The sequence below is a fragment of the Triticum aestivum genome, chromosome 5D (assembly GCF_018294505.1).
Source record: "Triticum aestivum cultivar Chinese Spring chromosome 5D, IWGSC CS RefSeq v2.1, whole genome shotgun sequence".
In the NCBI taxonomy this organism is placed as follows: Eukaryota; Viridiplantae; Streptophyta; class Magnoliopsida; order Poales; family Poaceae; genus Triticum; species Triticum aestivum.
Genome location: NC_057808.1, coordinates 511,163,600 through 511,234,451, shown reverse-complemented (window position 1 = coordinate 511,234,451; position 70,852 = coordinate 511,163,600). Strand labels below are relative to the sequence as shown.

At 45.1% G+C, this 70,852-nt stretch overlaps 4 protein-coding genes across 7 annotated transcripts; 3 read left to right on the top strand and 1 right to left on the bottom strand.

Moving 5' to 3' along the window:
• The first annotated feature begins 28,626 nt into the window (after positions 1-28,626).
• On the top strand, positions 28,627-30,847 carry LOC123123331 (lactoylglutathione lyase GLX1). The gene is made up of 9 exons (XM_044543822.1): positions 28,627-28,882; positions 28,974-29,160; positions 29,242-29,366; positions 29,459-29,523; positions 29,626-29,838; positions 29,936-29,983; positions 30,059-30,166; positions 30,271-30,411; positions 30,499-30,847. The coding sequence occupies exons 1-9, from the start codon at positions 28,765-28,767 to the stop codon at positions 30,538-30,540; spliced, it is 1,047 nt and encodes a 348-aa protein (XP_044399757.1). The 5' UTR covers positions 28,627-28,764; the 3' UTR covers positions 30,541-30,847.
• A 1,371-nt stretch (positions 30,848-32,218) lies between these two features.
• LOC123123330 (probable lactoylglutathione lyase, chloroplastic) lies at positions 32,219-35,009 on the top strand. 2 transcript variants are annotated; one of them, XM_044543820.1, is made up of 10 exons: positions 32,220-32,385; positions 32,741-32,891; positions 33,012-33,195; positions 33,284-33,408; positions 33,529-33,593; positions 33,730-33,942; positions 34,036-34,083; positions 34,242-34,349; positions 34,446-34,586; positions 34,665-35,009. In XM_044543820.1, exons 2-10 carry the CDS (start codon positions 32,831-32,833, stop codon positions 34,719-34,721), a joined length of 1,002 nt encoding a protein of 333 aa, XP_044399755.1. In that variant the 5' UTR covers positions 32,220-32,385; positions 32,741-32,830; the 3' UTR covers positions 34,722-35,009. The 2 variants fall into 2 exon arrangements, with proteins under 2 accessions (XP_044399754.1, XP_044399755.1); XM_044543819.1 differs by having other exon boundaries at positions 32,219-32,385; positions 34,446-35,009.
• A 15,051-nt stretch (positions 35,010-50,060) lies between these two features.
• On the top strand, positions 50,061-60,463 carry LOC123123329 (DEAD-box ATP-dependent RNA helicase 37). 2 transcript variants are annotated; one of them, XM_044543817.1, is made up of 12 exons: positions 50,061-50,423; positions 51,057-51,287; positions 51,438-51,925; positions 52,012-52,179; positions 53,383-53,410; positions 56,289-56,322; positions 56,363-57,144; positions 57,226-57,309; positions 58,047-58,289; positions 58,791-58,958; positions 59,419-59,532; positions 59,741-60,463. In XM_044543817.1, exons 1-12 carry the CDS (start codon positions 50,061-50,063, stop codon positions 60,233-60,235), a joined length of 3,198 nt encoding a protein of 1,065 aa, XP_044399752.1. In that variant the 3' UTR covers positions 60,236-60,463. The 2 variants fall into 2 exon arrangements, with proteins under 2 accessions (XP_044399752.1, XP_044399753.1); XM_044543818.1 differs by lacking the exons at positions 50,061-50,423; positions 51,057-51,287; positions 51,438-51,925; positions 52,012-52,179; positions 53,383-53,410 and adding an exon at positions 55,036-55,256 and having other exon boundaries at positions 56,289-57,144.
• A 1,940-nt stretch (positions 60,464-62,403) lies between these two features.
• Positions 62,404-68,352, bottom strand: LOC123123327 (squalene synthase 1). 2 transcript variants are annotated; one of them, XM_044543816.1, is made up of 14 exons: positions 67,815-68,339; positions 67,658-67,700; positions 67,407-67,496; positions 67,213-67,288; positions 66,362-66,431; positions 65,736-65,879; positions 65,528-65,632; positions 65,134-65,280; positions 64,313-64,388; positions 63,565-63,653; positions 63,038-63,129; positions 62,924-62,966; positions 62,720-62,832; positions 62,404-62,635 (listed from the first exon to the last, which is right to left on the bottom strand). In XM_044543816.1, the coding sequence occupies exons 1-13, from the start codon at positions 67,995-67,997 to the stop codon at positions 62,776-62,778; spliced, it is 1,215 nt and encodes a 404-aa protein (XP_044399751.1). In that variant the 5' UTR covers positions 67,998-68,339; the 3' UTR covers positions 62,404-62,635; positions 62,720-62,775. The 2 variants fall into 2 exon arrangements, with proteins under 2 accessions (XP_044399751.1, XP_044399750.1); XM_044543815.1 differs by having other exon boundaries at positions 67,658-68,352.
• Between the last annotated feature and the right edge of the window lie 2,500 nt (positions 68,353-70,852).

Sequence of the window (70,852 nt, the reverse complement as noted above, 5' to 3'; positions counted from 1 at the left end):
GCGCAGAGGCTGTGTTGCCCTGCGACATTATTCATGACTCACCTAGAGTGCGCATGTATGAAGAGAGAGAGAGAGAGAGGCCGAGCTTGATCGGCAGGACAGCTTAGATGCCCTGGAGGAGGAGCGAGACGTCGCAAAACCCCGTTCCACATTTTATCAACAGCAGGCACACAGATATCAAAGCCGGGAAGTGCGGGCCAAGACTTATAACGTTGGCGAACTCGTTCTACGCTTACCAGAGAATAAAAAGGACAAACTCAAGCCCAAGTGGGAGGGTCCCTTCATCATAGATGAAGTTCTCACTGGAGGAGCATACCGCCTGCGTGACGCATCGGACAACCGCTTAGAGCCGAACCCGTGGAACGCCGCCAGACTCCGAAGATTCTACGCCTAGAGCCAGACTCTTTGTTCGTCTCCTTCTCCCTTTGTTTCCATTATTTTCTTTTCTTTCTTTCCTCTCTTTAACTTTTCTCCTAGCTTTAAGCTATCGTGTGGCTACACTGCACACCTATGACGCGTACATCCTTAAATGTACACGCTCATAATACTGGGGGCTTCTTTTACAGAAGTTTATTATTATTTTACGAGCATCAAGCTCAACACATATGTGTCCTCTTCCGCATATGTACCTTTTCTTCGCCATTATATGCATCGATATGACTTAAGTTTTGGCCAAGCTGGGTTGCCTGGCTCCTGTGCTTATGCCCTACGTTCCCGTTTGCTAGGGCATAAAGGGAGCACCTCTGCGATTGTTACTTCCGGGTCATCCGGATGTGTACCTCAGACTGGGTGAAGCCGAAAGCTAGCGTTCTTAAGGGAATATTCGGTCGGCGGACTAAAGATGTTTTCACACTCATTACATTATGAACCCCCAGATGTTACGTATACTGTGATTTTTCAATCATAGTTTGGACATGCATCTTTACGCATGTTCACCCAGGGAAAGGAACCCTTAACGGAACTATTCTCTCTGGAAGATGTTTCTTACAATTCCAATGTAATATAACATAGCTAGCCGGATACAACTTGTCTGTTCAAGCGACTATGACCCCTACGCCTGGTTTCCACGCACACCCCGGTCTATCTTGTCGCTCAGGTATTCGGAAACACTCCGCACCTTCGGGTCCAGAGGTCGAAGCGAAAAGGTCTGCCATGACAATCGTTTTACAATCCGGCTAGAGACAATTATGTCAATTAAAGTACATAGTCACTTGGACTCAAAAACTTCTTCCTCTATGCATCTAACAGGCTGTCTAGCTTACGATCCTGTTGGGAATATTTGGCGGCTACCCTTACTTGGTCATATACTAAACTAACTGGAATTTATTTTCCATCTGACCCTTTAGGCCCGACCCGGGCCATATGATTTGGATCAAGCTTGGTGTACCGTGTCTTCACCATGGCCCAGGCCTCTCGCGCACCTTCTCGGCAGGCTGATATCTTCCATAATCGAATACGCCGCCGTGCTCCTTTGAATAGATCCACGAGCTCCGCCATACTTCCTGGAGGGGAGGCGGATGGCCATAAAGCCTTGGCAACACTTCGCATTGCTTGCCGAACTCGCTCGTGCATTTGGGACAGCTCTTGTAGCAGGTCGCTTTGAGATCCGGACATTTCCTCTTCAGGACGGCCAGTCAGCATACCTGCAGACATAAATCTGTCAGTTCCTGTCCTCGCCGAATTATAGGGAGGCAAGTTTGAAAAGCATACGAAATATGCCGCCTCGTAGTCTCTTATTCTCCTTCACGGAGTTGGCCAGCTGGGCTCGCACATCTTTTAGTTCTTCGCCCAGCTGGGTGTTGGAATCCTGCAGCTTATTTATCTCGTCCCTGACCCGTGTCAGCACACGATCGCCCGCGACCATTTGCCTTTTGGCCTCTTGTTCACCCGCTTGCGCGACTTTCAGGGCCTCCTTCAGTTGATCTGACGATCCTGCCATGGGGAATGCAAAAAGTATTAATATTCCTGGTATATAATTATGTTTTCTCGATAGAGGGGAACATTACCTGGCGAGGCCTTTTTGGATTTCTCCAGTTCAGCGGTAGCAGCAGCTAGCTGGGTCCGACACTTTTCCAGCTCTTGAGACAACAGGTCATTCTTCTCCGTGAGCACCTGGTTATGCAATGATCCTTAAATCGGTTGTATCCACTGCTTCAAGTCTCGGGGCTACTGGTATATAATTATCAGATTTGTACAAATGTGTACGTGTACTTACCCGCATATCTTTCAAATGCTGGTTTGTGGCTCTGGTAAGCCCATCTCGAGCAGCTCAGATGTATGCATCAGCCGAGCTGAAGGCGTTGAATGCCTCTTTTGTAAAACCGGGGTCGCGAAGAGCGGCCCACCGGCGCCGGTGATTCATAGCGCTCTCCACTTCGGAGTTTGTGACGGATACATCATCCGACTCTTCTGCCGAAGGACAATCCGGCGTCACTCCCGTATCAGCCCTCACATTTAAAGCAGGGTCGGGAACCTGACTTGTGGGGGCGCGGCCGGTAAGATCCCCGGACATAGTCCGATGAACGCTTCTCCTGATAAGACACAACGGATAATGTCACAGTTTGATGTGACTGTCATGTAGGGTAACGCAGCAAAAAACAAAAAATTCAACCTACGCACCAGCCCAGGTCCACTATGGAGACTGCATACAAGGTTAGATCTTTTTCGTTACCGACTCGTAGCGCAGCGGGAAGTAGAGTCGATGACGATCGGTGGTGCAGATCCCCGCAGCTAGGATTTACAACCTCCCAACCGCGAGGATGTATACCCTCATCTTCTTCTTAGACAGCCCTCCGGGAGGCGGTCGAACAGCCCCCCCCCCCGGACGGTGTCGCGGACAGCCCATTGGAGGACCTTCGAAACTCGAATGGTCACTCGGACAGCCCTTCGGGAGGACCTTTGAAACTCGGACGGTCACACAGACAGCCCTTCGGGAGGCACTCCCGAACTAAGACCGAAACTACGATCTCTTTACAGAGTTGCACACATACGGTGTCATCTATCCGGCAGGGCTTCGCCGTCCAGAACTAGTTCCTGCCGGAACCCAGACAGCCTTACGGCTCTACGAAACTCTTTTTGTGGGAGGGAGAGAAGAAGCCAGATAATGCATGGCATGTGTATGAGAGCAAGGGATGAGTGTGGAGGGCTGCCCCTCCACCTCTATTTATAGGAAATCCCAAGGGGTAGGGTAGATTAACACAAAAACCCAAAATGCACATGAATGAAGTCCTTCCTCAAGGGCATAAGAGTGAAACCAAGGAACAAGAGGGGCTCTAAGGTGGAGCCCCAAGTGTGGCCGGCCACACCCCTTGGGGGGCCCCCATGAGGTCCTCCCAATCCATCCATGTCATCCCTAGATCTTTTGAGTAAAGCCCCAAAAGGTGGCTTTCCATAAAATATCCCAAAAAGCACTTTCACTATTCATGACGACATTTTTCAGCGTCCGTTCGAACTGAAAATATTTGTGTGGGCTTAGAACATTTCCAGTACCCACCAAAATTATTTTCAACGTGTTCTGAAACAATTCCGGTTTAGTGATTTTCATCTGCGAAAAGCATCTGAAGTGGTTCCAGCAGCTCCAGAGCATATCCGGTTATTATCCCGGAAAATTCCAGAAAGCTTCCAGAATGATTCTAGCACCCTCCAAGAATTATCAGGCATGTGCCGAAACCAATTTGACTTAATGATATCCCCTGAAACAACTTTTCAGTTTCATCAAAACTCATCCGATGACCTCTCTGTGCGGAACCTTTTCCGCTGTCCGAAACTTTTCCGGTGTCCGAAACTTTTTCGGTGATTTTCTCTCAGACTCCTTGTCTAGTATTCAGCAGATAGATGACCCTTAAGAGTGTGACCCTATAGGTTCGGTGAAGTATAGACATGACTGGAACCCTTTCCGATCAATGATCAGCATCGCAGTCGTGGACACCCATATTGACCCCTATACTGTAGCGACCCGACCCGAATGGATCAAGTCTCTGTGCTTAAGTGTCATCCCTGGATCGGTATGCTGACACACACAGTACTCGAGGATTTATAACAGAGGTAAATCACATGTATAAAGTAACGTAAATACTATTACCTCAATCCAAATAGCGGAAGTAACAAGGTTGTGGATTCCCATCAACACCAACGGCAAAGTTGAGTGTAGAAATCGTAACCCTAATGTATCACTTACTCGTCGTAAGATATCCTGCAACATGAGACGTTGCAGCCACAAAGGGTCAGTACATTGAATGTACTGGCAAATTCACACCATAGAGCAATGATGAATAAAGGCTATCACTACATGCATATTTGGCTGGTGGAAAGCTCTATGGTTACAGTTTTGCGTAAAGCCAATTTTTTTCCCTACTGCAAAGGAATAAATTTTATTTAACTATCATGGTGGTTGTTAAACATTGAGAAGGTTCACCCAACTCAATCCCAATTAAGTATCATCATTAAACCCAACAAAATTAATTAGAGCAACATGATGAGATTCACATGATAATCCAAGTACTAGATACTCAAGATGTCAATAACCGGGGACATGGCTAACCATGATTAGTTTGTACACTCTGCAGAGGTTTGCGCACTTTTCCCACAAGACTCGATCTCCTCCGTTGGATTTCTCGCACTACATGGTGTTTGAGAAACGGATGACCGAGACATAGTCTTTCAGAAGCGTTTGCACCTTACGATCGGGTAGACAGTTACACCTACTTTCCCCTACATCTGCTAGTCTACCACTGTAAGAGTTCACACGACTTAATCAACTATGCTAGAGCCCATAATAGCTTGCGGCTGCACACGGAAGTTTCTAGCATGAATAATCTCATGATCCCTTTGAGCCTGGGTGGCAGTCCATAAAAAAACAGGCAATCACTGGAATACCCAGGTGCCTCAGTCGACCCAGATGTGTGTTTAAGTTGCCACCTTAAGTAAACTATTAATTAACAATCTCACATTTGTCATGGATACACTCACCCAATCCACGTCTACTAGCATAGCATAACAATATAAGCAAACGTAGAAGTAACTCCCAAGGGTTTGATAATAAAACAGGTAATAGGTACTACCTCATCTACTTCTCAAAACCCACATATTAATCAGATCCTAATAATGCAAATGTTTGAGGATTGATCTAATACAATAAAACTGGATAGTAAAGAGGTATGATCAAAGTGTGAACTTGCCTTGTACTGTTGATGAAGATGATTCGCACTCATAACTCGGGATAGATCTACTCGTCACACTCCGGTCAATCTATCGTAAGCAAGCAATAGTAACCACACATAAGCAATCGCTCGAAAGATCGGATAGAACGAAGAAGACAATTCGGAAGACATCAAAACCAATCAAATAACTCTTGCAACATAAAACAATTTCTAACAGTACCAAAATTATGTGCATTTGGCCTTATCAGAAAGTTTAGGTCAAGAACTTTGATTTGCAAAAAGAATCAACTAAATCGGAGTTATAAAACTCAAGTTACGATCAAATGAAGTTCAAACTACAAATCTGTTTGAAATTCAAATTTTTAAATTTTCAAAAACATGTTTAAGTTGGATTACTGGATAGAGGGGATCGTAACGAAGAAGTGAGCGTTGGTTTCATCGAAAATGGTGGTACGGATAAAAGATATGATCAAAAGAAATTTGAGTATGAAACAAATTTTGAAAATTGAAAATTTCAAAAAGTTGATGTGACAGGTTCACTGGATAGGTGAAAACAAGACGAAACTATAGGCGCTGGTTTCATCTAATTTGGATAAACGAGTAAAAAGTTATGGCAATTTGAAAAATCAAGACCAAGCTGTTTTACGGAAGAAAAAAATAATTACGCTAAAAGAATTCTAGGTCTAATGTATAAATACATAGACTAATTGATAATCTAATTATTCTACCATACTAGTTTCGAAATAATAAACTACGGAAGTAAAAAAAAAGATACCTTATAAGGTAGAGAAAAGACGACTTCGAAGAAAGAAGACAACTTCCAGAAGTCCCGCCGGTGAGGAGAAAAATATTTTTCTTTAATGAATCTAGTCAAATCAAAATATTGATTTAACTCGAAATCGGATGATTTTTTGGAGGCTCTATGGATCTATATTTATAGGTGGAAAAGAGGCTTAGGAGTCAAAGATTAGGCAATGTGGGACTAAACGTAGACGAAAAACAAAAAAGAGAGAAGAGAAAAGCGCATGGGCCTAAAGTTCGGCCGGCCGCGCGCGTGCGTGCGGCAGTTTTTTTTTCAAACACTAAAAGAAGGAAGAAAAAAATTAAGAAAAAGAAAAATATTTTTTTCTGCAAACATAACCAAAAAACAACATGGGCCGGCATGGGTGCACTGTGCACATAGGCGACGGATAAAATTTGGGCGGCACGTACAGTTTTTTTTATTAGAAACAGAAAGGAAAACTGTATAACGAAAACACAAATAAATTTGTACATAGGCATATTATATATCAAAATTTTCAGAAAAATGTTTTTTACGACATGAACATTTTTCGAAAGTCAAATAAAATACACAGAAAGTCAAATAAAGCAAAGAGTGCTGCTGGTTCAATAAAACCTAATAAAAATCATTTTAAAAATACAAAAATTAATTAAAATTTATTTCTCTCCAATTTTCTGATGTAGGAAATCATGTTACCCTATTTTCCATATATTTTATTTTTGGAGAAAAATAATTTGAATAAAACCCAAATAACTCCAAATTTGAAAATAAATTCAAAGGGACTTTGAATTTAATTCTTTTAAACTTCCAACTCATATTTCATATTTTTTGAAGAAGTCATTTTATCTTCTCTCATTAAAATCATTGAGTTGCTTAAAGTTTTCTGAATTTGAAATATTTTCAAATGAGATTCAAATATTTTCAAATACCCCTTTTCATTTAATTAAATGGAAGAAGTCATATCATCTTCACTCAAGGGTTTTGTATTTGAAAAGATTTTGAATTCACGAAGATCATAAAAGCAAAGTGAAAGTTTGGGAAAGTCCTTTTATTCCCTCTCATTTAACTTTCAAAAGTTTCGAATTTCACTCAGTTTCACTCAATCAATCAAACAGTCAATCAAAACTATCTATTTATTATAACATTCCAAAATTTAGAATTTTGGGATGTTACAAACCTACCACCCTTAAAATGAATCTCGTCCTCGAGATTCGGAGAGGCTAGAAAGAAACAGGTTAGGTTTGGGGTCTCCTCAAAATCCATCGATCATCTCAGGGGTCTGGGGTGCTACCACCCTTAGAAGCATGGTTACGGTCCCATCAATACTCATATACTCCATCCTTATTCTTGACGGGGCCGGTCTTCTCAAATTCTCGGGAAAATTCCTTCTCTGGGCTCTTCCGGTAGTGGCATAACCTTTTCCTCAATACTTATGTCCTTTCATCTTGGTAAGGTTCCTCTGTGACTGGTTCTTCTTAGCTGACGGGTCTGGCGCCAATACTAAACAGCTATCGATATCTCATGGTGGTCATCAATTTATGGTTTCTCCTGCAGGAAATGGGTCTGGGCTTCATTCTCACCGTATATACTACGATTGGCAACAACTGCCTTGTATAGGGGGAAAATTATCTTACCATTCTAAGGTTTAAACAAGGTTTTGATCGTCGTCTCTCTACTATAGGCAAGTCACTCAGATTTTCCATCCCACATAGCAAGGCGAATAATAAGAGTAAGTCGGTATGGTGATCAATCCATCCCGCACCCAAATCATTACCTTGTATATGGTTTAGCGAATCTCGCATTCTAACACTCGGTCATCCTCACAAGCATTGCAGATTTTCTCTTGTCGATGAACCAGGTTCGGATAAATCCATGGATTCTGCAAGCCAAACAAACATCTATCGTTCCTTCACAACTCTCAGGTTTTGCGTAAACTCCTATAAAATCGTCGGTTGATACAGGTATATCCTCTTCCAAGGTTTTTCCTTCAGCAAGAGTGTGCTTGCTTCTTGGCAGGTCCTGGGCCTGTGGGTTATGGCCCATCTCATCACTTGCAAACCTTGAACTCATCATCCAACATCCAACTCCCTAGTATTCTTAAATCCATCCAATTGTTCTGTCTCCCTTCCTTCTATTAGTACCAAGCTAAGACGTGATTACTCAGACTCATCATGGAGTTACAATTGCTCCATATTACCAACATCACACCTCCTTTACATCCAATCATTCTTCCTCCCTTCATACTCTTGGGGGTATCCAACATATCGAGATAAAACTCATACTTGTTTAGTCCGAAATCCACTCCGTGGAATATCATTATCTTCTCCAGGGGTTTAGTGTCCTCACAGGGTACTACCACCCTTAAAATGCTCCAATTCTTCCATAGACCATATTTCTCATATCCTCGAAAATGGTCAAAATCTTTCTTCATGGAGTAACAACTCATAAAATCCAATCAGTACCAATGATGATAACCTTATTGATTCTCCAACGATTACAATCTCTTGCTTTTCCATTACAGGCCTCACCTCAACACCTCAATAATAGAGATGTTCTCACTACTTCTACTATACTCCTTTTGTTGCAACTCAACTATTTAGCACGAGTCTCCTTCTCCTTGGGAAAATCTCTTGCAAAGTGCCCTGCTTCATTACAGAAGGAACATATTACTTCTGACAAGTCTCGAGGTTTCCTCATGATTACATAGCCTCCTTGGGTCCTCGGCTTCCTTTTTGGGCAACTGCTGAAGTATTGCCCTGACTGCTTGCACCTGAAACAGGTGATATGACTCAGGTCCTTCCTGGAATCCGATCTACTTCTCTTTCTGGACTTGTCCATTCCAATCAGGGCTTCTTTTTCCTGTGGGTCATACTCTACTTCCTCTGTTGGGAATTCTACTAGATCCCCATTCATACAATTCTGGGAGATGTGTCCTTCTTCTCCACATGAATAGCATGACTTGGTGCAGGCTTTAATTTTGTTTCCTTTGTGTGTGTCCTCCACCTCTTCCTTCATCACAGGTTCTTCTAAAGTTTCCTTGAGGACTCCTTTCATTGCTTCTTTCTTCTGCTGGATGATTCGCTGTACCATGGGGTAAATGTGACACTAAGCAGGGTAGTGGGTAGTCCCTTCACACAAGAAACAAGTAATCTGCCTAGTTGGGCATTCTTCAGCTGGGTGACTTCCTTCACAATTAGGGCCTTCATCCTTGTGTTCCTTATGTTTGTGTCCTATTTCTCCACAGAGCTTGCATGCACAAGGCTTCTTCACACCACTTCCATAAAGCTTCAATTTCTGGGACACAAACCGAGACTTTGGCAAAGTCAACTTAAATTCTTTCCAAGTGGTTACTCTTTGCCATCCATTGATGGTTTGGTACATCTTCCACCAAGTAGCAGCACCTCTTTCAAAGCATTGAAGAGCATGCTGGGCCATATCCTTTGCGGCTATAGGGTTATTCTTCATGTGATCCTCCATGTTCTGAATCCATCGGTCCGTCTCCAATTGACTCATCAGTCCAGATAATATGAGCTCATCTCCATTCATCCTTTATGGGGTCCAGGGGTTTTGGGGTGGGATAAGAGAAATAGAGAGGGATACACACAATGCAAACAATGGTTTTAAAAAGACAGATTTTATTTTGTGGCTGTCGGGAAAAAACATCAAACAAATGACAGCTCACAAACATCGCATCTAACGCAAGTATATAACAGGGATTTGGTCTTCTAAAGGTCAATAAATCTCAACGTCATCCAACTCTTCAAGTCTTGGTCATGTCTCCGATGGCCTGTTCCGATCGTGCTTGTCTCTCTCAAGTTATTTTGCCAGATCATCTCTGTTGACGCGAAGTCTCTCGTGACGTCCTTCAATATTCTGGAGTTATAATCAAACTTCCGGGTTTCAACATCCTTGGCAGGAACCATGGTCCTACTGTCCTTCAGGTCCTGACCAATCTCTGATATCTCGAGGTCTTAGCTCCTCCGGCTTGGCTACTTTCAGCTTCTGGTTCCTGGGTTCTTCACGAATTGCCTCCTTGTCAAATATGACTTCCTAAAGTCCATTCTAAAACCCTTGATGTAATACTCCAGATCCTGGCGATACACCAGCTAAGGTTAAAACTGCATCCTTTGCTGATAGATGCTCCATCAGCTTTCTACCATCCAATCCTTCCATGCATCTGCATGCTTAACTCCGCACGGTGACAATAGCATAAACGGGTAATAACACCATGGTCAGTCGTGTCTATGCCCATGTTACTGCCATGAGCTTTCATTCCATAACTAATATCTCCTGTCTTTGGGTTTTCTTAACAAAAACTTTGAGTTCTAATGCTCCATGTTCCGGTCTTTCTCCGATACGCCTTTGTCTCGGGTATTGACGGCTTCCATAGTCTGCCAAGTTCCATAAGGGTAGCCTTCCTATACCAATCTGGAAATTCTTCAGAGCCTTCAAATTCTCCTAGTCTTCAGAGTCTTTAACCGTTGTAGTTCCAATTATAACAATGCTCGATAAAATACTCTTCATTCCGAAGTGGTCTTGGTTGTCCGATATCTTGTCCTTCTTGGAGTGGTCTCATCAGTCGAATCTTCGTGTGGTCAAAAGGGGAAAGGGGTATAGTCTCACTAAAAGGGAATTTTTGTATAAGCTCAGAAGAGAAGAGAGGTAAAAGATCCTTTTGAAAAGAAAGTTGTAGAGAAAAATATTTTCCTATGGGCTTGCCAGTTTCTAGGGTCACGTCCTACAGTCAACATATGCTCTGATACCATCTTGTAGCGACCCGACCCGAATGGATCAAGTCTCTGTGCTTAAGTGTCATCCCTGGATCGGTATCATATGCTCGCCGCTCGTCGACTCGCCGCGCTCGCCGCCGCCTAGCGCATGCTCTCGCGCGCCTCGCCCGTGCCGCGGCCCCGCACCCTCGCCCCCGCACGCGCTCATGGCCGCGCGTGGCCGCCGCTGCCCGTCCCCTGCCGCGGTTCTGCTCCGGCCAAGCCGCCGCCGCCACCGCTGTCCTCTGCCGCCCGCGCGCTCCGGCCGGCCGGCCTCTCCACGGCCGCGCCCGTGGTCGGACTCGGCCACGGGCACCACACCCGTGCGCCCGCACGCCCGTTTGCCCGATTCGCCCTTGGCCCTATGACAGCCAGGGCCCACGCCCCCTTGAGAACGTTTATAAAAAAAGAATTAAATAATATAAATAAATAATAACAATAAAAACAATTAATTATCTAAATTAATTAATTTTGATTAATTAAACTAAACAACTAATTAAACTAATTAAACATTAGTTACCTAATTAACCTAATTAGCTAATTAAGTAGTCAATGACAGTGGGGCCCACCCCTAATTAATCCTGATTAGGTTAATTAATATGTTTAATTAAAATGTGTCACTGACCAGTGAGACCCACTGGTCAGGTTGACCAGTCAACCCCTGTTTACTGCTGACATCAGCATGACATCATGCTGATGTCATAAATCCAGTTTCGAATTAAATTAAATAATTAATTAAATTCTAAAAATTAATAAATTCTTTTGAAAATCATATCTTTTAATCCGTATCTCGGATGAAAATACTTTCTACATGAAAGTTGCTCAGAACAACAAGACGAATCCGGATACGCAGCCCATTCGTTCACCACACATCCCGGTGTTTCCCCCCTTCGTCGGTATCACCTACTACCGCGTTAGGGCACACCTAGCACCGCGTATTGCCATGTTACGCTTTGTGATGCTTTGATTGCTTTGTTATTTATTTTGTTCCCCCTCCGTTACTTCTTTCCGGTAGACCCCGAGACTGCCGGCGACCCCAGTTCGACTACGGAGTTGACGACCCTTCCTTGCCAGAGCAACCAGGCAAGCCCCCCACTTGATCACCAGATATCGCCTATTCTTCTCTATACTACTTGCATTAGAGTAGTGTAGCATGTTACTGCTTTCCGTTAATCCTATCCTGATGCATAGCCTGTCATTGTTGCTACAGTTGTTACCCTTACCTGCTATCCTACTGCTTAGTATAGGATGCTAGTGTTCCATCAGTGGCCCTACACTCTTGTCCGTCTGCCATGCTATACTACTGGGCCGTGATCACTTCGGGAGGTGATCACGGGTATATACTATATACTTTATATACATGACACATGTGGTGACTAAAGTCGGGTCGGCTCGTTGAGTACCCGCAAGTGATTCTGATGAGGGGGCTGAAAGGACAGGTGGCTCCATCCCAGTAGAGGTGGGCCTGGGTTCCTGACGGCCCCCGACTGTTACTTTGTGGCGGAGCGACAGGGCAGGTTAAGACCACCTAGGAGAGAGGTGGGCCTGGCCCTGGTCGGCGTCTGCGGATACTTAAAAATAACACGCTTAACGAGATCTTGGTATTTGATCTGAGTCTGGCCATTTGGTCTATACGCACTAACCAACTACGCGGGAACAGTTATGGGCACTCGACGTCGTGGTATCAGCCGAAGCCTTCGTGACTTCAGCGACTGAGTGGCGCGCGCCGGATTGGACTGGAACGCCTACTAGGCTAGGTCTGCTTTCGGCCGCGTTCGCAACGTGCACGTGTGCAATGGGCGATGGGCCCAGACCCCTGCGCCATAGGATTTAGACCGGCGTGCTGACCTCTCTATTGCCTAGGTGGGGCTGCGACGTGTTGATCTTCCGAGGCCGGGCATGACCCAGAAAAGTGTGTCCGGCCAAATGGGATCGAGCGTGTTGGGTTATGTGGTGCACCCCTGCAGGGAAGTTTCCATTCGAATAGCCGTGTCCCTCGGTAAAAGGACGACCCGGAGTTGTACCTTGACCTTATGACAACTAGAACCGGATACTTAATAAAATACACTCTTCCAAGTGCCAGATACAACCCGGTGATCGCTCTCTAACAGGGCGGCGAGGAGGGGATCGCCGGGTAGGAATATGGTATGCGATGCTACTTGGAGGACTTCAATCTACTCTCTTCTACATGCTGCAAGATGGAGGCTGCCAGAAGCGTAGTCTTCGACAGGACTAGCTATCCCCCCCTTATTCTGGCATTCTGCGGTTCAGTCCACCGATATGGCCCTTTACACATATACCCATGCATATGTAGTGTAGCTCCTTGCTTGCGAGTACTTTCGATGAGTACTCACGGTTGCTTTTCTCCTTCTTTTCCCCCTTTCCATTCTACCTGGTTGTCGCAACCAGATGCTGGAGCCCCGGAGCTTGACGCCACCGTCGACGACGACTCCTACTACACCGGAGGTGCCTACTACTACATGCAGGTCGCTGACGACGACCAGGAGTAGTTTAGGAGGATCCCAGGCAGGAGGCATGCGCCTCTTTCGATCTGTATCCCAGTTTGTGCTAGCCATCTTATGGCAACTTGTTTAACTTATGTCTGTACTCAGATATTGTTCCTTCCGCTGACTTGTCTATGATCGAGCACTTGTATTCGAGCCCTCGAGGCCCATGGCTTGTATTATGATGCTTGTATGACTTATTTTATTTTTAGAGTTGTGTTGTGATATCTTCCCGTGAGTCCCTGATCTTGATCGTACACGTTTGCGTGTATTATTAGTGTACGGTCAAATCGGGGGCGTCACAAGTTGGTATCAGAGCCGACTGCCTGTAGGAATCCCCCTTTACAACTCCTTGGCCAAAGTCGAGTCTAGTCATTGAAAAACTTTTACTAACATGGCTGTGTGGCTTACGGGCCCACGTCGCCATTGGGTGGTATTAGGATCTTTTACTCCTTGTCTATACTCTGGGACTTTGATCTCTCTTCTATTCGGGTTAAGTGAATTTTGCTAAATCTAACATTAGGATCTCGTTATCACTTTCACCCGGAGAGCCCCTTATTACTGATGATCGTCTGCTGCACGTGAAGACCCTGAAGATACTCTCCGCTGATAACCCGAGAACTTGTGTTCATCGCTTTTGCAATTCCATTTCATCGATAAACTCCTATGGATAACAACGTATACTCGCCATTCATACAATGTTTCCCAGTTGATCTTGTTATTACAAGATACCCCGAAATTCTATCTGTTGTTCCGAGAATCCTTTGAGCTTACTGCCTTGCTGTTCTTTGTCACCTGAATACCCCTACGGATAATTCTCGCACTTACCGAGTATCCGCTCATCCCCAGTTGATTCAAGTATTTCACAAAAGTGTTCAAAATACCATTCGATCTTCCGAAAATCCTCAGGAGCCTTTTTGCTCTTGAAATTCTTGCTTACTTGCATTATGATTAATCTTAAGTCTCGTAATCTTATTGGCATCTCTTGTCATTATCATTTTGAGTCCGTTGATTCAATTTGTTGCGAATGCTCGCAATCCTCAATTAGAGCCTAGAATTCATCCTTCCGGCTCGGACGTCATTTTGAACATGAGCTGGTTGTCTACCAATCAAATTGCCACCGTTTGTGCCTCTAAGTCTATTCAACTTACTTGTGTTTTGATCAGAGCATCTGCTTTTGATCCCCCAATTTGGAAATCATAATTCCTTGCATTTAAGGTCTCGAATTATCCAGATTTTTCTATAATCCGATGCCTTGGCATTATTTCTTCTTCTGGCTGAACATATATACTCAAATCAGTTTCTTTGCGGTCCGTAGAATAACAATATAAGCAAACGTAGAATTAACTCCCAAGGGTTTGATAATAAAACAGGTAATAGGTACTACCTCATCTACTTCCCAAAACCCACATATTAATCAGATCCTAATCATGCAAATGTTTGAGGATTGATCTAATGCAACAAAACTGGACAGTAAAGAGGTATGATCAAAGTGTGAACTTGCCTTGTACTGTTGATGAAGATGATTCGCACTCATAACTCGGGATAGATCTACTCATCACACTCCGGTCAATCTATCATAAGCAAGCAATAGTAACCACATATAAGCAATCACTCGAAAGATCGGATAGAACGAAGAAGACAATTCGGAAGACATCAAAACCAATCAAATAACTCTTGCAACATAAAACAATTTCTAACAGTACCAAAATTATGTGAATTTGGCCTTAGCAGAAAGTTTAGGTCAAGAGCTTTGATTTGGAAAAAGAATCAACTAAATCGGAGTTATAAAACTCAAGTTACGATCAAATGAAGTTCAAATACAAATCTGTTTGAAATTCAAATTTTTAAATTTTCAAAAACATGTTTAAGTAGGATTACTGGATAGAGGGGGTCGTAATGAAGAAGTGGGCGTTGGTTTCATCGAAAACGGTGGTACGGATAAAAAGATATGATCAAAAGAAATTTGAGTATGAAACAAATTTCGAAATTTGAAAATTTCAAAAAGTTGATGTGACAGGTTCGCTGGATAGGTGAAAACAAGACGAAATTATAGGCGCTGGTTTCATCCAATTTGGATGAACAAGTAAAATGTTATGGCAACTTGAAAAATCAGGGCTAAGCTGTTTTACGGAAGAAAAAAATAATTATGCTAAAAGAATTCAAGGTCTAATGTATAAATACAGAGACTAATTGATAATCTAATTATTCTACCGTACTAGTCTAGAAATAATAAACTATGGAAATAAAAAAAAAAAAAAAAGATACCTTATAAGGTAAAGAAAAGACGACTTCGGAGAAAGAAGACAACTTCCAGAAGTCCCGCCGGAGAAGAGAAAAATATTTTTTTAATGAATCTAGTCAAACCAAAATATTGATTTAACCCAAAATCGGATGATTTTTTTGAAGGCTCTATGGATCTATATTTTCAGGCGGAAAAGAGGCTTAGGGATCAAAGATTAAGCAATGTGGGACTAAACGTAGACGAAAAACAAAAAAAGAGAAAAGCGCATGGGCCTAAAGCTTCGGCCGGCCGCGCGCGTGCGTGCGACATTTTTTTTTTTCAAACACTAAAAGAAGGAAGAAAAAAATTAAGAAAAAGAAAAAAAAATTCTGAAACACATAACCAAAAAAATACAACATGGCCAGGCATGGATGCACTGTGCACGTAGGCGACGGATAAAATTTGGGCGGCACGTACAGTTTTTTTTATTAGAAACAGAAATGAAAACTGTATAACGAAAACAAAAATAATATTGTACATAGGCATATTATACATCAAAATTTCAGAAAAAGGTTTTTTACGATATGAACATTTTTCGAAAGTCAAATAAAATACACAGAGAGTCAAATAAAGCAAAGAGTGCTGCTGGTTCAATAAAACCTAATAAAAATCATTTTAAAAATAACAAATTTAATTCAAATTTATTTCTCTCCAATTTTCTGATGTAGGAAATCATGTTACCCTATTTTACATATATTTTATTTTTGGATAAAAATAATTTGAATAAAACCCAAATAACTCCAAATTTGAAAATAAATTCAAAGGGACTTTGAATTTAATTCTTTTAAACTTCCAACTCATATTTTATATGTTTTGAAGAACTCATTTTATCTTCTCTCATGAAAATCATTGAGTTGCTTAAAGTTTTCTGAATTTGAAATATTTTCAAATGAAACTCAAATATTTTCAAATACCCCTTTTCATTTAATTAAATGGAAGAAGTCATATCATCTTCACTCAAGGGTTTTGTATTTGAAAAGATTTTGAATTCACGGAGATCATAAAAGCAAAGTGAAAGTTTGGGAAAGTTCTTTTATTCCCTCTCATTTAACTTTCAAAAGTTTCGAATTTCACTCAGTTTCACTCAATCAATCAAACAGTCAATCAAAACTATCTATTTATTATAACATTCCAAAATTTAGAATTTTGGGATGTTACATATACCCACACGAATAAATATTCGAGTGAACCTCTAGTTGTCGTGTGCATTCTTGTTGCTTCGCGATATGTTACAAATACCCGAGGTGAGACATGTTGGCATTCCCATGGATCAACTACTTGTCCACTATGCTAGTTACCTCGTTACCGGTATTGTTCTCTTTTCTCGTTACCGTGTTCCGGCATCCCCGTGATCAAATCACAAAGTGTCTGGCCAGACGATGATGGATACCGTAACACCGAGAGGGCTCAGAGATATCTCTCCATCGTCGGAGGAGCAAATCCCAATCTTGAGCTATTAAGTTACTTGACATACTTTTCCATGAACCCGTAAGCCGCCGTAATAGCCACCCAATTACGGATGACGTTTAACAAACCCCAAAGTTCATGAAGCAAGCATGAAGAAACTCGATACTCTCATGGTCTAAGGAATCATGCAAACGTTAACCATCTATGTGTTATTTACCATTAACTTGTGACGAATGAATCTCATAGCATAACATCAATCCGGGTCGATTCAACACAAATGTTCTCTTAACATTGTGCCCTCAAAGTTGCTGGCATAGACATGCCCATGATCAGGAAAACAGAACCATCATGCAACACTTGAGCTAGTCTTAGAGGCCAGACTAAGAATACTTCTTACCGTTTATTATTCCACAGGTGCATATGAGTCTTCCTCCGAGCCTCGTGTTATTGCAGACTCGAGAACCATAGCAGTTATAGCATGGAACATAAACATAATTATGAACTTGGAGATAAATAATATCATTTATTATTGCCTCTAGGGCATATCTCCTACAGACTCCCACTTGCACTAGAGTCAATAATCTAGTTAATGCTAATGCACTTCATGTGGTATAGCCTGATGTCCATCGGATCTGACAACTTCAGCTCCGTGTTTATCTCTGCATATCCTCGAGTTTTCACGCTTTCACAAAATTCATATTTTGTGCGGACTTGGCTTTTATGTATGTGAATCACATGTCGAACCTGGATTCCTCAGACTGAGTTATGGAGAAACTACCTGCAGTAGTGTCCCTGACAAAAGCCATCTTGGAACCATACTAAGTTCATGAATGAACTATATGATTCAACATCTTGTTTGTCGCTTCTAAAGCGTCAACATACTTAGCCATTTGTTATAGAATTCGCCACAGTATCCTGTTGGGAACAATTTCCAACTACCATGCCACCATATTGTGTATTACACAAGACCCTTAACTTAAATCGAAAATCGCATGGAGAAAAGATGAAGACTGTATCGATGTAACATTTTACAACGAACTCTTCATGATCTCCGCTTGCGAGAACACATATCATCGGTACTTACTCTAGTACTCAATGACATCTTTCAGTATTGTCCCACGATCAGTACTTTGATCACCTTAGTATCCATACTCGCAACACCTTGGGAGTATCGGACATATCTGGTTGTTTTACATACCATGGAATACATGATTAATCCAAACACAAAAGTGTGTGGAATCTGCATCATGTATTTTGCTCATCAGTGTTTTGGGACACCGAGTCTTGCAAAAAACTCTTCCATGTGACTCTGGCAAGAATCACTCCTTGGTGGTTTTAAATGCTAAAAGGTTTTAGCACCTTGTCAATATGTATTCATTGCTTAGCCCTATTAGGTAAATCTATCTCCATGGATCATTATGCCTAATATTGAGGCTATTTAGCCTAAGCACTTCATCAAAAAACTATTTTCAAATGAAGTCCTAATTCATGTCAAGAAATTTATTTCCAATTAACAATGTGTCAAGCACACAAGGTTTTTAGGAATATTATTACGCTCCCACTTACTTTCTTGAATTACAAGCATCTTCGTTACCCATTGATGAAGTCAAACCCCTTTGACCATCTCATCAAAGCACGAAGATTCCAACTCCATTTTGCTCTCTTCTGTCCATCGCTGGAACTCTGAAGTTTGCACCCTTACTAGCATCCTCTGGATAGACAAAATGCCTTGGACTATAACACATGCAAGTCCTTGGTTTCATTTCCATCAGATGGAAATCCTATTGTCATCCATGTTACATATCTCATAATTGAAATATGTATTAATTGCTAGTTCAACCCGAACCGACTTTAAGCATCGCTATGATGAAAACAACCTCATTGTAGTCAACTCTTGAACTTGTTATTTCAACAAGTCGAGCTTTATGGATAAAAAAATTATCCGTATCAGTTTTAAGTTCCATAAATATTCGTTGGACTCTAAGTCTTCCGAAAGGTGTATCAAGGTTTTAATCTCGAATCACTTATATGGAAACTAACTCGGGTTGTATTGGCATTTAGCCAATTCCAGAGTCAGGGCCCATCAACGCTTCCTTGTGTATCGTAGGTATAATGTTGTCTAACAACAATATCTCGTTTGCGCGCCTGAGAGGTTTGCACGAGCCTTGCCTACATGGTTCAGCTGCAAGTTCGACCAAAGTTCATACATTTTATTGTAGAGACTTCCGTATTAGTCGCAGTAGGAAACTCTGGAATTACTTCCAATGTCTCTTTCCTTTGATCTGATGACGAAGATACTATTTATCTCGTCGAGTTGCACTATTCTCCCACTTACCTTTTTGAAAGAACCATTCTCTTTAAAAGCACACCGTTTTGCGGCAAAACTATTTTCCTCGGTATAGTGAGGGAGGAATACCCAACATTTTGGTATAACCTACAAAGTAGCACTTGTCTGATTTGGAATAGGTTTGTAACCTTCTACACAAGCCCCATATTCCAAATGTTAAGAAAAGATATAACATGGTTGGGCGTACCATACCATGACTTCATTTCAACAGACCTGATGTAGCTCTTTTCAGTGTAAAAGCCGCAGTCTCTAAAGCATCACTTTAAAACGGATAATGACAAATTTATTTATGTCTTCTTTGACCTTACCATGTCATAAATGTTAGATTACATCTCCACAGACTTTTCACTTGCAGTGGTGTTCCGGGAGGTGCAAGTTATGAAACCCCTTTCACAACTCATCAGACATTCGCTAAACATGTAACTCAAATATTCCTTTGTGCAATCAAATTGCAGAAACATAATTTTCTTGTTACAATAACTTCTACTTCATTTTTGAAAACCTTTTGAATGATTTCAAAAGATCCAGACTTACGTCTCATCAAGTAAATATCCATATATCTACTTGAGTCATTTCTGAAGATAAATAAATCCACCACTAACAACACTTATCGGACTACACACATCAAATGTATGATCACAAATAAGGTTGTTGTTCGTTCCTTATGGCCTGTGAACGGTATTTTAGTCACTTCACTTTTCAGAGGAAAGTTGCAAGTGTCAGATGATTCAAAATCAAAAAAGACTTCAAAATCCATCATAATGGAATTTTCCATGCGGGTTTCTCCAATGTGACCAAATGTAGTGCCACACTTGTGTGGTATTCTTTTAGTCTTGCGACATTTAGCGTCAGTGTTATGGATGTATCATATTACCATCAATATTCATAACATACATCCCATCTTGGATGGAAGCATGGCCCTTCATGTTTTTCATAATACTTAACAACAATTGTTGTTTTTATGAACAACTCTTTTGCAACAAACATTGTGCAATGGGCTAGAGTGTATGAAACTCTAAAATGAATTATGAAAGTAAACCCAGAGGTATTGTATTATTATCAATACTCATAACATACATCTCATTCATAATGAAAGTATGGCCCTTCTGTTATTCATAACATCGAACATAAAAAGTTCTCTTATGAACAACCTTCTTGCAAGATACCTTATGCAATGGGCTAGAGTTTGTAAAACTCTAAATGAATTATGAAAATAAATACAGACGGCAATACACCGATGGAAGGTATAGTAACATTTACTATGTTCCCTGTGTATACCTTAACCTCATTCCTGGCTAGCCTTTTAGGCCATACTAGCTCTTACATTGATTTGTAACAGAATGCAATCGAGCGGGTATCTTTGTGATTAACTCACAATACCCAAGAATTAGTGATTAACATGTTTAACCATAATTCCCAAGAACTATATCTTTGACCAGCCTACTATACATCATAAACTTGTATGACATTCATACATGTGCTGGATATTCCAGTCATCTTTCTTTCCGCCTTTATACTTCTAACAGTTTAACTTTTAGTATTTCTCCTACTCGCAAAAGAAGCACCCAACTTAAGAGTGGCGTTAGCCGCAGACTTCCTAGGCGTGTAAGTCATACTAACACCCTTTGGACACTTCCTTTCTCTTTAAGTTGTTGTTTTATTCACCTTTCATTATATGACAGGCGTTCTTCTGGATCCCTTTCCCAACAGTCAAATGCATAGTAAACACTTTTACTAATACTTGCAAACAAACATTGCTTTGTTTGTATCTGAAAATAATTTTCAGTTCCATGAATATCATATAACTATCCCAACTTTCGAAGTTTGGGTTTCATGGAAGCAAACATATTCCACTTGACCGTAACAGAATTCTAGCTTTTGGATCGAAGGACGAGAGTCACATGATCCATAGCATTAGCGGGAGGATACAGAAAGCATGCGATAGGACAAAGTCCTTCTCGGCACTTTTGAGGACAATCCTCACATTACGTTACCAATCGTAAAGTTTTAACCAGATATTTAACAGCTATTCAATTTTAACAGGGAAGGTGGAAACGCGAGCCATTATTCTACAACTATTTTGCAAGAAACACTTAGACAATGTTCATAATTAATTGCACTGAGAATTAAACATGTTAATTCAACAGTGCGCTCCCACTCAAATCAATATCTCTCATAATTAATTTTGAGTGATACAAGATCCAGACTTCAATTCATCGCCATAGAATCATCATCTCATAACGGGAATTTTAATCGGTAGGCCAACTTGCCGATCACATCTCTATGTGACTCTTGCTCATCTTTCGATGCGTGTGTTCCGAGCTCAGGACGATCATGCCATGAACGTCAAGACAACCAAGTGATCTTGCTGCGAGGTCTGACCTCACCCGCCTCACACTTCTCTAATCGTTCGTACCCATGCATCCATGGCACACCCCGAAAAGATAGGTGCCGTGACGGTGCTACACTTGGGAGAACACTAACTACTTGATATTTTAGTGAGAGATCACCCTAATAAAAAGGCGACTACCGCGCAATCAAGAAGGGTGCATCATAAGGGATAAACATCTCAGGCAATTCATAATAGCATGATATGGTATAGCCCTTTCTGACGGAGAAGTCTTTCATTTCTTCGTCTTCGGCATTCGCGTCGGTGTTCACCTTCATGAAGATTTCCACCACCTTGTCAATGCACCAGATAATATCGCTATCTCCATAGCGGATAAAATAAATGCATTACTTAAGGTTGACACGCAGGTCATTAAAGTGCAATCATATGGCTCCAGTCATAATGCCGAATCATGACACGCAGGTCATGTTAATTACATCATATAGTCATCTCATACATAATCAAATTGAATATGAGCATTGCTATACCACATCACAAGCACATGCAAACCCTCCTGCAAAACCAAGTTAGACGTTTCTAATCGGTTCATGCAAAAACTTGTTTTCCGTGGCTTCTAAGGTTTCGAAACAAACCGAAGCTACCAACGTCCATCATCAAGTATGATTATTCAAGTCGCTAGATTAACTTTGCGGGGTGTATGAAGCACGAGATAATAAAATCTTGAACCCCATACTAAACTTCGTCATACGCATGACCCCCGTGCAGATCATATCTGCAATGCCCTTTCATCTGCGAATTTCATCTTTCTTTTGACTACGGCAGAACCCAAAGAACTGATAGCACTTCCATGATCAATCAGGATCACGGATTGCCAGAACTTTGTAAAATTCCACCATGCTGTCTCGAGATTGAGCAAACGCAAATTCTTGGGAAGCAACAAGAACGTCGGGTAACAGATTTCATCTGTCACCCGCATAAATAATTTTCAGCAATAGATCTCATCTACTCCAAAATTATATTATGCAATACCCATACATCTCCATGTATTCTAGATCGTAACCTGCATCTACGCATAGCACGGCTCTTGATGCCACTGTAGGGTAACGCAGCAGAAAACAAAAAAATTCGACCTACGCACCAGCCCAGGACCACTATGGAGACTGCATACAAGGTTTGATCTTTTTCGTTACCGACTCGTAGCGCAGCGGGAAGTAGAGTCGATGACGATCGGTGGTGCAGATCCCCGCAGCTAGGATTTACAACCTCCCAACCGCGAGGATGTATACCCTCATCTGCTCCTTAGATAGTCCTCCGGGAGGCGGTCGAACAGCCCCCCCGGACGGTGTCGCGGACAGCCCATCAAAGGACCTTCGAAACTCGAATGGTCACTCGGACAACCCTTCGGGAGGACCTTCGAAACTCGGACGGTCACACGGACAGCCCTTCGGGAGGCACTCACAAACTAAGACCGAAACTACGATCTCTCTACAGAGTTGCACACATACGGTGTCATCTATCCGGCAGGGCTTCGCCGTCCAGAACTAGTTCCTGCCGGAACCCAGACAGCCTTACGGCTCTACGAAACTCTTTTCGTGGGAGGGAGAGAAGAAGCCAGATAATGCATGGCATGTGTATGAGAGCAAGGGATGAGTGTGGAGGGCTGCCCCTCCACCTCTATTTATAGGAAATCCCAAGGGGTAGGGTAGTTTAACACAAAAACCCAAAATGCACATGAATGAAGTCCTTCCTCAAGGGCATAAGAGTGAAACCAAGGAACAAGAGGGGCTCCAAGGTGGAGCCCCAAGTGTGGCCGGCCACACCCCTTGGGGGGGCCCCCATGAGGGCCTCCCAATCCATCCATGTCATCCCTAGATCTTTTGAGTAAAGCCCCAAAAGGTGGCTTTCCATAAAATATCCCAAAAGGCACTTTCACTATTCATGACGACATTTTTCAGCGTCCGTTCGAACTGAAAATATTTGTGTGGGCTTAGAACATTTCCAATACCCACCAAAATTATTTTCAACGCGTTCCGAAACAATTCCGGTTTAGTGATTTTCATCTGCGAAAAGCATCTGAAGTGGTTCCGGCAGCTCCGGAGCATATCCGATTATTATCCCGGAAAATTCCAGAAATCTTCCAGAATGATTCTGGCACCCTCCAAGAATTATCAGGCATGTGCCGAAACCAATTTGACTTAATGGTATCCCCTCAAACAACTTTTCAGTTTCATCAAAACTCATCCGATGACCTCTCTCTGCGGAACCTTTTCCGCTGTTCGAAACTTTTCCGGTGTCCGAAACTTTTTCGGTGATTTTCTCTCAGACTCCTTGTCTAGTATTCAGCAGATAGATGACCCTTAAGCGTGTGACCCTATAGGTTCGGTGAAGTATAGACATGACTGGAACCCTTTCCGATCAATGATCAACATCGGAGCCGTGGACACCCATATTGACCCCTATACCCACACGAATAACTATTCGAGTGAACCTCCAGTTGCCGTGTGCTATTCCTGTTGCTTCGCGATATGTTACAAATACCCGAGGTGAGACATGTTGGCATTCCCGTGGATCAACAACTTGTCCACTATGCTAGTTACCTCGTTACCGGTATTGTTCTCTTTTCTCGTTACCGTGTTTCGGCATCCCCGTGATCAAATCACAAAGTGTCTGGCCAGACGATGATGGATACCGTAACACCGGGCCAGAGATATCTCTTCATCGTCGGAGGAGCAAATCCCAATCTTGAGCTATTAAGTTACTTGACATACTTTTCCATGAACCCATAAGCCGCCGTAATAGCCACCCAATTACGGATGACGTTTAACAAACCCCAAAGTTCATGAAGCAAGCATGAAGAAACTCGATACTCTCATGGTCTAAGGAATCATGCAAACGTTAACCATCTATGTGTTATTTACCATTAACTTGTGACGAATGAATCTCATAGCATAACATCAATCCGGGTCGATTCAACACAAATGTTCTCTTAACATTGTGCCCTCAAAGTTGCTGGCATAGACATGCCCATGATCGGGAAAACAGAACCATCATGCAACACTTGAGCTAGTCTTAGAGGCCAGACTAAGAATACTTCTTACCGTTTATTATTCCATACGTGCATATGAGTCTTCCTCCGAGCCTCGTGTTATTGCAGACTCAAGAACCATAGCAGTTATAGCATGGAACGTAAACATAATTATGAACTTGGAGATAAATAATATCATTTATTATTGCCTCTAGGGCATATCTCCTACATGTCAGGGGGAATGATCAAAAACCATACCTCTCTGTTGAAGGCTCTGCCGTATTGTCATCCGCTTTCCTCTTCGAAGATTTGCTTGGCGCGGGCACCGCTCTCCTAGGAGATGCCTCTGGCGCACGTTGAGACGTCGGGCGCCTCCCCTTTGGAGCACGAAATAGTGCGGTGGGTGAGGCGTATTGAGGAAGCTCTTTCGGAGAGGGTGTCTCTTGATTACTTACATGCGAGGCAGGAAGGAGCCCCGGATAATCGGCGATGATGGCCACTTCCGTGCCGTCATAGCTCGTCTGGTAGAATACTCCATCCTCAAGCTCCACAAATATGTCCGGATCCTCTTCGAATCCGGGGTCAAGGTCCCGGTTGTGATCCTCTGGCTGTGGGGCGGGGCTATGGATCCCCTTGGTAACCTTCCGCCATTCCTGTTACAAATGGATGGGTTAATGTCCATTAAAAATGACTCAGGAAGAGGATTGAGTAAAGTGGTGGGATTAGAACTCACCCAGCTAGGAGGATTGTACATGGAAAATCCATCTCGACGTTTAATACGAGTGAATTCCTCTTTCTCCCCTTTGTACAGCTCGGCCAATATTTTGGCCAAAGCGGCGGGGGTGTCCGGACCCTTCCGACCGCAGCGGGAGGCGTCATCTTCCCCATTATAGTGCCACATGGGAAGCCCTCTGTATTGGAGTGGCTGAACCCCGCACACTATGGAATTCGCCATTACCTCGACTATTGATAGTCCGGACTGGGCGAGCATCTTTATCTTGCCCATCAATTGGCGGACTTCCGCGCTATCTTCCTCCTCGAGGCCCCGAGGGCGCCAGCTATGGCGTTTCTTCAACGGAGCGCTTGAAAATTCGGGAAGACCCATTCGGACTGGGTCAGGAAGGGCGACGTCCTCAATATAGAACCACTCGGAAGGCCACTCTTCGGACGCCTTCTTCGGCGTGCCGGACAGGTATCCGGTCCCGGCAACGCGCCATACCTCAGCTTCACCCACTTCGAATATTGATCCCTCTTGGTTACGAGGGACGAGGCAGAATAGTTTCCTCCATAATTCAAAATGGGCCTCACAGCCCAGGAATAGCTCACAAAGAGCAACGTAACCCGCGATGTGCAGGATGGAGGCAGGAGTGAAATTGTGCAGTTGGAGGCCATAATACTCCAGAAGTCCTCGGAGGAACGGGTGGATTGGAAATCCGATGCCTCTTAGCAAGTAGGGGACGAAGCACACTCGTCCCCCTGGATGGATTGGGGAAATTCTCAGCCTGAGCCCCGCCGTTGGAGGAAGTCAATCCTGCTCGAACGGGGACTAGATCCGCGGGCGGAAGGAATCCCTGTGTTTGCAGCTTCACCAGCTGACCGTGGGATACGGAACATCTCTCCCAATCGCCTTTTTGGAGCCGTGCGGACGGGAGGAAGAACTGGGAGCGCTAGCCATGTTGGAATGGTTCCTCCTAGCAAGCTCTGAGGATTTTCCACGTGGTGTGGGACGGATCTGAGATCCAATCTCTTTAAATAGACACTTCTCTTACATAGCCGGGGTGTTATCTGCAAAAAATACCCTGACCTCTCGTATTCGCTCGACACGTGGAAGCTGAAGCCGTGGATGCACAGAAGCCGATGGGTACGACATTAAATGGAAGGCCGAATACAGCTCTTTGAAGTCATCCGAGGAGGAACCCGCCTTGCAATGCCGAAGACAATCTGCGCGTCGGGCATATCGTCATTGGAATCCTGGTTCGGGGGCTACTGAGGGAGTCCTGGACTAAGGGGTCCTCGGGCGTCCGGCCTGTTGGACGTGGGCCGGACTGATGGGCTGTGAAGATACAAGACCGAAGACTCTCACCCATGTCCGGATGGGACTCTCCTTGGCGTGGAAGGCAAGCTTGGCGTCCGGATATGAAGATTCCTTTCTCTGTAACCGACTTTGTACAACCCTAGTCCCCTCCGGTGTCTATATAAACCGGAGGGCTTAGTCCATAGGGACAATCATAATCATACAGGCTAGACTTCTAGGGTTTTAGCCATTACGATCTCGTGGTAGATCAACTTTCGTAATACTCATATTCATCAAGATCAATCAAGCAGGAAGTAGGGTATTACCTCCATAGAGAGGGCCCAAACCTGGGTAAACATCGTGTCCCCTGTCTCCTCTTACCATCGACCTTAACAGCACAGTTTGGGACCCCCTACCCAAGATCCGCCGGTTTTGACACTGACAGCGGCCCCAGCCGGAGAGGCGGCGCCGTCGGGCGGTTGGCGGTGTTCGTAGGGGTGCTGGCCAGCGTGCCTGGCCGCGCGGGGCGGCGGGTGGCTGGTGGAATTCGGCCACGGCGCGAAGTTTCTTCATCAGTTCTGGAGGTTCAAAATCCCTCTCCCTGCCGCCTCTCTCTCTCTCTCACCGTCGGTGGGAGCTAGCGATTTTTTCTCTGGCTCTGGCATTGGTGCGTGCTGGTGGCCAGCTAGGGGACCATGGGAAACCTTGGCCGGTCCGGCCGGCCCGGAGGCGGCAACGCCCAAGGGCGCTGCTTTCCTCCATGGGGACGCAGCCGAGGTCCCCTGCTATCCACCCCGACCCCCGTGCCCGGGTGAAAACCCTTTATCCACTGTGGATTTGACGGCGGCGGCGCCTTGCGCGTCGTGACCTTGCTGGAGGCGTCGTTAGGGAGGCTGGATGTGGTCGGGAGGCTCTGCAGGTGAGGGATTGAGTTGCCTCCTCTTCGTCGTCCGATTCCATGAAGCTCATTCCAAGTAGTTAGGCATGGATCGTGGCGGAGCGGCCGGCTAGGGATATCCCAAATCAAAGTGGTCGCACTATGTTCACCTGTCGATTTGAGGGCGGCATTCTTCCAGCTCTAGGGTGAGCTTCTCGAAATCCCGACGGTGCGGCGCCTACGAGCCATGGCGAGGGGGAAGGGTCCCTCTTCGTGATAGAGAAGGAAGTTGTTGTTCCCCTTCTTCTCTAGGTGTTCCTAGAGCATGGCCATCTTCGAAGGTCGGCTATGCCCTACTCTGCTGCTTCGCTCTGCTACAAATGATCCTAGTGTGGAGTGCTCGGCCTTTGCAAGCTATAATCTTAATTTCCATTTCATTAGCTGCCTGTGGAGGTTGTAGTCAGTGTCTCAATCCAGTGTTCCCCATTGTATCGTTCTGACCGCAATAATTTGGGTTGTTTGTTGTAACTCCTGGCCAGTTGATAGCTTTGTTAATTCAAAGTCGGGCTCTTCGTGAGCATTCGTTCAAAAAAAAACTCCGGATCCATGTCCCCGCCGCCACAAAGTGTACTGTTCCCCCGCCCAAGCCGCCAGGAACAAAGTATGCTTAGTGGAGAGCTATGCCTCGCTTAAATGCTATGACCTAGGCAACATCTAACCCCGCAACCAACACATGCTGTGTTAAATTTAATGGTATGCAACATGTGCAGATGTACACATGGGTTGCGCTTCAGTACATAACCTGCCTATACATGTTGACCGCCGAATACTACACGAATCTCATTATTTATCATGTGGCATCCACGTACCCGGTAGACAGCTAGAAAAACCACTCTCATTGTGGTTTTCCTAGAAAAAATAAATTTCCTAATTGGTAGCAGATATCGCATAACAAGCTAGCAAACTACTTCCTCCGTCCGAAAAAACTTGTTCCAAACTTGTCCTTCAAGTAGATGTATTTAACACAAACTTGATATTAGACACATTCATTTGAAGGACAATCTTTTTCGGACGGAGGGAGTACTAATCTTGCATACGAGGGGAGGTGTCGGCTTCTCACTGGAGCGATGACAGTGGCAGACGGAGCCGGCATTCTCGGCCAGGAAATTAAGTGAGTGAGGATAGATAGCGCGACAAAGCGCCACCAAACACACAAGCACAGCGGACGGCCCAGCTTTGCGACCACGATGAGGGCTCTCCCCATGGCCGTCAGCCGCGGAGCCGTCGCCTGCGCCACCCCGGCCGCCGCCGCCGCAGCCGTCCCCCGGAGATCCATGCTCCTCTCCACCGCTGCCGCAGGCGCAGGTAAGCTCACGTTCCTTCCTCCACGCCGACCGAGAACACGAGCATTGCGTCTGGCTGATTCCGTTCATCTGTTTCTTGCTTCCTGGAATAGCCCTGCAGTCCGACCCCATCAGGCTGATGAGCACGCCCAAGCTCAAGCTCCGCGCCTCCGCCGGCGCCGCGCAGGCCGCGGCCACCTCCTTCTCCAGCAATGACGAGGCCTTCACCTGGGCCAAGAAGGACAACCGGAGGCTCCTCCACGTCGTCTACCGCGTCGGCGACATCAACAAAACCATCAAGTCAGCCAGCAGGCCGTAGTAGCTGCATTGCAACACCGGTGTCGTTCTTCAGCAGAGAATTCTGACGGGTCATGGTTGCAGGTTCTATACAGAGTGCCTCGGCATGAAGCTGCTGAGGAAGCGTGACATACCCGAAGAGAAGTACACCAATGCCTTCCTCGGATACGGCCCCGAGGAGACCAACTTTGCCATCGAGCTCACCTACAGTAATTCTTACTACATGGCACACAGAACAAATGCATTCTCACTGTGATTTTTATCATTGCTAATGTGGACCTGACAACTTATTCATCTGCAGACTACGGGGTTGACTCGTACGATGTCGGAGCGGGGTTCGGTCATTTCGGCATCGCAACTGATGATGTAACACACCATTTCATGAGCCTTTATGATTATTTCGTAACAAGTACGATGCTCTATTTTGAACAATAATGTGCCTTGAACGTTGATGGTTTGTCACCACAGGTGGCCAAAACAGTTGAACTCATAAGGGCAAAGGGAGGCAAGGTGACTAGGGAGCCTGGCCCTGTCAAGGGTGGCAAGACCGTGATTGCGTTTATCGAAGACCCTGACGGATACAAGTTCGAGATCCTAGAGAGGCCAGGGACTCCAGAGCCACTATGCCAAGTGATGCTTCGTGTCGGTGATCTCGACCGAGCCATAAGCTTCTACGAGAAGGTAAGTAGTACCTCACAACTGCTTGTTGGTCTTGACTGTTTTGCGGCTTGTTGTACCTCAGTGGTCACCGTAGTGACATCTGGTTGCTAAATTGTAGGCTTGTGGTATGAAACTACTCCGGAAGCGAGACAACCCTGAATACAAGGTGATCACTATGCTCAATCTATCATTTAATTCCTTGTGAAGCGCCATGTGTTAAACTGGACAAGCTCTTGTGCAGTATACGGTGGCCATGATGGGGTACGGACCTGAAGACCAGAATGCCGTTCTGGAGTTGACCTACAACTATGGTGTCACTGAATATGACAAGGGGAATGCATATGCACAGGTATGGAAGGACATACTCAATTGCATTTGCAGTTCATAGACGATTTGAACCGCCAGTTGTTGTTGCGTCGCTAAGTTCTCGGTATGCTGGGTTTTTTCTGACAGATCGCGATAGGCACCGACGATGTCTACAAGACCGCCGAGGTGGTGAAGCTATCCGGAGGGAAAGTGGTGCGGGAGGCAGGTCCCTTGCCGGGGCTCGGCACCAAGATCACAGCCATCCTGGACCCTGATGGGTGGAAATCGGTATCACCTTCTCACCATCATGCTGATCTTCGGACCATTGATTGCTCACCGGTTTGAGACTTAAATGTTTGTCTATTTGTCATGCAGGTGTTTGTTGACAACATTGACTTTGCCAAAGAACTGGAGTAACCATGTACAGCTTTTTTTTTGCGGGTAACCATGTACAACTTTGACTTTGGAAAGAACCGTAAACATCAACTCTTTACCCTTTTACCATTTTTGTAAACATGAGCGCATAGGCTTTGGGAGAATTTTTTATCTCTGAATAACGACACACGGAGGAGAGGACAACGAGAGCCAACTCCAATTGTATGGATGCCATTTCCCATGGAGAAGTTCAAATTTTATGGGGAAATTTGAGCAAGTTTGAAATGTAGCTCAGAAGAATGTGTTCGGCCAGACCGTAAAAAACAATATGATCCAGGATCATAAACGATATGCCCGCCTCCATAGTGTATAGCAAGTCCTAAAATGGTACTTATGTGATTTTTAATACCAACCATTAAGGAGCGAATGTAGGTATTAGTGGTACATGTACTCCCTCCGTTTCTTTTTAGTCCGCATATAAGGTTTGGTCAAAGTCAAGCTTTGTAGAGTTTGACTAACTTTATATTAAAAAATATAAACATTCACAATATGAAATCAATATTATCAGATGCACCATTAAACGTATGTTCATACTATATAGTTTTAGTATTGTAGATGTTCATATTTTTTTATATAAATTTGGTCAAACTTTGTGCAGTTTGACGTTGACCAAATCTTATATGCGAAGAGCGGAGTAAAAAGAAACGGAGGGAGTATGTATGATTTGACTGGTTTTTAAACACCATGGCATAGTGATAGCACTATATCCATAAATTAATTTGGAAATGTTGCAAGGAAATCTGAAGTCATAGATATCCTTTTGCATCAAAGAAAAGGTATTGCCCATGAGAACATTTCTCATTTACAATACAACCTGAGCAACATTTTAGACAAGATTACTTTCTTAGGGACTAAGCCAACTGGCCAATAAAAGGGGGAGCATATATCGTCTATCAGTTAACCGGAGAATAAGCAATTTATATTCTAGCCCATTTCTTCCTTGCCCTTGAGGTGTGGTTACCAACAAGTTGCCACAATGCCTTGGGTCTAGTATTACCTCAAATCATGCTCAAATAACCCACATTACTCGTCCATGTGACATATAACAAGAGTCGAAATGATAACCGCGACATTGGAAAACAATTCTTATGCAATGGCAATAATAAGTAATATAACATGCAAACAACTAATTGTTGCAACAAAGTGTACCATGATACAACATGCCCTCACTGGTATGTGGGTTGACCACTATTTACTCCACAAAAGTAGTAAATCAGTGCATTCTATCAATATATAAACACAGCTTCCCTGGTTCACCATATATTCCAAACGGACGCGGGCGGACGAAATGGGTCGCCCCATTGGAGTTGCTCTAAGACCTCTGTATCTAAAGGATTCTCGCCACCCGACTTCCGTTGCAAAAGTGAAGGAAGACGTTCGGCCGCGAGATTGCACTAGATCCGATGGCTTGCGACCCGGCCGATCTTTTAAAAACATCCGCCGACTGACGTGTAGCACGTCCTTTATATATAATTAATGAGGCGAGGCAAATTTGAAAAGAAAAAAGAAGTAGGCGGGCACACATGTGAGAAGGGGCCTATATCGCACTAGAAGGATACAGACGGATCCGGCAGGGCCACCACCGTCTTGCCGCGGCCGTGTAATCGTACACGTCGACGCGGGCCGGCAAGTCGGCAAAGGGCGGGCAGGTAGATATTTTGGGTGCCCTCCCCCTGCCCTACGTGCACCCAGTCCCACCCTGCCTCCTTTCGGCACCCACCTGTTGTCGTTGTTGTTGCTAGCCTTCCTTGATCTTCCCACACTCACGACACCCTCCTTCCTCCCCCACGCCGACTCCAACCAGCTCCCTCCTCCCGCTCGCCGCAGGTCAGCTCCCCTCTCCCCTCCCCGTCCCGCGCCAATCTGTGCGGCGCTCCCGCCCGCTATCCCGCTTGACCCGGTCCTCCGCCGCTAGCTTGCGTTCTCATAAGTTTTTACTCTCGTGAGCCTGTACAAGGTTCGCCGCGGCGCTAGTGCCGCTTGTGGTTTTCGAGCTTTTCAGCTTTTTTTGTTAGCCGGCGAGGTATGATCCAGTCCTCACTGGTCTGGTTAGCCTATGCTGCTCGACTGCTCGTTGGTTTCGAGATGTGATGGGTGGGCCCCGCCTGCTAGAGCCGAGTAGCATGTTCAACATTTTTTTAACAGAAAAATATACCTTAATTAATACTGTACATAAAAACAGGGGAAATTGGGCGATAGCAAGAAAGCGCCAGCCACGACAGCGCACGGCGCGCAAGCACACCGGACGGCCCAGCGTCACGCGCCGACGACGATGAGGGTCAGCCGTGGCCCCGTCGCGTGTGCCGCCCTCATGCTCCTCTCCACCGCTGCAGGTGAGCTCATGTGTTCCTTCCTCCATTTCAGCAGGCCCGAACAGCAAAAAAAAAAAAAAAAGAGCGTTGCGTTGCATTTGGTTGATTCCGTTCATTCCTTGCTGCTTCTTCATCCAACAGCTCTGCGGTCGGAGCCGATCAGGCTGAGCAGGAGCGGCGCGCCCAAGCTCCGCGCCTCGGCGGGCGCCGCGCACGCTAATGCCACCTTCTGTAGCAAAGAGGAGGCATTCGCCTGGGCCAAGAAGGACCACCGGAGGCTCCTCCACGTCGTCTACCGCGTCGGCGACATCGACAGGACCATCAAGTCAGTCGGCCGGCCGTAGTACCCGCGATGCACCACCGGTGTGATGTCGTTTTTTACCGGAGGATTCTGACGGGGCCAATGAATGCAGGTTCTACACCGAATGCCTGGGCATGAAGCTGCTGAGGAAGCGTGACATACCCGAAGAGAAGTACACCAATGCTTTCCTCGGATACGGCCGCGAGGACGCCCATTTCGTCGTTGAGCTCACATACAGTTAGTTCTTACTTAGATGCCGTGTCGTACAGTATAAGCACTTTTTTCCCGATAAAGAAGCACATTCTTACTGTAAGTTTATTATCGTTGCTGACGTCGATCGTGGCGATTCGTCTGCAGACTACGGGGTTGACAAGTATGATATTGGAGCGGGGTTCGGTCATTTCGGCATCGCAACCGATGATGTAAGGCACCGTTTCACAAGTCTTTGCAATTGTGTTGTGACAAGTATGGTGCTCTGTTTTTCTTTTGAGAATCAAGTATGGTGCTCTGTTAACACTAATGTAACGTGCCTTGGACCTTTATGATTGGTCACAACAGGTGGCCAAAACGGTTGAAATCATAAGAGCAAAGGGAGGCAAGGTGACAAGGGAGTATGGCACTGTCAAGGGTGGCAAGACCGTGACCGCGTTCATCGAAGACCCCGATGGCTACAAGTTTGAGATCCTTGACAGGCCAGGGACTCGAGAGCCACTATGCCAGGTGATGCTTCGTGTCGGCGACCTCGACCGAGCCATAAGCTTCTATGAGAAGGTAGGCAGCTAAAAATGCTTGTTGTTCATGGCAGTTCAACGGCTTAATGTATCTCAGTGATCACCAGAGTGACTTATTGTCGCAAAATTGTAGGCTTATGGTATGGAACTGCTCCGAAAGCAAGATAACCCTCGAAACAAGGTGATCACTCTGCTCAATCTACTACTCCCTCCAATCCAAATTAATTGTCGTTGATATAACTTTATACTAAAAGAATATACTAAATCAGCAACAATTAATATGGATCGGATGGAGTATCTAATTTCTTGTAAAGCGTGATGTATTAAACTCTGATGCAGTATACGGTGGCGTTGATGGGGTATGGGCCCGAAGACCGGAATGCAGTTGTGGAGCTGACCTACAAGTACGGTGTCGCTAAATATGACAAGGGGAATGCCTATGGTCAGGTATGGATGGATAAACTCCATTGCCTTTGCAATTCGTAGATGATTGGAACCATTGTTGTTGTGTCGCTAAGCTCTCGATATGTTGGTTTTTAACAGATAGCGATAGGCACCGACAATGTCTACAAGACCGCCGAGGTGGTGAAGCTGTCCGGAGGGCAAGTGGTGCGGGAGCCGGGTCCCTTGCCAGGGATCGGCACCAAGATCACATCTGTGCTTGACCCTGATGGGTGGAAAACGGTATTACCTTGCTCCCATCATGCTAGTTCAATTATTGCTCACCGAGCCGAGACTCAAATATGTCTATGTGGCATGCAGGTATTTGTTGACAACATTGACTTCGCCAAAGAATTGGGTAGTCATGCACACCATTGACTTTGCTGAAGAACTGTAAACGTCGACTCTTCGATTTTTACCATCGACGTAAACATGAGTGCACATGCTTTGGGAGAAATTTTAATATTTGAGTAACAACAAATGGGGGAGAGAGCACCGAGAACCAACTCTGATTCTATGGATGCCATTTCCCTTGCAGAAGTTGAGTTTTGATGGGTTTTGAGCATGTTTGAAATGCAAATTCAAAACATTGCAGTTTGTCCGGACCGTAAAAATATATGATATGATCCATAATCAAGAAAAAATTAATATGGTCCTTCGTGAATCTATAGGAACTCCTAAACAGTACTTACATTGTGATTGTAATACCGGCATTTAAACAATCGATTTAGGTAATTATATGGTACATGTGTGTATGATTTGACATTTTTTTAAGGAACACGATGCAGCACTGATAGCACTGTCTCCATGAAATGAGCAACCCAAATTTGGAAATGTTGCAAAGAAATTTGAAGTCGTCGGACTGCTTTATATATCCATGTAGATGTATGTAGTCGCACTCGTTGTCATAGATATAGTTTTTTGCATCAAAGAAAAGGCATTGCATGCGAGAACATTTATTGGTTGCAATAGAAGTTGAGCAACCATGGGGCAAGATTTTTTTTTTTTAGAACAGAGTAGGACGCCTACTCAGAACGGGGCCGTACATTCAGAGAGCATAAGGGAGCGGAGGCTATTCAGAACGTCAGAAATCAGTGTTTGCTCTCCTGTGTTTTTTGTCTCCGTGGCCAGTCCATGGGCCAGTGAGTTTCTGTTCCTCCTCACCTATTTAACACTGCAAGCTGAGAAGGAGGCCATGGCTTTCTTTATGTCCATGATTAGGCCATAATTGGGTGAACGTGTAGGGTTCTTAGCCAACAGTTCTTTCGCGATTCCTTGGTTGTCTGTCTCTAGGGCCACTTTGCCATTGAATAAGCCAGCCAAGGTCTGCAACCCGATTAGAATAGCACGGCCTTCAGCCTCTTCTACACTATGGCACCGGGGCAGTCTCTTACAGACAGACACAAACACAAACCCTCGGAAGTCCCGTGCTACAACTCATGCACTGCTTTCCCCTGTATCGGCTGAGAATGATGCGTCAGTATTCACTTTGGCTACCCCGCGTTCCGGCAGAATCCACCGTCCGTCTGTGTCTTCAGCAGCACGGTCAGGGGGTACATCGCCCCGGGCATAGGAGCCATGGAATGTTTTTGTAACTTTTCCATCCGTCCATTCAGCTGAGTCTGCTGCCTTTCTCAGGTCCTCCTCGTACTGCTTCAAGAACTGCATTGAGCCACCAATTGATTCTCTTCCGTTATTGCGGATGTAGTCTTCTCTCAGGTGCCAGCATCGCCAGATAAGCAATAGAATTTTGGTGCGCATCTCCTCGCATTCAGTATCAAGCAGCACTTGTAACCAGTTCTCGCCTGTGTACCAAAATTTGCTTTCATCAGGTAGATTCCATATCTCCCTCATGGCATCCCTTAAGGCCCTGCTTTTTGTACACATAATCACAGCATGATGCTCATTCTCCATACAATTTCCACAAATGCTGCAAGTATTATCCAGCTCCAGTGTCCGTTTCCACTTGTTCTCTTTTGTAGCTAGTGTATTGGTAGCCACCCTCCAGCCAAAAATTCGCACTTTCCCTGGCACTTTTGACTTCCAGATGAGATCCCATATGCTTCGGTCATTCGGATCACTAGATGAACTCGAAGGGTTGTGGGCTAATTGGGGAAGACTCGATGCTGCCAACTTGTAAGCACTTCTCACCGAGAATTCTCCATTTTTCTCATGGTGCCACGCAACCCGGTCCCCCACGGGCAAGAAATATTTTGTTTTGTTGGTGGCAGCGAAACTTAGCATTTGTCAAAAATGCAAGTAACACAAGTAGGAAAATAGTAAAAAAATAAAAAAATTGAAGTTCATATGGTAAATATACATTACCTACTTCGTTAGCATGTTTGGTTTACTCTAGTCGTTCATAGTTGTTTGTCGTATTTTTATTGTTTGCAATTTTATTGGTGATATTTTTACTATAGGTGGTGAGAAATACATACTCTTCCTTGTGTATTTTTGAATGACTACGATCAAATCATTTGAGTTGCATTCCAAAAACTGATTACAATAAGCATGCAAACACATCACAACTTTAGATTATAGTTACACCATTATGAACAAATTAGCAAGCAGAGGGTATATATTTTACAAGTGAAAACAATAATACACAAAAATGATTTGTTTTTGAAACAATAAAAGGTTGCAGCATTAAATAAAACTAACGCAATATCAGAGAAAAACTAGTGTTATTCATGTATCTTCTCTATGCCATGGAGTTATGGGAATAATGATAGCTAAAAAGTATAGTTTAGCCTTTGTGTGAGTACGTATAATATGCACCAAAACGGTGTAAGATGCACCTTACTATTTACACTAACATGGCCAAGACCCTTCTCCGAGTAATAAAAAATGTGCTTAATGTAATCATGGTGAAGAAGAAGTTTATAAAGAAGGTGAGTAGACCACATTGATGAACAACGAGATTGCTTGGCGTGTTTGCAATGTCCTGGGCATACAACTAGTTATGAGTCGTGCCAAGGGTCTGGTAACATGTAAGAATGGATAGTAATCTTTTTATGACTACCTTCTTTCGGATAAGATAGCTTTGTCAAGGGCTAAGACTACTGACCAATAACTAGGATATTTTACCAATTAAACAATGGATAAAAAATCTATATTACACCCCCTTCTTCCTTGCCCGTCGGGCATGGCTGCCAACAAGATGCCCCCGTGCCTCTTGGATTCGGTGTTACCTCAAATGAGGCTTAAATAGCCCATTACCCGGCCATGTACAATGTCACACGTGATAAGATTCAAAATGGTATACGACCTTGGAAAACAATTCCTATGCAATGGCAAGAAGTAATACATCATCCAAATAGCTAAATGATGCAAATATAGTGTACGGTGGTATAACATGTCCTCACTAGTCAGTGCATTTTCCATCATTTACACCACAAGACAATGAACCGATACAATGCATCCCATCAAGATATAACATGACATTGCTAATTCACCGTGTCTTCCATTTTCTCATTAGATGAGTAATTAGGATGCATTATAAAACTAACCACCAAGGTGCCAATTTCATAGGTATGGGAAATTATGCGTGTCATAACGAAACCTTGAACAGAATAGCGCACACATTTTAGAAGTTTTTTTCTAATGGATGCGGTACGAGCCGGGAAGCCCCTACAATTATGTTTTTTTTGTGAAAGAATAAGAACCCAAATTCGCATTCATGAGGACTTGACCTAGGTGGTTGGGTCGTACATCCCCATGGGCATTTAAAAAGTGCATAGACAATCGTATAAATTATCAACAAACGAAGTCGTGTGCAACTTGACACCACTGACGAGGGATATCATATGCGTATTGCATCTAGTTAGTACAAAACCATGGTGCATTATAGGTCTTTTTGAGTATTGTGCGACCTGTTAGATTTGACGGCATCATCCTCACTAAAATTAAATATTCTCCTTTTGCTCTGTATTTGATTTGAATGTACAATATAGATAGTAAAGCAAGTTTGACTAGAGGAATTCAATAAGCATGGGGGTTCTACGAAGATTATTCATACACCAACATACAAAACATGACAATCATTTGATTTACCAAACAAAGTTCTAAAGAGAAAATGAATATATGAAATATATTGCACTTTATAATAGCATTACATGGCATCGAAGAGCAGACACAGCTCATATATTTACATTTTTGCTTGCATTATTCATGTATTGTGAGACTTTAAAAAAAATACTCAATGCAGGAAAGTTATGGACACATGTTTGACATAATTTGATTCTTGCACTTTCAAATCTTTTCGTAAACCCAAATAAATCATGAGGTCAAGAAAATGTATGAAAATAGCACGTTGGTCACATATAAATTCAAATCTAAGTTCGATCACATGGATTCAATAACCATAGATGATTTATGAAGCATTACATGTATTCGTTTTCTTTTATGTTGATAATTGTGTTGCTTATACGTGGGAGATGCATTGTCGTATAATGCCTCTGGTTTATGTGCAATTGGATTGAAAATAATATAAATAATTATTGGTTCATATTTCTTTGAAAAAGGACATGGACAAACTAACTAGAGTGACATGTAGATGTCAAGTTAAGACATGAAACACTTAATATGGCACAAAACTGCTTGAAATTGCTTGTGAAACCAATATTATCAATAACTTCCATTAATTTATTTTTGGAAAAGGGGGATTACCCCTGCCTGTGTGCATCATTACGATGCACACATCCATTTATTTACAAAGGCTTAAGTCTCACAATTCAGTACTTAAGTACACAGAGAAAAGTAAAACAAAAACAACCACGACCAACAGAAATAGGATATGTTATATATACACATAGCTTACTATTGGACCGCCATTCAAACAGGTTATATGTATCCCGTGCTACAATCTCTTATTGGTTGCAACTAAAGACCACGAGCTCCCCCACTTCCGCACGATGAAGTAAGGACCACACACTGATCCATCGTGTAGCTCGGTGGTTAACCTGCAAAAAAGTTGTGGATCTTTGTTCTGTTAAAACACAACGATCCATATAATTCCATACAACCCAAAGCAAAGCACAAACTCCCACTGCCCTAGTTTTATACTATACACCCCCTAATTAGTTACCAAGCATATTCGACGTACGTGTAGGTGAAGGCAAATTTAATGTCATATGAATTGTGCACCATAACAACTTTGTGGGAGGGCAAGCAAGAAACAAATGATGAACTGTTTCCTCCTGATCACGGAATCGATAACTTTGATGTAAACTATAAAATCATATTATTCTTTCACTCCAAAATTCCCAAAAAGAAAAAAATTCACAATCAACTAGCTCGGCATATCGGCATATAGCCATATTGGGAGCAAGACAAATGCAATTTGAAGTTGGTAACCAATATGTAAAGTTAAATACTCCCTCCTTCCAGCTATATAGGGCCTAATGCGTTTTTTCAAAACCGTCTTTGACTGTTGACAAGATTAATAGTACATGATATGTACAATGTAAAAATTATATCATTCGAAACTCGTTTCACATACAAATTTGATGATATGTGTTGTGTAAGTTGCATGTCATATATTATTGTTTTAACATTTAGTCAAAGTTGACCTCGAAAAATGCATTAGGCCCTATATAAATGAAAGGAGGGAGTATGCGCAATCCTCGAGAAACAAGATAGACATGCAAGTGAGATGTCATTCTAGTTTAGAAGCGATGCCTTCAGATGTCCACAAGAAAGAAACACTTGAGCCCAAGCTAACAAAAAAAGAAGAAGCAAGAATTAGTAGTCAAACATACAACTATATAACGATTTCTTTTTTGAAATTCCGTCCCACCTTTATTTAAACATCCCACACGGGGATTTCGTCCGAAAGAGTCAGCAAAATTAAATCTGGGGGCACATGCAGCCACACCTTGCTTAACTTAGAAAAAACAGCTTCCCTAGCTAACAAGTGGGCAACTTTATTAGCCTCACGCCTAACCCACGAAATCTTCCAGCTCTCCCTCGAGGCCAGCAGACGCTTGACCTCCTCCACCACAGGCCATAGCGGTGAGAAGTCCTTTTGCGTGCATTGAAGTTTACATACGATCTCCTTGCAATCCATCTCGACGTGTAGGTTGGCGATGTTCAGCTCCTCAGCCACCTGTGCGGCCCTTCTGCACGCCAGAAGTTCAGTCCTTGCGGGGTCACTTCCCAGTGGAAGGACATGGCAAAAACCTCCCAAGAAAGCACCATCATGGTTCCGAAATACCAGCCCGGCTCCACCGTTGTCACCCCCTTTCGATGTGGCTCCGTCGACGTTTACCTTCACCCACCCCTCCTCCGGGGGCCCCCATTTCTCCTTCACCGCTGGTGTGTTTTGCTTGCTCTTCCGGCCATGTATCGATTGCCACTCGCCCATTAGATGGAAGACTCTTTTTGCTATCATCTCTGCCTCCTCGATCCGCTGCCCATCGCGTGCATTATTCCTCGCGAGCCAGAGCGCATATGCACCCTGAACCATGACCGCTCGCTCATCATCCGTAGCCTCCGCGAACCACGACATCAACCATCTTGACAACGCACTCTGGGAGCAAGCTGACTCCAGCGGGATCGCCACCGGTGCTCCCAATTCCGACTGTGTTATCTTCTAGAATTTAGCAGAATGATAGCAACCCCAGAATCTATGGTAGTTTGTTTCTTCCCGACCACACGCAGTGCAAAAGACACCCTGCTTGATCTTCCTCCTTAATTCCGCTCCCACAGCAAGCCCGTTCCGAATCAATCTCCACATATGGATTTTAACTTTGCCCGGCGCGATCGTGTCCCAAAGGCTCAACCAAGACTTGTGATCCGCCACTGAGGATGAAGACTCCGGCCGTCCGGATCTTATGGACATTAATGGCGCACCAGACATGTGGTGCGCCACTACTATATAGCAGTGGCGCACCCGTGTTGGTGCGCCATTAGTGTGATGGACACTAATGGCGCACCACACCCATGGTGCGCCACTACTAACAAACTTTTTTTATTTATTTTTTCAAAAATACTAATGGCGCACCAGGGCACAGTGCGCCATTACTAGTTCAAACTAGTAATGGCGCACCACTCACCCCGTGCGCCACTACTAACATTTTTTTTTTGCAAAACTACTAATGGCGCACCACCAGCTGGTGCGTCATTAGTAACCAGGGTTACTAATGGCGCATTTGTAGGTGGTGCGCCATTAGTAACCTGGGACCAGCTAGATATTTTGGACAGCCACCTACCACACTCACTTTCCCCACTTCATTCTCTTCACCTCCTCCTCCAAGCTTGTCTCGGCTGCCTCCTCCTCCTCACCCCATTTGCACCATAGATTCATCCAAATTAAGTGGTTAAATTACCTTTTTTGATAGATAAGTAAGGGGAAAGCTTTCTTTATGTTGTAGATCTACTTTTTTCTCCCTCCAACAACGTGCGCACATGCACTTTTTATGGCCTAGCTAGATCTATGTATGTTTGTGGTGTTGCATATATGTTTGTGTTTGCAGGTACCGGTATCTGAAATGCGATAGTTGCCAATATTTTGCCGGAATGTTGATTCATTTTCGTTTCGGCGAGAATTTGGCACTATGCATTCTTTTTTGTCCTATTTTTAGGCAAAGTCATGCCAATTTTTTTCTTGGTTCTAAAATATCGTTTTGCTCTACCCCGCAGGCGACCATGGTCCGCACGATGACCGAAGGCATCGTGAATAGGTTTTTCAACTCCGCGAAGGCCGAGATGCTTCAAAAGAACGAGACGGAGATAAGATGTCCGTGTCGAAGATGCAAGCTGAGGAGCCTTATTGACCCGGATTCCGTACAGGTGCGGGACCACCTGCTCTTGCGTGGTTTCATGGATGGCTATCGGTGGCAAGGTGATGAAGATGATTATGAAGTCGTCCATGGGGGCCGGGCAAGAAATGAGGAAGGGCAGCAAGACAACCGCGGCGAGGGCGGGCGAGACGACGAAGAATCTCCAGGACATGATCACGAAGTAGATGTAGTACACAGTCATCATGTAGAAGATGCCGGACATGATGATGAGGAAGATGCCGGAGCAGACGAAGGGCATGATCATGAAGATGAAGATGCCGGAGCAGACGACGATGGACCATCGATGGGCTGGGTGCAGGACCCTCATATTCAAGATCTGCTTCTCAAGCAGACGGATAACGCAAGAGCTGCCGCCCGAGAGAAAGCCAAGCTGGATCAACTGGAGATAGACGCGATTACTCCATTGTATGAAGGATGCAGGCCCGAGGATACCCGCCTGAAAGTAGCGCTCATGGCTCTGGAGATGAAGGTAAAACACAAAATGACTGACGCATGCTTCGACGAGAACATGTCATTCTGGCACGAACGTCTTCCCAAGGGGAACAAGTGCCCGACCAGTTTCGAGGAGGTGAAGAAAATCGTGTGTCCTCTGGATTTACCGCACGTGAAATACCATGTGTGCATGAACAATTGCATCATTTATCGGGACGAGCACGCGGAGTCTACCATATGTCCGGTGTGCGGCGTCACTCGATACAAGAAGAGGAAGAAAGCTCCTCGAAAAGTGGTGTGGTACTTTCCGATCACTCCTCGTCTACAGCGGTATTTCGCGGACCCTAAGGTAGCAAAGCTCCTGCGTTGGCACCCGGATAGGGAGGAGAAGAAGCGAGAAGATGACGCAAATGATCCGGAGATAAATAAAAAAGACAAGATGCTGAATCACCCTAAGGATGCGAGCCAGTGGCAAGCGTTGAACTTCGAACACCCAGAATTTGGGAACAATCCAAGGAACATCGTGCTGGGCCCGAGCACCGATGGAGTCAATCCGTCTGGCAGCCATAGAAGCACACATAGCACCTGGCCTGTGTTTGTGTGGATGTACAACCTTCCCCCCTGGTTGTGCATGAAGAGGAAGTACATTCACATGAGTATGCTAATTGAAGGGCCGAAACAACCAGGGAACGACATCAATCTGTATCTGGGGCTGCTGAAAGAGGAGCTAGACATGCTGTGGAAAACGCCAGCCAATACGTGGGACGCCGCAGAGAAAGAATATTTCCCTATGAGAGTCGCACTGCTCACGACGGTGCAGGACTATCTCGGTTACGGATATGTCGCGGGGCAGGTGGTCCACGGATTTTCTGGATGCGTCAGGTGCATGGATGACACAACGTATCGCCAGCTAGATAGAGATCCCGGGTCTTCGAAAACCGTGTTCATGGGACATCGAAGGTGGCTTCACGACGATGACTCATGGAGGAAACGCAAGGATCTGTTCGATGGTGAAACCAAACCCCGAAGACGCCCGCGTACGAGGAGCGGCGAGGAAATAGACGAGCTGTTGAAAAATTGGAAAGATTGCCCACTGCCGGGAAAGAAGCAAAAGGCGCCAGAGCCGGGAAAGAAGCGAAAGGCGCCAGAGCCGCTGCTGAAGGTATGGAAAACGAGGTCTGTTTTCTGGGACTTGTCGTACTGGAAGATCCACCGTGTGCCTCACAGCCTTGATGTCATGCATATCACGAAGAACGTGTGCGAGAGTCTGCTTGGTACCCTACTCAACATGCCAGAGAGGACCAAAGATGGTCCGAAAGCAAGGGCAGACTTGAAATCAATGGGCATCAGGGAGGAGCTTCACGCTAATGATGATGATGAGGCGAAGCAGGACACGGAAAGTCGTCGCAAAGGCAAAAAGGCCAAGAAGACCGGAAATGACTTCCCTCCCACGTGCTTCACTCTAAGTCAGGAGGAGATCGATCAGTTTTTCACCTGCCTCGTAGGAGTAAAACTTCCTTACGATTACGCGGGGAAGATAAGCAGATACCTAGACTCAGCGAAGCAGAAGTTCAGCGGGATGAAGTCTCACGACTGTCACGTGCTGATGACGCAGATACTTCCAGTTGCAATCCGTGGGATCATGGACGCGCACGTCCATGAAACGCTATTTGGCCTATGCAACTTTTTCGACGTCATCTCTCGGAAGTCGGTTGGCGTGAGGCAACTCAGAAGGCTACAGGAAGAGATCGTGGTGATACTATGCGAGCTTGAGATGTACTTCCCGCCCGCATTCTTCGACGTTATGGTGCATCTGCTGGTCCATATCGTGGAGGATATCATCCAACTCGGGCCGACGTTCCTGCACAGCATGATGCCGTTCGAAAGGATGAATGGTGTCATCAAAGGATACGTTCGCAACATGTCACGTCCAGAGGGAAGCATAGCCAGGGGCTTTCTGACCGAAGAGTGCATCTCCTACTGCACGAATTATCTAGGCATTGAGAACCCCGTTGGTCTGCCCGTCAACAGGCACCTCGGCAGGCTCGCTGGATGGGGTCACCGTGAGGGTCGCCGTGAAATGCATGTCGACTTCGAGGGTCGACTCGCCGACTTTGAAAGAGCAAACCTAGTCGCGCTACAACACATAGACGTGGTCGATCCTTGGGTGGTAGAGCACAAAACCTTTATTGAGAACACGTACAATGACCGAGGCCAACAGAGGACGGACGGAGATATAATCAAAGAGCACAACTCATGTTTCACGCGTTGGTTCAAGCAGAAGCTTCTGTCGTACCCTTTACATGAGGATTCTTCCGCGGAAGAACAACTCATATTCGCCTTGTCACAGGGCGCCGAGCACAACCTGATGACGTATGAGGCGTACGATATCAACGGCTACACATTCTACACCGAGGGAAAGGACATGAAGAGCGATGGTTATCAGAACTCCGGGGTAACGATGGAATCCTACACCGGTAACGACAAGGACAGATACTACGGAAGGATCGAGGAGATCTGGGAGCTGAGCTACGCTGGAGAGAAGGTCCCGATGTTCCGTGTCAGATGGGCCAAGAGCGTCCTAAAAGAAGACCGGTATTTCACCACCATGGTTATACCCGAAGCCAAATCCAAGACCGCGGGCGCAAACGTCACCGCGAAAAATGAGCCATGGGTACTGGCTTCCCAAGTGGACCAATGCTTCTTCATTACCGACCCGTCAAAGCCCAGTCGTGTTCGTGAGGAGAGGCAAAAGGAAGATCATCGGAATGGATGGAGTCGCCAATGAGCAAGACTTCGACAAGTACGGCGACCCGAAGATGGAACATGACGACGACGATGAAGTACCAGCATACACCACAAGAAGAAGCAGGACCACCCTACCTAAAGGACGTCCGTTCAAGAGAAGAACTCCATTTACGAAAAATAAGGGCAAGAAGATTGTGAACAGATAGCTAGCTAAGATCGATTGTATTTAAATTGTAGCCTTCATTTCTCGATTGTATTTCGACATATTGAAATGATATTTCTTCTGTTCTAGTGTCCTCATGAATATTTATTTATGTTTATTATGGTATTGAATTTCTAACTCACAAAAAGTATTGAATTTGTTAATATTTTTTGAACTCATGAATATTTTTAAATTTCATGGGCACTTTTTGAATTCATGAATATTTTTTCAAATTTGATGATATTTTTTCATATTCAATATGAAAAAATATTGACTATTCATGAGGACACTCGATCTCGATCCCCCTCCATCTCGATCGCTATCCCCCCTCGCCAGATCCCCTCGCCGCCGAGCACCCCCCGCACCCTCCCCCGCTCCACCGCCGCCGACGACCCCCCGCACCCTCCCCCGCTCCACCGCCGCCGACGACCCCCCGCACCCTCCCCCGCTCCACCGCCGCTGTCGACCCCCCGCACCCTCCCCTGTCTCCTCGCTCGGTTCCCCCGAACGGAATCGGCCGAGCGCACCACCCACCCCCTCCCTCCCCCGAGCGAGACCTAGGGTTCAAGATGCCGCTGCCAGCCCTCCGCTAGGCAACAAAAAATCCTAAAAAAATACTAATGACGCACCGCTAGGGGTGCGCCATTGCTATCCAAAAAAAATTACTAATGGCGCACCGCTAGGGGGTGCGCCATTGCTATCCAAAAAAAGATTACTAATGGCGCACCGCCAGGAGGTGCGCCATTGCTATAAAAAAAATACTAATGGCGCACCGCTAGGGGGTGCGCCATTGCTAACCCTTCCCCCCCACTAAAATCCCCAGTCCCCTTTCTATCTTCCCCAATCGATCACATCTCACCCGCCCACTGCCCCGACCCGTACTGCGCCGCCGCCGCCCCCGCGCCCCCGCCGCCTCCCCCGCACCCGATGACCCCCGCGCCCGCTCCGCCGCCGGAGCACTAGGAGGAGGAGGCCCGCGTCCACCAGGAGGAGGAGGAGGCCCGCCGGAGCACGTCTTCTTCCTCTGACCGACCCCATCTCGCCGTCGCCACTGCTGCTCCGGTCAGTCCCATGCTCCTGCTCCTTCCGACACACAGTCAGTCCCCTGCTCCTCGCCACCGTCCCTAACCCGTCGCCGGCGACAGAGGATCTGTCTCGCCGCCGTACGCCCGAGGCCGCAACGCCTCGGTCAGCGCCTTCTGTTTCGCCGAGCGGCTTCGCCTCCGCCGTCCGTCGCCCGTGCAACCTCGCTGCCGTCCGTCACTACCCGGCCCCTGCACAGGTGCCCCTCCCCTCTCCTCTTCCCCTTCCTTCGCCCCATGCCTGATTGAGCCGACGCGCCAAGTACTAGGTGCACCCTATAGCTAGCAGCTCTTGATTGAGGAGATTATGTAGCCACCAACATTGTGACTGAAGTTAGTCCACAGTTCACCTGGCCCTTAGTTGCCCATGAAAATGAATTTTTTTGCTTGTTGTAACAAGGTGATTGGTGAATGTGGATGATTTTTTTATCCTGTGAACTCATTGTACTGCTACAAGAATTTGGTATCATCATGGTGTAATTGACTGCTTGAGAAAACTGGGTAATTTGGCAGTAGAAACAACTGTTTTTTTACAGTCATTTTAGATGATGATTGTTAGATGTCCTTGATGTAGCTGGTGTGGTGTGAGAGAACTGGGTGTGGTGGTGGGTCCCTTGGTGTCAGTGAAGGTATTGGGTGGTGCAAAACTCCAGTTGCTTTGGTGCAGTTCTTGATGTGATGTGTGTAGCTCAAACTAGAGTTGGTGCCTGTGCCAAACTCCAAACTGAGCAATTGGCCACTGTGATCCTGCCGCTTTGGATGCTCCTAGTTCTGATATGCTTGTTTTTTCTTCTGGCCACTGGCAGTTTTTATGCTGCATGACACTCCTAGTTCATGGGGTGGATGGTCCATGGCTCATAGCTCAGAAGATGGATATATGGCTATTTAATTTGCAGACAAAATTACAGAATTAGTACATCATGTGTTAGTTGTCTATTGGATATATGTAGAGCCACTGGATGCATATGAACTACACTACTTCCTGATGTCTGACCAGTGTAAAATAACCAGGAAGTGCATTGTAATCAGAGGGAATAGAATGCTCTAGTTTTTAGGCAAATGCTAGTAACTTGTGCTTTCATATCCTAGTTATCAGATATTGCGCTTGTTTTAGAATTGGGTGCTCCATTGTTTCTGAATGACTGAAGTCACGGAACCTTTTTCACTTGTGTTATCACTATCACTTGGCTATTGTGGTACATGATCTCATCTACCATAACTGTCTAAGGAGATGCAGAGTAGTATGACATTGTTTCAGTTATAAGCATCCTTGCCAATTTATCATGGATGACTATTTTTCATGTAGCTGTGCTGATTGAACCTCCACTTGGAACTGTCAGTTATCTGGTTTTATTATTTCCCATACACGTGTAGAATGCTTTCTGCTTTTCAAGATTTCAAAGCAATCTCTTATCTACCCTGCCAGTTAATAAACAAGTACTCTGTTTTCAGATAGCTTGATAGTTAATCAACAAGTACTCTGTTTTCAGATAGCTTGATCATTGCAATTTGTTGCTGTCAGCATGAGTTTATGTTGTTATAAGTTTATGATCGTACAACTGCAATTTCATTTATGTTGTTATAAGTTTGTTGCTGTCAGCATGAGTTAACTTGCTGTCATTTATCGAAATTCAGAATGTGCTGCACTATATGTTCATTGGTACTACTTGTGATGCTGCTGCTGTACTACTTGGGAATTTTGTCAACTTGTGATGCTGCTGTTGTACCCCGAGAGGCCCTTGAGTTTGCCGGAATGTCGATTAACTTCCGTTCCGGAAAATTCGGGTAATCCATATGTCCTATTTTCAGCAAAGGTCATGCTGAAATTTTCCATGAATTTTAGCATGACTTTGCTAAAAATAGGACATATGGGGTACTTGCGACTAATGCATGGGCCGGGGTATCTTAGTACTTAATTAAGTAGGATCAACTGCTCCTTTATTCTTGCTGCATTAAACCATAGGTGGCAATAGAGCCAAGTGATTAGGCCCAACTTAGAATTCTCCTTCCCTTTTCTTGATAGGGTATATTATTAGAAGATACCCATATATATCAGTCAACCTAGGGTGCCTCGGCATCGATAAACCCTAGATGATGAAAACTTAACTTAGCATTTAGGGTGCCTTAGCGTCGACAAACCCTAAATTATAAAACCTTGGCTTTTAGGGTGCCTCGGTGTCGATAAAAACCTAAATGATGAAAGCTTAGGCTTTTAGGGTGCCTCGGCGTCGACAAACCGTAAATGATAAAAGCTTAGCTTTTAGGATGCCTCGGTGTCGACAAACCCTAAATGATGAGACCGTGATCTTGTTCCTTGACAATAACCAACTTTTTGACCAAACTTTTTTCCTATTTAGAGAGAACATGGCCCACAACGATGAGGCCGGCGGTTCGGGCGGCAAGGCATTCTGGGAGCTGTCCTAGGAGATGGAGGAAGAACCTCACCGCTATGAGGACGCCGCAGAAGACACCGATCCTGACTACACAACCCCTAGTGGCGTCGGGGATGACACCACTGATGGTGCCGCCGAGGATGCCACCACTGATGATGGCAGCGCACGCACAGATGGCAGCCAACCGAAGAGGCAACGGAAGTACCGGCGCCCGAACGTGCTCGGCACTGTCAAGGAGGAATTTACTGAAGTGTCCTCCGAGGGGCATCCAACGACGCCCAAAGAATTAGTCAAGGGGTACTCGGTTCAGCTCGGGTGCATTCTCCGGAGCACCGTCTCGATCAACACCGAGAACCTAAGGCATAAGGACCGAGGGAATTTGCGCAACCTCCTCTTCACGAAGCTGCACGAACGATACAAGTTCCCCGCTGACTTTGCAAACACACGCCTCTCAGGGAATAAAGTGAACAGTGCCACCCTCACGAAGATGAGCATGGCCCTGTCTACTTGGAGAAGCGCGGTGAAGAGAATGATTGACAAAGGTGATAGTTATGAGAAGATCAAGGCGAAAAATCCTTCGATCAGCGAAGATGACTACAAGGAGTTCAAGATCAAGTGCGAGAGCAGCGCAACCGTGGAATCAAGTCAGTGGGGGGAAGATATGCGGGACATGAACTTAGGGGTCCACCAACTCGGTCCCGGCGGTTACAGAGTGGCGGAACCTATATGGGACAAGGAGGACGCGGAGCGTGCCGAGCAAGGCCTACCGCCCCGCTTCGAGAAATACCGTGACAAGCAGACCAGGAACTATGTCAGGGCCCGGTACAAGGTGGACCCGGTAACAAAGTAGCTTACCACGGATGCGAAGACCAAGGCGCTTGAGCGTGTTCTGGTAAGGAATACACCCCCGCGTAATTAGCTCCATATGGTTGCATTCTAATTAATGAAGCCAAATTTCTAAATGGTTCACATTCCTTCCGCAGGAGACTGAAAGCAGTAGCGCGGGGTCGTCTCAGAGCTCCCCTTGGGACATCACTCTAAATAGGGCATTGAACATAATGAAAAACAAGGATAAGTTCAGTAAGCCGTCGTCAGCTGGTCGTGTGGCCGGCAAAGGCTTGTCCACAAAATGGTCGTCACACCGTAACGCTGGTGGGCGAAAGGAGAGAAAGACCAGCTCGGAAAGCCAGTCGCGCAAGGTTCAAGAACTCAAGGCACAAGTGGCGCGGATTCCGGAGATTGTCCAAGAGCAAGTGCAACAACAACTGGGAACGACGCTCACCGCCATTGTGCCTACCTTGATTCAGGGGCTGCAGACGTGGATTGCGGGCGACCAACAAGGGCCGCCCCCGGTTCCCAGCTTCACGGCCAGCAACTCGCACAACGTGCAGGCGGTGCCATTGGTGTCTCCGGCGGAGGCGGTATTGGTGTCTCCGGCGCCGGCACGGGCATTGGAGCTTAATGCACCCGGGTGTACGCCGGCCGGCACCTCGGCAGCAAGCGGCCCCTCCATCAGTTGCACGCCCGCCGTTGGCGGTGCCTCGACATTAGCCGAGCTCGACGCCATCACGGTAACTAAGCCTCTCGGCCGATGACTTCATCTCCTTGCCTTTGACTAGGCATCCCTGACGCCCTACATGTTTTCGCAGGGCGCCGCCGACGTTCCATGCACTCTCCTACACTTCGTGGGCGGCGAGTTGATCGATGTCGCCAAGGGCAGAATCGTTCAACCGGGCAACCCCGTGTTCCACGGTAATCCGATGCCACCCACCGTGTATAGGGTTGAACTGGTTCGGGTGCTGCCAGGCTGCGACGAGTTGTTACCTCCGATTCGACCCGCTGGGGCCGACGAAGATGATGTGATGACCCTCAGCGCCTCCTTAAGCTGGCCCCTGCTTTGGCCGAAGAGCCAGATTCGTTTGGGGGCGGGGGACACCACCCCACAGACAACACCGCCAGTCGTGCCGACGCCAAGCCATGGCAAGACCGCCGCAACGCTACCGGACATGCCGGACATGCATATGGCACAGGATTCGGACATGCATATGGCACAGGATCCGGACGACGACGACGACGGTACATTTACCAACGTCGATAAGTACTTCAACGAACATGGGTACAGTGACGAATTCTTGGGGCCTCTTTCTCAAGAACCCAACCCGGCAAAAGACGACCGCGATCTAGCTGGTACCGCGGAGAAACCCAATTGCAACAGGCGTCGTCTGGCGTTCAGTTCTCAGGAGATGCCTCCAGCTGCCGCCTTCACCGAGCCTCAGATACCCGAGGTGCGAAATATTATCAGCCCCAACACACTCAAGAAGGCGGTCTCTGAGCAGAACTCGATCCCATTACAGCAGATGAAGAAGAAGGGACGGAAAAGAAAGAATAACAAGGGCGGTGCGAGCCAGCCGGCACCGAGTACGATCCGTGCTCAGGATGGGCCACCTTCACCTAAGGATATCTCGAGGAGGGTGCATGTGGCGGGTAGGGCGATGCTACCGACTAATCTGCTCAATGCTGCAACCGGTGCTATACGGAGTCTGCATGACAGTGTTCTTTCTGTGGAGAAGCGGCGTCTCTCCGAGAATGATGTGGCATACCCGATTTTTGTGGCCAAGGTGCCAGAGGGCAAGGGCTTTGTGGATAGCGCCAACGGGGGTATGATCGTCCTGCGGTTTGATGACATCTTCGCTATGTTTAACCTTCATCCGCTGCACTACACCTTCGTTCGGCTATTTTCGCTGAGTATGGAGATGCGAATCATTAGAGACAAGACCCCGGACATCGTGATAGTCGACCCCTTCTACATGCGTGCCAAGATCTTGGGCAGCGCTGGGGACCGGCAAGTCGCGAGTTCATACCTCGAAGGCGTCATTCCGGCAAACCCAGATAAGGATAACTTCCTCGTGCCTTACTTTCCCGAGTAAGTCATCCCCTCACCGCCTCGTAACATATGATTTCTTAGATTTCGATTGTTCTTTTTTTCCTAACATTTCGTGTTTTGTGCAGTGACACACATTGCACACTCATCCTCTTAAGCCCGAAATATTCCATGGCCACGTATTTCGACCCGGACCGTGAGTCGAATATAGACTACACAAATATCAAGAAAGTTCTTGATGATGCTCTCCTCGGCTACGCCAGATCTGGAGGCACCTTCAAGAGGCCAATTCGTAGGTACGGCAAGCACGTGTTCACCCACAATACGACGTTCCCCTGCGTCAAGTAGCCGCGTGGCGGTCAGAAGGATGCCTACTACGCCCTCCATCACATGCGGGCGATCGTACGGGACCATAATCACCTTCTGCTACCAAATAATCTCAAAGATTGGGCCACACGCTTGTCGGCAATCCAAGACGCGGACATCAGACAAGAATTCTTTCGCATCCAGTCGGAGTTTGCGGAAATCATCCATCAAGATGTCCTTCGTACCTCGGGGCAGTTCTACCTCAGATCTCAACCGTCCAACAGTGAGATAGAAACAACGCTACAAATGCAGGCTGACAACGCCCGCGATTTCATGACCATCACGAAAGACGGCGGCTTCATCCACGCTCCGGCCCCTGAGTCGAGTCAAAAGTAGTGATGCTATGTAGTTCTGAAATGTCGATTGGCTCATGTTGTAATATTAAACTTTAATGAACTTGTATGTCTCTTTGGTTTGGACAGTCGTTCAACTTATATGTAATCGATGCTATTTATTAGTAGGACCATGAATCGTGTTATTAATGTGTTGCTTTTCTCTTCCGATCATTTTGTTGCATACTTATATATTGCTTATGTATTGTCTGTGAATTGCTACTAACGTTTTGTTTGGCTAGTGCATATATAGAGATGCCGTCGTATGTCGTGTACAAGGGTAAGGTTCCCGGAGTCTACGACGACTGGGAAGAGTGTCGGAGACAGGTTCACCGTTTCAGCGGTAATAATTACAAAGGGTACACCACTAGGGCGGAGGCGGAAGCTAGATACGCGCGCTATCTAGCGGGAGAGAGGAGGGAGCGTTGGAGGAACCGGATGAAGACCAGTTTCATCGCAATGATGCTCATCGTGATGACCGCAGCTCTCTTCTATGTGATGATAGTTTAGATGATCGATATCGACTTGTAATGTGAAGACAAACTCGCTACTCGCGGTCTCGAGACTTATAATGTTCTAACTTTGTTCAGTATTTTAAATTCGGAGACTAATATGATGAATTGTACTCGGAGACTAATCTTTTATTGTATTCGATAAATCTGTTGTTTATATGTTGTGCTGTTTATATTCTGTGCAGTAATATGTTTTGTAACCTGTGCAAATATCAGAAAAGAAAAAAATCCCTAATATTCATACTAGTGGCGCACTGCAGTAAGCACATTAGTGGCGCATCATCTACAGGTGCGCCATTAGTAAGCCAGAGCATAAGGTAAATATGGCCCCCTGGGAGGCATACTAATGGCGCACCTTGTGACATACTAATGGCGCACTCCCTGATGCGTCATTAATATATGGTATACTAATGGCGCACCAGGGTGCGCCATTAGTATTAGTTACTAGTGGCGTGGTGCTAGTGGCGCACCTGTAGTGCGCCATTAGTAGCCAAAACAGGTGCGCCACTAGCAGGCCTTTTCCTAGTAGTGTTACCTTCTTCTGGCTCATGCGTAGATGGTATGCCGAGCGGACCGTAAAGATACCATTCTTGGTGTAGTTCCAGGCTTGGTAGTCTTGCACCCCGGTCCCCCAACGGGTATTTGAAGAATCTCTTGAGCTTCATCCGGGGCGAACATTTCCTGCACTTTCCGTTTGTCCCATGAGAAGCCATCGGCTTCGAGCAGATCCCCAACACGTGTAATGCCTGCGATGTAGCTTTGACCCAGTGGCTTGAGGCTACCGCTCCTTGGGAGCCAATTATCATGGTGGATCCAGACTCGTGACCCGTCGCCAATACGCCATATCAAGCCGTCAACAAGGAGGTCGCGGCCATGCAATATACTTCTGAAAGTGTATGATCCGCCGGCAGGGCACGTTGCATAATCGACCCATCAGGATAATACTGCGCCTTCAGAACTCGTCCACACAGCGAGCTCGACACTTGCAGCAAGCGCCAAGCTGCTTTGGCAAGCATTGCTTGGTTGAACGCTTCCGGATCCCTAAAGCCCAGCCCTCCTTCATGCTTTCGCGTACACATTTTGTCCCACCCAATCCAGTGCACCTTCTTATGACCATCTGTTTCACCCCACCAGAAGTTTGAAGCAATAGATGACAGGTTCCCGCACATTTTCTTCGTGAGTTGAAAACAGCTCATGGTAAAAGTTGGTGTGGATTGCAGTCCGGATTTGACTAAAACCTCCCTAGCCATTTTTAATAAACCTTGACCCTTCCATCCTGATACTTTGCCTTTAGCACTGTCCTTGACGTACTTAAACGTACCATCCTTAGCTCTCCCCACAACCGTGGGGAGACCTAAATATCGTTCACTCAAGGCCTCCTCCGTTATTCCAAGCACATTTTTGAGCTCGTTCTTTTCTTCATCCGGTGTGTCTTTACCAAAAAAAAATCGCTGATTTATCAAGGTTTACTTTCTGGCCCTAAGCAGCCTCATACTCATGCAATATGGAGCGCAGAGTCTCGAAATTTGCCCTAGACCCCTCCACAAAGACCACGCTATCATCAGCGAACAGAAGGTGGGTGACCGTTGGTCCACCACCACCTCCAAACTATATAACGATTTCGACTTTGTCCAAATCCACATAGAACCCAGCTTTTTTATTCCCTGGAAACTTCTTTCCCAAACCTTGCACGGAACCCCTTTCTCATCAACGCAAAAAAAGAAAAGGTCCATAGCCAAAAAAGAAGAAAAAAACACAAACACACGCGCACTGCGAAGTTGCAAAGTCGAGCGGTACACGTCTCGGGAGGGGAGGGGCCCATGACGCGGCCGGAGGGAGGAATCCAGCCCGGACGCCGCACCACACCACCGTCACCGAGAGAGAGGCCGCGTTGCGGGCCGGCCAAGTCAGAAAAGGGCAGGCTGGCAGATATTTTGGGGCGCCCTCACCTCCTACCCTAGCCAAGGCAAGCCAGGTGCGTGCACCCTTCCTCCACCCGCAGCTTTTCTTTGCTCCCTTCGGCTCCTCTCCCCCACCTTCCTCCCTTCAACCTTCGATCTCCTCTCCCCCCGATTCTCTAGGGTTTCTCCCGACACCCGCCCCCCGCAGCCCCCAACCCCGCCGACTCCGACCCGCTCCCTCCCTCCCGCTCGCTCGCCGCAGGTCAGCTCCCCGCTCCTCCCCTCCCCGATCTCCTCCTCCCCCCGCGCCGATCTGGGCGGCGCTTCCGCCCGATCCAGTCCCCCGCCGCTGCGGGTTCCCGTGGTTTTGTTCTCCCGTGGGAGCCTGTGTTAGGCTAACCGTCGCGGTACTGCTGCTTGTTGCCTTCCGAGGTTTTCTAGCTGTCGGCGAGTTTCCGGCGCCGCAGGGCCGCTAGATTCCTAGGGTTTTCGATTTTTTGCTTAACCGACGGTAGCGCTTCTCCTGGCCAAGGTTTAGCGCGACCCGCTGCTGCTGCCTAGTCCTGTACGCACTAGTGCGGCCGGTTTCCTTCTCGCAGTGGTTCGATCTAGAAGCTTAACGCGATTTTCCCCCTTGCATGCCGCGTTTTCTCTTTGTAGCGAGATTTCCGTGGCGATTTAGTGCGGTTGGTAAGCTCTGGGTGTCTTACTGCGTTGTTTTCGTCGACGCCGTTTTGTGTTTGGACGAGATCTACTGCTTATTATGTTAGCCTGTTTCGTCCCCGTCAGTAGATCTACTGTATGACTGTGCCGTCTGTCTACAGGTTTTGTTTTGATTCTGATACGTATTATGTTGGTCTGCTGCCAGGTAGGGATAAGTACTAGACTTGCAGATTACATTAAGAGGCTTTGTACTTAGGTTTTTGTTGGTATTTTGCAGTGTGCATGAGCAAAATCTATGTAGCTTGTCTTGCACACGACCAACCTAATCGGACAACACATGTTAGTGCAGATTCTATGGTATCTTCTGGGTTTGAAACTTAATATTCCAATATTTATATATCATGGATTTGACCTGGACCTGCATTACACATGTATTGATACAATCATAGTTTATCTGATAGAAAAATCTGTTCATGTTATCTTTACCCGCTGCTCTTACCAAAGCAGACCCACGTAGGCGAAGAAATCTAACTAGAAGCCGTTCTTTTTGTTCAGATTCTGTATTTATTACTGCTTGACATATTGTCGTGATTTACTTTTTGTACTGAATAGCTGTTTCTGATATTCACAGGTTTTAGCGATCAGCCGTAGCTCTTTCATCAAAGGTTTTGTGCAAAATTATGCGATCTTCATGGGCTGATTCAGTTGCGAACGCCGAGGAATCGGCGCCCGCGACTGGTGCTGCTCCCGCCCCTGTTGCCAATCACCAGAACTCGCGTCCCACTCACAGCTCTTACGTCCCTCCTCACCTCCGTGGCGGTGGCCGCTCACCAGAGAATCAAGTGCCAGCTGCTGCTCCAACACCAGCTGGCGCATACCCCTCAGGTGCTGTGCAGCCTTCTGGTGGGTACGCAGCTGCTGTTGGTGGTACTCGCTGGGCTGCCCCTCCTGGTGCTCCTAGCGCTGGCGTAGGCGTTGTCCGCCAGGGTGGTGGTGGACGTGGTGCTGTTGGTGGCGGTGGTGGCGGCTGGAACTCCCGCCCTGGTGGGTGGGGGGACCGCAGGGACCGTGAACCAAACCCTTTTGGCGATAGTGAGCCGGCGGCTGTGGATGTTGACTTTGAGAGTCAGCAGAACACGGGCATCAATTTTGACGCCTATGAGGACATTCCTGTGGAGACAAGTGGCCACGATGTGCCTCCAGCAGTCAACACGTTTGCAGAGATTGACTTGGGTGATGCACTGAATGAGAATATTCGGAGGTGCAAGTATGTGAGGCCCACACCTGTGCAGCGGCATGCCATTCCGATTGTCATTGGAGGCAGGGATCTGATGGCCTGCGCTCAGACTGGGTCTGGGAAGACAGCTGCTTTTTGTTTCCCGATCATCAGTGGGATCCTAAAGTCAAGGCCACCACAGAGGCCAAGAGCTAGGACTGCATTTCCTCTTGCTCTGATATTATCTCCTACCCGCGAGCTATCAGTCCAAGTAAGTGACTGCTTTGGTTTTATTTTGGGTGCCATTGTTTATTTTGTTCTTGTTTCTTATATGATATTTTTTGTTTCTCAGATTCATGAAGAAGCAAAGAAATTTGCATACCAGACTGGTGTTAAGGCTTGTGTTGCATATGGTGGAGCACCAATTCATCAGCAGGTATTTCTTTTTTGATTTATAGTTTATTTTCACGATAACCAAATTAACACACAGTATTGTAAACAAATTAACAAGTGATCTTTGTTGGTACTCTGTCCATGGTTTTTGAGTCGCTGATTAGTCGCTGTATAGTCCCGACTAATCGCCAAGTCGTTTTCCAAAAATCAGGGCGACTCGCGACTATACAGCGACTTATGGTGACTATACAGCGACTTTCGTCGACTATACGCAGAGCCGCAGGGCTCACGGCGACTCGCCAAGTCGCGACTCAAAAACCTTGACTCTGTCACTCTGCCCATTCTATGCAGAATTGTCTAGCACGACACTTGCAATGTACATTGTGCTAGAAGATTAGAACTGTACCATAACTGACTCAGTAGTTTACGACAGTTATAACATGGCATGGAGGTTTAAAGTATGCAGGTTGTGAGAATGGTTATGTATCCAGCATGTTGTCAAGTAGTGAAATAGTGATACATTGTGAAGGGAACAAAGATCCTTGCATTTTTGTTTTTAGCTGTAGTATGTACACTAATCTTAGTAAGATATCTCATGACTTAAACAGCCATCGGAGCAAACCCGTCTTCGTTCAGCAATTGAATCAACTTAAAACATCTAACCCAGTTGCCTGCTTTAATGGCCACGAATTACTGGATGTGTGTTGCCATATCTTTTTTGTGTTTCAATAACAAGCCTTGTAAATGACTGCTATTAAGCATTTGTTTGTTCTATTGTAGTTGAGAGAACTGGAAAGAGGTGTTGATATACTAGTGGCAACTCCTGGTCGTTTGATGGATCTGCTGGAGAGAGCTAGAGTATCACTGCAAATGGTGAATTACTTGGCTCTTGATGAAGCTGACCGGATGCTCGATATGGGGTTTGAGCCACAGATACGCAAGATTGTTGAGCAGATGGACATGCCCCCTCGTGGTGTGAGACAGACCATGCTGTTCAGTGCTACTTTTCCAAAGGAGATACAAGTATGGTTCTCTTTGACCCCCTGCTCTAAATTATGTTCTTATATGCCCCAAGTGCTTTGTTAATGTTGTGTTATCACTTATCAGTTGGACACCTAGCTGAGGTAGTGGGGAGTTCATATGCATCATCCTTTTCCTTTCAACATGGGCATCAATATTGCTGTTTTTTCTTACGAATTACTGTTTTCAAGTTGCAAATTTACTTATTGCCATTGTTAATTAGACCTCTAATAAACGAAAACAAGATTATGTATTATTCTATTTTGCTGTAAATTGTTGGCCAGAAAATTGCATGCATGAATATTTGTCTAATTGTTTTGCATTTGAAGTTGAATAGCGCAGTTATTAGCTTTGCACCGTCATTTCTTGTTTTTTGATGTGGGAAATCGATATTGTGAGAATGCATATGTGCATTCGTTCAATTTTCTACTTCTACATGGCAGGGAAAATGTTTTTTTTTGTTGTCTACTGTTTTGTTTTCTCATTAATGTTCCTTTTCTGCAGCGCCTGGCATCAGATTTCCTTGCAGACTACATCTTCCTTGCTGTTGGAAGAGTTGGCTCAAGTACTGATTTGATTGCACAAAGGGTAGAGTTTGTCCTTGAAGCGGATAAAAGAAGTTACCTCATGGACCTTATTCATGCGCAGAAGGCTAATGATGTTCCTGGAAAGGTGCTATTCGTCAACTGTTTTTTTTTTATTTACATTGTTTTGATTCTATTAGTTCATGGACTTCTCACTAGATTAGTGTTCCGTTTACCATTGCGAACCATTCTGGTAATCTGGTTAATTTGCTTGGGAGCATGGCCAGCATTTTTTTTCTTATTATTTCCTTTTTGAGACATGATATATGAATGTGCGAGGGCAAATGGATGACATAATTTACCTGATTAACCAAACAGATGTTAGAATTGCAAATTTCTTCACAGCAGCTTTAAAAATTGGGAGAGCATAACAGGGTGATTGCAAGCTAAGTAAACCACAAGTTTTCTAAACAGCGTTTTTAGTTGGTTAGTCTAGTTTGACAACTGCATTTTCAACAAGGACAACCAGGATGATTTAACGCACCATGCAATTCTTAATGGCGCCATTAAATTCTTAACGACTCATCAACCTCTGTTCTCTTGTGCAGAATTCTCTTACTTTGGTCTTTGTGGAGACAAAGAGAGGTGCTGATGCTCTGGAGAACTGGCTGTATACAAATGGGTTCCCTGCAACAAGTATTCATGGAGATCGTACACAACAGGTATGTCAGCTGTGTGTACCTTTACATTATATATGGAATTCCCTTGGTTTCTGGAATCTCATATCTATCTTGAACATCCAATTGATGGTGGATCCCTTTTTAATTAAAACATTGAATTGTCACCACCATCTGAATATCCGAATGCTTTTTCTGTCGTCCTTTTGCAAGGCTAACACATTTTTCCTTGTGCTTGTTTGGTCTTGTTCAGGAAAGGGAGTATGCGCTGAGATCCTTCAAGAGTGGAGCAACTCCCATCCTGGTTGCAACTGACGTTGCTGCTCGTGGGCTTGACATACCAGATGTCGCCCACGTCATCAATTTTGATCTGCCAAATGACATAGATGACTATGTTCACCGCATTGGGAGAACTGGTAGAGCTGGGAAGTCTGGTCTGGCAACTGCATTTTTCAATGAGGGCAACATGTCACTGGCCAGGCCATTGTGTGAACTGATGCAGGAAGCCAATCAGGAGGTTCCTCAGTGGCTGGAGCGCTATTCTGCCCGTTCCTCGTTTGGAGGCGGCGGAGGAGGCAGAAACCGCAGGTCAGGAGGCGGCGGCGGTGCTCGATTTGGTGGACGTGACTTCCGTCGCGACACGAGGGGCGGCGGCGGTGGAGGAGGTGGTGGCTATGGCGGCGGTGGCGGTGGCGGTTACGGTGGTGGTGGAGGTTATGGTGGAGGCGCTTCTAGCTCGTGGGACTGATGGGTTCACCTGGTAATGGTGAGAATTGAATGAAAGTGATGGATGGATGGTATTCTATTGACTTAGCTGAAAACAGATATTGGGGTTTGTAGTCACCGTGGTGTGGGTATGGTGCCCTTGCCCCCATTTACCTTATTTTGTGCCTGGTTGTTGTCACCGCACTTGTGTTTCCCCTGTACTGGTTATTTTCTGACTGGCATCAAAGTCCGGGTGGGCTAATTTCCTGTTGCTGCTGCTGTAGTTTTTGGATGATGTTTACTGTTGGGTGGGTTGGTCTGTGGTCATTGTTGCGCTTCTGCTTCTTCATTAGCAATAGTGATTGGATCCTTTTCTGCTCAACTGTTTAATCGCTTGCCTGCGTCATGGAATGCCGAGATTGCTTGCCTTGTGGAATTCAGGATGGCTTCTTTGGGTTCGAAAATTTTACTCCCTTGGCTTGAAAATACTGTGACACACAATTGCATTTCACAAATAAAATTGTTTGATTCATATTTGTGGTTGTGATTATAGCCTGACTGCATGTATGGGTACTCGCTATATATTTCTGGAATATCAACGTACAGTCACTATTATAGCTTGCCTTGTTGGTCAGTTGTGTGTATTGTTCCAATTTTCATGCAATTCTAGAACATGTTGCGACATCTATGTTAACATTCCAATCCTGCTTTAGGCATTCTTGAACAAACTGTTTGCCAATGCATCTGCTGGTATTGCTGGATCACTTTCGTGAGAAGCTGCCCCCGAACGCCCGAGACTCGTGATGCTAAATCCCATTGCCACTTAGTTTGCACAATATCCGTTGAAGCTCCTAATTTGCGTATTCTGACGGTGAGATTAGGAGTCTAGTATATGAAAAAATATGAAAATTCTAATGCAATGTAGGAGTGCAAAGAGGATCGCTTCCAACGGATTGTCATACCCTCATGGATCACAGCTACGAGTTCTTATCAAGGTGTTAGCAGAAACAAACTTGACGCCCTTCACATTCTGGTTGTTTGGGAGATTTGGAGGGCACGAAACGATACGAGGGTCTTCGACAGCATGGTCTTTATGTGAGCTTTGTTTCATTTGGTGTCTTCCTTTTTGTTAAAGAGCGTCATGTTCTTCAGAGTTTTGTTACGAGCCCTCCCAACATGCACATGTACAGGGGCTTGCCCCTTGGGTCAGCCCATGGACTTGGCCCGTCCGCGACCCCCCCTGTAGCTAAGGCCTTTTTTTGTTCATAGGATAGGATTATCATAGAAATAGGAAACTTGTAGGAAATGAGATGACATGTATCTCAAATTCTATGAGTAGGATTAGAAAAAGATATGTCATTTGGTTCACATCATAGAAATTTTTTCATTGAGTCTAGGCTCATGTTTATTTTTCTGTGGAATGTGGAGGATAGGAATCCATTTTCTGTGAACCAAAGAACTTTAAATTCAAAATTCCTACAAGAATCCTATCCTATAGAATTCCTATGAAATTCCTCCAAACTAAATTAAGCCTAAAAGTATGAAGGAGCAGACAAGGAGCAGAGTATCCAGTGGATTACGGCTTTACTGGCTTTCTCCTATTTTCCTCCTTCCCCCGCTAAGTTGCCTGTTCTTCGATCCATTCTGTGATTCCCTTGTAATCGCCACTGCAAACTGCTACCTAGAGAGAGATTGATCTATACCAGCTAGCTACTATCACCTCTCTTACAAGTTCAGAGTGTGCTTTCTACCTACGTTTTGGTTGCTGTTGGTTGTATGTATTCCCTCCGGGTTTTTTTACTCCACATTAAGATTTGCCTTGAGTCAAAATTCATAAAGTACAAACAAGTTTACATTAAACATATCAACATCTACAACACTAAAGATATACATTAATTAATTCCTTGATGCATCTAACAATATTGATTTGATATTGTTTCATATAATCTTGCTCAAATTTTACAAAGTTTGTCTTAAGACAAGACTTACATGGAGTAAAAAGATACGAAGTTTGACCTGAGACCAAACTTATATGCAAAGTAAAAAAAAAGTAAGGAGTTTGACATAAGATCGTTTTCCTGACATTCTACTGGTGTTCCCCGCTGCTTGTATTGAAAAAAAAGAGAGCCCAACCACAAGCCTGTTGGACAATTTATAATCGAGTTGCACAGGTGGCATGGCAAAACGATATGCATCACACACATTCACAAATAAACAAAATGTAGCATCATTGACAACCAAGACGCCACGCCAAATTCATGGGATACATGTCACTAAGGAAGTCTCTCCTAGATTCAAACAAATTACAAGCTGGAACAACATATGAGACGACACAAATAAGGAACAAAATAATTAGCATGCATGGCACCAGCAGGGTACATAGCACAATACTACATGCAAACCAGCCATATCCATCTGCAGTCAGGAGGTACACGTGCAAAACCTACACAAACGCAGTTCCCAATCAGCATTGTTAAGTGCAAACGAAATATCATCGAGCTGTTACTGGAAACAGATCAAAACGTACCATATAGGTAGGCGAGGCGGTGCCACTACGAACATAAGAGGACCATCTTGACAGGATCACTTGCCATACAGTACACCCAAGATAATAGCCACCAGAAGAAGCGCGATCATGATCTGGGGATGACAGATAAAGTGGCTTCAGAAAATTATACAGCAGTGAACTTGCAGGGTTTCTCAGCTTATATATATCTATATCATTACTCACCAGCATAGGCATTCTGTACATTGATTTCTCCAGATCGTAACCCCTGTAGAACCAGACAATCAGTGAGGATGAAGATATCAGCAGTAAGGTACAACTCTAAATCATGCAACAAACCTTCGCTTCAGCAGGCCGGATGACTTGCAAGTTTTCTTTATTGCATCCACACGCCTCCGTGTCAGCGCAGCATTTGGGTCGTTATCATCAATCTGGGCATGGCGACCAAACATATTATGGATAAAATCACAGCTAGAGAACAACTGAGCTAACCATCAAAGGCCATCACTAACAGCAACATGGGTGAGGGACAGTAAGGAGTTTTCCCTAAACTTTGACGTTTGGAGCAAAACTATCAGATGGTCAAAAAGGAAAATGTCAAGTTTATACAAACAGATATGAAGTTAAGAGCTTAGCACGCCATCATCTTGAAGCAAAGCTACCCACTTATGGATTTCTGAGCTCAAAAGCAAGCCATTCTAAGCTGCGATCCCTAAATCTACAGGACTGCCTTAGCCAAAACAATGAAAACATTATCCAACAAGTATATCTATTTTTTGTGTAACAGGACAAAATATCTGAATGTTCAATTATATGTATGCTAGACTAGACTCCATTTTTCTTTGCATCCATACTCCAGAGCATACCTTCGACTCTAGCAATGAAGAGAACTCGTAGAAAGCAGAATAGACATCTGATATCGATTTTGTCTCATCAATTATCCGTGCAGTGAGCCCTGAGAGATAGGGAGTACATGTTAGGTTGCGCTCAGGTCAGAAGCAATAGAAAGTTACACGTGACTGAAATATGCAAATTATTCAATAGACCAAATAAAGGTAGCCGTTGGTTAAAAGAATAATAACAGTTTTGGCAGAAAGAGCACAACAAGAAAAACAAACTATAGTTTGCTTCTTCTTATCTGATTACGGAAACTGAGGTTCTTCTACTCAAATGTTAACCCATCTGTCCAAGAAGAACGCACAACCGCGAGTCACTTTGAAAGGTTCACATCTTTGTTGATCACCCCCCACCCACCCACCCACACCCACACATAATAAGAATGGTCATAATTTAACTACTAAATCATAATGCCTAAGGTGGATCCTATGATACTTTGGGAAATAATATAAAATTAGCAAACTACAAATTAAACTAAAAGGCAGCAATTGTATTTTCTGATGCCAAGGAACATCGAAGCACTCCATGATGTGATTTGTCGTGTTGATTCCTAATCATACAACAACCATACACACAAATGTGATATGAAGAAGTAGAGTACTGCATAATTTATCCACATTAAATTCCTAAACATTGTGTAAAGAGGTGATCGAATGGGTATTTTCTGGTAAATTGCAGGCTAGTACAGCTTGTCAACTTGAACTAAATATGTCTTACCACGCCTCATCTTAACAACTCCTCTAAAGACTTTCACATTATTGTAGCAAATAGCACAGGTCCCAATTGCCATTATCTGAAAAGACAAACAGTTGAAAATAATGTGGTAAATAAAGTTGTTTCACGAATAGATGGAAGACCCATACTTCAACAAAAAAAGGCAAGTCAAATCATAACACCCCACCACTGTATAACTAGGGTCTAGGAATGCTATTGAACTTTGATGAAGATGGTAAAAACAAGAGCAAAATATCAAATATCTCCAATTCAATACTTAGAAGGCCAATCAGCCATGACACACAATGAAAGATACTAACATTGCAAAATAGCTAGTGTTTTGTAACAGAAGGTTTATGTTATTATTGCTGAAAACTAGCTTGAGTAGCAACTACTTCCACTAGCAAGGGTACAAATGTTGAGTATGTATACAAAAAAGGAAGCAGAACAGGTCTGAAAGAAAATTGTGTGCTGGTATAGATCAATCCTTAAGTTACAACCTTGTGCCCATGGATAAAACTTATCATTACTGATTGCCACAAAATGTAATACGTCAATTACAAACATGGTATGCATGCCTATCTTTAATCCCTGGCACCTACCAACACCAATTACATCCAGGAATCGAAATAATAAAGACTCAATTATCATAAGTCATGGCTAGTGCCATAAATCTATTCTGAGCTATGAGCAAGTTTCGGTTATGTACCACTAGATTGTTAGGCAGTGTTTTGCAAAGACATTATTTAGTCCTGATAGATAGTGAAACTCTAACAGGACATTTTAACTGAAGACTGTAACAGGAGAAACTAGCACTAGTGTACCTGAGGTATTGCACAAAATCGAAAATTGGAATTGTCCTTCAATGCTGACATGTATTGAAGGCAATCTTGGGCATGGATCAAAGCATTGGTTACCATATCATTCAAGCACTGCACGGCCTTTTCTGAATTTTCCTCATATTTTAAATCCTGATTTATATCCCAAAACAAAAAAGCATTATTGTGGAGCAGAAAATTGCGGATGCTACTTCAACAAAAAAAAATGTGATAAAGGGATGAGTAGACTTTTTAACAAAGGTAAAAGGATTGGATTGGACATTTAGATTTCATTATTGACTGTTCAATCAAATATTTTAATTACTGTCAAGCACCAGAGTTTTGCATTAAATTTACAATATGATTCATATGCAATTCCCTTCTTGATGGGTTGATGTACCTCAAGTTTATCAACATATTTACTCCATATTTCCCGAGGCCAGAACATACGGCACCTTGGTATCTCATTTATGTCCTCCAAATAATCCCTTATTATATTGGTTTTCTGCAGGTGGAAGTCCAAACATTAGTTAGAGTTAAATGTAAAAAAAAAATTCTTATTTTATCATGATAGTTCAAGTACAGAAATTTGATTGAACTAAACCTACCTGTAGAAACAAACCCATTGAATTTGAAAGATGATCCGGAGCCAGATCTTCTGTGCCAGTAGCATGAAAGAGCCTAGAAAGTCCATAGCCTACTAGCCCTGCTACATAGTGGCAGTACTCATCATAGTCATCAATGGTTTCAACCTACAAAATAAAGTTGTTACAAATTAATTCAAACAAATAACAGTATCAAACTTAATTAATAAATTAATAAGCAGAAGCAAGTTAAACATGTATCACTTCTATTCACCGATCTCAACACCCAAAGAAAATATGATATCAAATAGCTATTTAGTCATAATGTCCAGATCGAGATAATCATGTGGCATATTTTCTGTTGACCACAAGTCACCAAGGGAAAGTTTGGCTGTATCAAAGTTCTTGTGGTACATCAGAAAGTCATGGCAAAGTGTTTGTCATTATTAATGTGACAGCTACATTTATCTATGCCACAATGCTCCCAATCATCTTCCTTATGTAGAGTAACCAAACATTAACAGATTGCTATGACAACCAATAATAGAAATTTGATAGAGTGACCAAACATTACATAAAGGAAAGCACTGATGAACTTGACTGCAAGAAAAAAAAAGCTTGAATATATTGGGTGATCTAGATTAACAGACCTCCGTGCATATAAATTTAGCCATTCCTTCTCCCATTCGCCTAGTGATTTCTTCAATAGCCTTTTGGTATCTGAAAACAAAAGAATGATAATTATATTCTGCAAGTTTCAAAAGAACTTACTTGCACTTAATGGACAAGCTGTGTCTGATGAAAAAACAAACGCGGAAAAGAAAGCTTCATTTGCAACATGTAAGTACTACTACGATGACTTTAATAGCCTGGTTCTGAAAACGGACAGTAAATATGTAACATTTGCTTTCTTGCATATAAACATCTGCTAGATGGCAAAACGTGTCTAGTGTACTAAAATGTTTTCTCAAAATACATGGCTTCACAAATTGAAGTGCCACTGCACAAATGGCATGCAGATAATAAAACATGAGAGGGTACGTCATTTATACCACCTGGAAGAAATACTCAACATAAAACAAGCAAAAGTTGGCATAAGCTCTAGTGGTTATGATTCTGAGAACAATAAATAAAACCTTCAGAATATACAAGTACATCCGACTATTCAGTTGTTTGTAATCTCTTTCTTTGTCTGGTTGTACTGTAAGTGTAACTATGAGCATTTTACTCTCTTTTTTTACTTCACCCTTACAAATCTGACTGACATGACAATTTCACTAATAATAGCCAATAAAAGCTCCATATTTAGAGAAGTCTTGCGTTTATACTTTTATAAAAGTGTATCAGTGCTGACTAAATGATTGATGTGTCCCCCAAGGACTTTGACAAAACAACAATTCGTACGAAGGCACAAGTTCCCAACCGCATACTGGGAACTACTAGGAAAGTAGTAGAGAAAATGATGAGAAGCGCTGTGAAGCTGAGGAACAGGAATTATTACCCTTCGCCTAGCTCCAAGAAAGCCGTGGAGACTTGTCTAAAATTATCCATGAGCACTCTGTAGTCGTTTGCTCCACCTGAAGGCCACAGTACATACATGGTTAGATCAACAAGAAGAAGAGCACAATTGAGTTGAGCACAAGGACAGCTTGTTCTTAAAGAAAGAGAGAGAGAGAGAGAGAGATCCGATCATACATGAAAAGAGCCAGTCCGGGTTGTAGATGTGGCGGTAGAAGTCCCGAAGGATGGGCAGCTTGACCTCGTTAGGGATGGCGGTGTCGTCCTCTGCACTTAGACTAATCACAGTGAGTAAACAGTGGTACCAAAAAGGAAAGCAGTGATGAACTTGACCGCAACAAAAAAGGGGAAACAACTCAGAATTTGTACCAAACGCGGCAAAACGAATTCAAACAAACGCAGTGAGCAGCCGGAGTAAGGGTACTGACCGACGGTGTCCAGGGCCCGGAGCACGAGGTAGAAGACGCACACCTGCAGGGTCAGAACCAGAGCAACATCAGCGGCCGTAAATGTTTCAGAGATTTCAGGGATTCGGATCGGAGGGGATCCGGAGGGGAAGGGGAAGGGGGAAGGGGGCGTGCTTACGGCATTGCGGAGGTCTGGTCCGAGCTGCTGGATGACGAGCGCGAAGCTGCGGGAGACCCGCTGGAGCATGTCGTAGGCGAAGGCCCAGTGGTCCTGGGGGGGGATCTGGCGCCTGATCCGCCCCGCCGCCAGCTTGAGCCTGAGCAGCGCCGGCACCTCCTCCGGCCGCGACAGCACCCCCATCGCCGCCGCACGAGCCGAAATCACAAATCAAATCAAATCTCCACTCCCTCCTCCTTCGCTCACCGCAGCCGGACGGATCCTGTGGGCCGCCGGGGGTGGGACGAGACGAGTAGGGACGCGGTGATGCCAAGGCGCTGAGTGGCGTGGCGTGCGTGGGTGCGGTTGTCGCCGCCGGCCGGGATGGCCGGTCCTCTATTTATCCCTCGGCCCGCTAACCCCCAGCTCCTCCGTCCGGTGGTGAGGTGAGGTGACTTGCTCGCACACGGCTGGCGTGGCGCGGAGGAGGGGAGGGTGGGCCCGCGGCGTCAGTAGCCGGGCCGGTGGCGGATCTGGCCCGGTGGAGGCGCCGGCGACGCCCACGTGGTGACAGGGCCCACTGGAAGTAACTCTACTACTACTGGTAGCGCTGGCCGGACCTGGATGGATCGGGAGCTCGATCGGGATGCGTCCACTTGGAGCGATCGCGTCGGGTTCGTCCAGCCCGCTGATCGTATCCGGTCAGCGTCCAGTGTACGCCGACGGGTCTGTCTACACGGCTGGGTGCGGTCCGTCGACCAATGTACGCCACGGAGATACTACCTGCCAACCTGCCAACCAGTTCGGTCGTTGCTTGGAATTGGACGGCTGGAGGAAGCAACGACCAGGGGACGGACGGACGGATGGATGCACGGCCGTCGATTCGCCTTGATTCCTTCCCCCTTGCGGTCGCCATGTTCGCGTGTTTGACCTCCTATAACAAAATCTTTGCTTCGCCTTAATTAGCTTGCCAGGATAATCTTTTCTTAGGGGAGGATGATAATCCTTTTTTAGCAGTCGGTGCTAGGATAATCTTCCGCTTGAGTACGGCGTGACGTTTCCGCGTTGCGGCGTTGGACCGACCCAAGAGAAACACCCAAGCCGAATCATCTGTGTAAATTCACGTGGCTTCAGAGGTTTTGCAGAGAAAACGTGTGATTCGGACAGGGCCAAAGTGATTTCGACAACTTTGAACCAGGACAAACTTATCCCGCAAAAAGGAAATACATAACGAACTTGCATTGCTCACAAGCTCATGGATTAAATTGTTTGTTTCATGACTAAAAGTGTCTTGAAACAAGTCTAGATGTCTGCCACGTCGAACTCCAGCAGACCGAACCCACCAAAAAAAACCTCTCCACGTTCGCTCCAAAACCCTCCCTCATTCACTCTGGCTGACCGGCCTCCCGCCTACCTGCATCCACAGCGACTCGGCGAGGCGCAGCTCATCGATTAATGTACGCCACGAATACCTCATACCTCCCAACCTACAACCAGTTCGTTGCTTGGACGGCTAGAAGAAGCGACCCGTCCGACCAAGCGACGGATGGATGGATGGATGAACCATCATCGATTCGCCTTGATTTTTTTTTCTTGGCCAAGATTAGCTTGCAGGAAGTACTAAAAAGATTAACTTCGCTGGGATGATCTTCCCCTTGCGTGGGTCGCCATGTTTGCGTGTTTGACCTTCTATAAAAGAATCCGATTTGCTTAATTAGCTTGCTATAAGATAATCTTTTTTAGGGCAGGATATTTTTGTTTTTGGGTTGTTGTTAGGATAATCGCCTGCTTGCTTACACCGCCATGTTTGAGCCGCCGACCCAAGAGGAACACCCAAACGGCCCAATCTGTGTAAATTCTTGTGCCTTCAGAGGTTTTGCGGAGAAAAGGCCAAACTGGTATCGACGACGAACTTGCATTCCTCACAAGCTCATGGATTAAAATGTTTCGTAACTAAAAAGTGTCCTGAAACAATTTTCACTTAGATTTTTCAGTGGTTTTTTCAAGGGAAGAAAGTGCTCTCACCGGAATCTCATCACACCCAAAAGGTGATTGTCGTATCAATGAATTTGATGCTCGAAATTGCAAACAACCGAACTTTGCAGGTAGGAATCAAAGGAGCTCGACCTTTTGTAGCGCGTGCATGCTTCATTTCATGAGCAAAAGAATTTTGTGCCCTAGGGCATGCACGTCATCCATGAACGCGATGTGAACTCAATGTCGCATCAATGGTACTTCATCTGCAACTCTGTCATGAAGTTTTGCGGTGCGATTCACCGAGTGGAGACAATGTGGTCATTGGGCTCGTCAACCATCGAGATCGAAAGTACTGATTCTTCTTGCTCTACATATTTGTTCATTCATTCATTCACTCAATGTTGCTCTAATGTTGTATAGTCTGCATGCACTGTTGTGATGTATTATAGGACCGAGGGCATGTCATTCATGCACATACATTTTGTATGAAGCTCAAGGGGCACCATGTGTGGGACAGCATATGCCGATTCTAACTCTAGTATCAATGAATTTGGAATCGATGACTTCAAAAAACTTGTTGACCATCCGGTTATCTCAGATGTAATATTTACATTTAACTATTGCCGTACTAGGAATATTTAGATGTTATCTATATATCTAATACACTATGCTCCTTGATTTTTAAGGCCTTACATTTAGTTGAGGTCTCCAATTTAAAATTGGGTCATCGATTTTGACCGGGTCAATGATTTAAGGTGCTCTCTCTTCAATTTGTTTATCATCTAATACACTACGTTCCTAACTTTAGAGCCCTCCCATTCAATTGAGGTGTCAAATTGATGTCTCCAATTTTGAATTGGGTCACCGATTTTGACTGGGTCAACGATTTATGGGGCTCTCTCTTCAATTCTTTTATCATCTCTGCTCCCTAATTTTGAAGCTCTCCCATTCAATTTAGGTGTTCAATTTGAATTTGGTTCTCGATTTTGACCGGGTCAACAATTTCTTCGGGTGCTCTCTCATTCAGTGGAGGTATTCAATTTTGGATTTGATTCATGATTTTGACTGGGTAAACAACTTCT

Coding starts and splice junctions, on each gene's coding strand:
- LOC123123331 (XM_044543822.1), top strand. CDS start 28,765: ATGAGGGCTCTCCCCATGGCCGTCAGCCGCGGAGCCGTCGCCTGCGCC. Junction 28,883..28,973: donor CACCGCTGCCGCAGGCGCAG/GTAAGCTCACGT, acceptor TTCCTGGAATAG/CCCTGCAGTCCGACCCCATC. Junction 30,167..30,270: donor AGGGGAATGCATATGCACAG/GTATGGAAGGAC, acceptor TTTTTCTGACAG/ATCGCGATAGGCACCGACGA.
- LOC123123330 (XM_044543819.1), top strand. CDS start 32,831: ATGAGGGTCAGCCGTGGCCCCGTCGCGTGTGCCGCCCTCATGCTCCTC. Junction 33,943..34,035: donor CCATAAGCTTCTATGAGAAG/GTAGGCAGCTAA, acceptor GCAAAATTGTAG/GCTTATGGTATGGAACTGCT. Junction 34,084..34,241: donor AAGATAACCCTCGAAACAAG/GTGATCACTCTG, acceptor ACTCTGATGCAG/TATACGGTGGCGTTGATGGG.
- LOC123123329 (XM_044543817.1), top strand. CDS start 50,061: ATGAAAAACAAGGATAAGTTCAGTAAGCCGTCGTCAGCTGGTCGTGTG. Junction 53,411..56,288: donor TTAGTAAGCCAGAGCATAAG/GTAAATATGGCC, acceptor TGATATTCACAG/GTTTTAGCGATCAGCCGTAG. Junction 57,310..58,046: donor GAGCACCAATTCATCAGCAG/GTATTTCTTTTT, acceptor GTTCTATTGTAG/TTGAGAGAACTGGAAAGAGG.
- LOC123123327 (XM_044543815.1), bottom strand. CDS start 67,997: ATGGGGGTGCTGTCGCGGCCGGAGGAGGTGCCGGCGCTGCTCAGGCTC. Junction 65,633..65,735: donor CAATGGGTTTGTTTCTACAG/GTAGGTTTAGTT, acceptor TTCCACCTGCAG/AAAACCAATATAATAAGGGA. Junction 64,389..65,133: donor GATTTTGTGCAATACCTCAG/GTACACTAGTGC, acceptor TTGTCTTTTCAG/ATAATGGCAATTGGGACCTG.